This window comes from Peromyscus eremicus, chromosome 1 (genome assembly GCF_949786415.1).
Source record: "Peromyscus eremicus chromosome 1, PerEre_H2_v1, whole genome shotgun sequence".
Taxonomy (NCBI): Eukaryota; Metazoa; Chordata; class Mammalia; order Rodentia; family Cricetidae; genus Peromyscus; species Peromyscus eremicus.
Window position 1 is genome coordinate 52,318,645 of NC_081416.1, and position 72,089 is coordinate 52,390,733.

Sequence of the window (72,089 nt, forward strand, 5' to 3'; positions counted from 1 at the left end):
GGTAGCCCAGGCTGGCCTTGAACTCACAGAGATCTGCCTGGCTCTGCCTCCCGAGTGCTGGGATTAAAGGCGTGTGCCACCACCGCCCGGCAAGAAAATTTTTTATTTCCTCTTTAAAGGCCTCTATCATCTTCCCTTCTGGCCTGCAACTGGGGCAGTGATTGGTGGGGGTGGAGGGGCACAGATTGTGCGTAGGTCCTAGAGACAGGACACTGGGTGGGAGAATAGTCATTCACCTCTTGGTCCAATCAGAGATGCCAGTTTCTGTGTCTCAGGGAGCTGCTGAGGTTACAGGAGTAGGGATGGGTTTGAGGTAGGGAGTGGGTCCTGTAGATTGCAGGGTCCAATGGGAGGTGTTGGTGTGGAGGCCTGCCTGCAGGAGTCTTCTTTGCTGGCCTACAACTGGGGCAGTGATGGGTGGAGGTTAGAGGCACAGATTGTGCCCTAGGGCCTAGATTTTTAGAGGTAGGACTTTCTGGGTGGGGAAGAGTCACTCACCACTTAGTTCAATCACAGCTGGCAGATTCTGTGGGGGCTTCTTTTTCTAATGTTACCAGGCAAACAGGAAATGAAGTCCAAAGTCAACCATGAAAAGAGGAGTCTATCCTCAATGGCCACCAAAACTGATAATTCTTGTATCTGATGGGAAAAAATGAGGACATGACTGCTCCAAGGTATGGTTGAGGGGAAGTTTTATTGTAGGCATGAGGGGAAAAGCAGCCAGAGGCATCTGGAAGTGTCTAGATTGAACCAGGCCAGCAGATTGAACCAGGCTATGAGAGGGGAGGGCAAGAGAGGAAGAGAGAGACCGTGTCGAGGTCTGAGGCTCTGAATCAGCCCAAGCAGACACAAGAGGTTTCTACAAACCAAGATTAATATAGGACAGCACAAAAAGAACCTAATTGATCAGGGCAGCAGAACAGACTCGGGAACTGAACTGTGACCCTAAATGCCAGTTGAAGCAAGTATTTAAGCACAAAAATCACAAACATCTGTGCCAAGCTACAGTTAGAAATTTTCACCAATCAGAATTCAAAGATTATGAGCTTTCCTTGAGTGTTCCATCGTCAACAATGAAAGCTTTTCAGTCCAACCAATCAGACTCATTTGTTCTTTTTCTTGTTAGGAACAGCCATAATGTTTCTAGAGAACTAAAGATGCATAACGACTATTTCTATGGTTTAAGGGGGAAGTGGGTCAGCTACCGGAAGGTTCCCAGCTTCCCTAGGGCTTGGGAACCTGAACTTTGTTTCACCCTGCAGGTAAAATGGAATTTGAAGTCAAAATGGCAGCACTTAGAACAAGGTGCTTTTTGCCTGTTCCCAACAGAGGACCAGAGGCTGGGGGAAGGGAAGTAAAGCTCAGGGGTTGGAGAGATTCAGGGTAGGGGACAGGATAAGAAGTGTTATGAGGAGCCAGGATTCTGCAACAGGTCTTGACAGTGCTGAGAGAGACTGGTGGCCAACATCTGCATTGATATGTTAAATAGGCACCTCAGCCATTTGTCCTGAGTTTGAGACCTAACAGTAACATTACTGGCTAAGGCGTTGAAACCATTAAATAACTTAGGAACCACATCCCGCAAGTATTATGTACATGCACAAGATGTCACAATGAAACCTGTTAGGTTTTACAATTAATAAATGCTAGTAAAAATGAAAAAAAAATAGATATTTTCATTAAAGTATATCGTGTGTGTTGAGATATTCACTGCCACCTCATGACCTCCTGCCTCTGTCTAGTTACCTTCCTTTTTCCAAATAGTCTCCTTCTGCTAAATGCAAATGTTTTGGTTTTTAATGTTTTTATTAAAATATGATTACATCATTTCCCCCTTCTCTTTTCTCCTCCAACTCCTCCCATGTTACACACCCCCTCTTTGAAATTCATGGCCTCTTTTTTTTAAAAAATTGTTGTTATATATGCTATAAGTTAGGGTCCTGGAGAAGTCCCACAAAAGACTTCCATGTATGCAATCAGCAGGAATGTTTATTATCTCAAGAGTAAAGGTACCAGCATGCTGGGGCTGACCATCCAACACAAAGGCAAGATGGCGACTACCCCAAGAGGGATGTGTGGGCTCCTTTTAAGCATAGCTAAGGGGAATTTCAGGGACAGTTAGATCATCTCAGATATGATTGGCTTATTCGAGTGGCAATCATATCAGTAAGTTCTAATTGTCTAGGGCTAGCAAGGGCTGGTGAAGGTCACAGTTTTTCCATTTTTGGGCAGGCCTGGACAAGTCCCAGGCTCTGTCCTTATTTGGTTATTACCTTGAGCTGCTGTCAGGGGCATTAAAGATTGACACCCTTTGTTCGTGGCTTCCTCAGAAACTGCTTGCTCAATCTCAAGAAACTGAAATTGAGGCCTGGTCTCTGACAGAAGACTGAGCAACCTGTTATGGCATCTGCTCAGTCTTCTCATCACACATACACACACACACACACCTGTTCAGACTGTACAATGTTACTTGTCTGTATATGATTTCAGGATGATCATTTGGTATTAGATAACTCGTCAGTATGCTCTTCCCTAGGGAAGACAGTTTCTCCTACTTTTGACACTCCTAGTTGCCTGTAGTTGTGTGTCTAGGACTGAGGTCCCAAGAGCTTTTCCCCTTCCATGTTAGCCCATTTGTATTGTCCTTGTTCAGGTCTTGTCTAGACAACTGTGTTAGTATGACGTCATGTGTGTAGCTTCCCTGACATTTCTAGGCGACACAATCCCACAGCATACTTCCTGTTCCTCTGGCTTTTACAGTCTTTCCATGCCCCCCTCTACAATGTTTCCTCAGCTTTAGATGCAGGAGTTGTGTTTTGGTTCTCTGTTGGGGCTGGGCACCACACAAGTGCTTGTTCTCTACATTTTCATCAGTTGTGGGTTTCTGTAATGGTCTCCATCTAGTAAATGCAAATGTTTGGTGGCAACCTGCCATATTGCTTCTTTCATGATGTTTCCATGACATAACCGCCCTCCTGGGGGTAGTTTTCTCAGAGAGCTTTGACAACACTCATATTGACTGACATATAGGATTACATATGCAATTTCTGCGGCTGACTTGAAATTATTCCACCAGATTTCAAGCACAATTATCTACTTGTTAAGCGTTCATCCTAAATGTCAAAATGTGTTATCTTAGCCAAGTGGTGGTGGCACACACCCTTAATCCTAGCACTCTGAAGGCAGAGGCAGGAGAAGGCCTGAGTTTGAGGCCAATCTGGTCTACAGAGTGAGTTCCAGGACAGCTGGGGCTACACAATGAAGAAAAAAAAGGATGTGTTATTTTCTGTCATTTTCAACTCATATTTTTTTTAGCATAAATAACTTACCTGACCCAGTAATGTGTGTGTTTGGGTGTGTCCTCCAGCTGGCCATTGCTGATACTGTCCAACCTTTGCTCCCATATTCCTTGTTTTTTGCTCACTATGTTTCTTGGCTAGATTCTGTGTCCTGAGCACTGTGGAAAACTCTTTTTTTTTTTTTTTTAAATATAACTCAGTAAGTCCATAATTTGAGCATGTGTACCCCATGGTTTGAATTGGCCTTGAAATTGCTCTTATTCTGAAGTGATGATTGTTAAATAAAGTAATGAAGCCTCAGCTGCGTTGGTGGCAGCAGGTGGGAGGGTGGCTGGTTCATAGACAGGTGCTGAGGCAGGACTCGGTGGAAAACAGGATCTTTATTCATGTGTGTACTTCTGTGGAAAGTCTTCCTGATCCCAATGAACTGACAGGAAGTTGCACACAAATGGAGTCTCCTGGGGAAAAAGGAAAGACCTAATTTTTATAGCATTTTCTCCAGGAGGTAGGTGATCTAGTGTAGTATATGATCTAGCTACCAGCCACATGGCTCAAGGGCACTGGGAGATTGACTGTGATATTTAGACAGGGACTTTGGGGTTGGGGGAAGTTGTTTTCTCTTGTCCTTCATTTTTGCTGACTGTTGGGGATTTGGGCAGTGGGAGGGGGTGAGTTGCTCTTCCTTTGGAGACCTGAATATGACCTTATTCTTCCTGTCAGCTGTAAGAGAGAGGGTCCTCTAATTCTTAGGCTATGAGCTTCCAGCTTAAAGGGACAAGCCTGAGATCTGACAATAATTATGCATATTTTTTTTCAGTGATGAAGAGAACACTATCCCAATTACAGTCTATGGCAGAGTGGCACTGTTTTGATTCTACAGTCAGGGTAGACGTTCCTGAGAGAACTAGCTTTTTCCACTTAAAAATGGTACCCACTGCAAATGGTTATATTTCTACCCTTGTTTGTCATCTTCACATCCTTGTTCTTGAAATAAAGACAAGTTCCTTTTCTCTGCTTGTAATGCAAGCTATGGTGAAAGTACCATGGCAAACCCTGACACTTGGGCTCTGTACCATCCTTGGCCTGTCCTAAGCCATAATATCCACTAGCATCCAATCTGTTAACTCAAATTTGTAAGGCTCAAACTTAACAGGGATAAAGCTATAAAGTCCTAAACTTATAAAGGCTAATAACTTGTTGTAAACTGTTAAAGACAATTAAGACATGCAAGTTAAAGCCCAGTTTTATTTTTTTTTATAAAAACCTTATAAAAAAATCAAATTCTTTAACATTAACTATGAACTATGCTCACAGCCATGTTAAGTATAAATGTAATTCATTTGTGGTGACAAAGTCTATTTAGCTTCCTATATATGTTTTCAAGGGTAAGCCTAAAGCAAGTAACTGAAAACAAGTGAAGTTTATTGAACTCAGACATACTTAATAGATTATGGTCCTCAAACTCCTCAGAGATCTGCTGAATTTAAAGTTTACAATGAAAAAGCTTCCCATAATAGAAATACCAGCTTCTAGTGGTGACCCTACCGTCTCCAATGGAGACAACGGGGCACAGACAATCCTACCTGAATTTTGGTAATACTGACCACTGGACAAAGAACTGCCCCAGGCTTTGCCTGCTGCCAGCACTCTGTCCAAACTGTGGACACTGTTGGGCTGACTTGTCTACTCCACCGTGCAAAAATAAGGACAGTTTTCCCAAGTTCCTTCTCTACAGGAAAATCTAACAACCTTCTGGGTCTGGCAGTTGAAGGCCAATGCTGTCCTGTGTGGCAGCCAAAGACTGACTACTTCTGCCCTCAATAAAGCCATTAAGACCACAGGAGCTTAGGGTAACTGTGCAGGTAGCAGTAGGTCTCTGTCATTTTGTTTGATAATATGCCATTTGGATTATACTTCCTGCTATAATTTGTCCTTCTCAGATCTCTGTGTTGATATTTTATTTGTTTGTTAATAAATAAAGCTTGCCTGGGGGTAGGGGGAAAAAGGTCAGCCATTTTAAGTAAACATAGAAGTCAGGCAGTGATAGGACACATCCTTAATCCTATCACTTAGCAGGAAGGGTCTCTGTGTGTTCAAGGCCACACTAGGGAACGGAGCCAAGCATGTTGACACACGCCTTTAATCCGAGTACCCAGTACTGAAGGTTTGTACAGACAGTCAGTGACAAGGAAGTGAGGTAGCTGGGCTAAGAAAGCCAGTGAGAGGGCAGAACAGCAAGGCAATAAAGGCATGGGTAAGACCGGAAGTAGATTGCATTTGGAAGCTGCAGAGTTGGTGAGGTAAGGTTGGCTGGTGGCTTTTCCTATTTCCCTGATCTCTAAGGCTCTGACCCCTATATTTGGCTCAGTGTTTTTTATTTAATAAGGCCATTTAGAAATTCGTCTATAGATCTCCAATGATATTGATGGTGAACTGTAGCTTTATGTTAACAAAGCTAACCAGCTTCTCTCCCAAGGCTTCAGCTGCCACGTCAGTTCATTTCATAAGGAAAAATAAGGCCTTTCTTTTCCTAGATTACTAGATCTCTCCTGTTGAGAAAGGAGGACACAGACACAGTTTACCTTACTGGCAGACTTCACACTCAAAGAGATAACAGATTTCAATGCAACTTCTTACTATTCTTTTATTTAAAGGAATTTGGTTTGCAATGACTGCTGTCAGTCATTAACCACTTGTGTCTCATGGTAAATGATTAGATGGAAAAAGAAAATGTTAAAAGTTGTGAGGGTCTATGAAAGTAACTGCAAGTTGTAAATGTCTAAGAAAGTGATCTAAGGTATGTAAAAATTGAAAAATGTTTCAGATTTCTTTCCCTCTCTATGTTATTATTAGATTAAGACTTCTAAAGTGCACAATTTTGATGTTAATCAATGGAGTTCTAAGAAGTTATTAATTTAGCCCTAGTAAAGCACAGAGAAATCAGAGAGAAAAGATTCTAAAGTATGAAAGCAGAGACTTTTGGGATTGTAGAGCAGAGGAAGTTTAGTTATAGGAGATTTTGGGGTCATTTGTTTGTGCAGGGGCAGAAGTTGTACCGTAGGAGAGAAAATCGAGCGTGTCAGTTTTGGGCCGTCGATTGAGCTGTACTGAGGCCCAGCTGTTTTCAGTTAGACAGCAAGGCTTTCACACAATCTTTGAGTCTGAGGGGGAAGAGAGGAGGAGTAGCAAAACAAATACCACTGGAGGGAGGGCTCCTACAAGCTCCAGGAGGGACCCGAGAGACAGGGGACAGTGTAGTTGTGAGGGACGAGCGTCGAAAATAGGATCTCCACCCAAGGGAGGATTCCAATATGGTAGAAACCCAGAAAGGCTTAGGGAAGCTGTGGATCTGTAGCTCCTGTGGGAGGCGAGGAGGCTCCGGGAAGGAGCAGAGGACAAAAGGAGCAGAGAGATAAGTGTCATGGTAACAAGAGTTTCAATCCAGGACATTCCCAAGTGGACTGAGAAACTTATGAGAGAGAAATGTCCTATGTCACACAGAAGAGGTGTCCCCTTCCATGTGGTAGAGACTTAGTAGGGCAGTAGGAGTGTCCTGGCACACCACTGTGACTTTTGCAGTGATAGTAGACGAAGCAGGCAGCTCCAGAGTGACGCTTATCCAGTAGAGGAGGGGAGGAGAGAGCAGCTGAAAGGTGGACTGGGAGAAGAAGCTTTTGGGGAAAAGTGAGGGTTCTAATAGAGGGAGATAGGTAAGTGTCTTAGATAGTTTCTCATGTGGTGTGGCCCCACAGAGCATAGAAGACTTAGGGGCCCACGTGGTGGGTGCTCCAGAGGGCATAGAAGACCCCAGGAGTCAGAGAGAGGATACTCACCCAGTAGTTGAGGTTAGGTGGGTGGTTAGAGCAGGTAGATAGAAGAAACAGCTGAAGAAGTGGACTCTAGAATTTTGGAGGCAAATATGGTGAGAGGCAGAAGCCAGGAAACCCATGATTCATATACACCTGTCTTAGTGTTTCTGTTGCTGTGAAGCCAGGAAACCCATGATTCATATACACCTGTCTTAGCATTTCTGTTGCTGTGAAGAGACACCATGACCATGGCAACTCTTATAAAGGAAAACATTTAATTGGGTGGCTTACAGTTCAGAGGTTCAGTACGTACATTATCGTTATGGTGGATGATGGAACATGGAGGCATGCAGGCAGACATGGTGCTGGAGAAGGAGCCAAAAGTTTTATATCTTGATATGTAGGCAACACAATGTAAACTGATTCACTGGGTCTGACTTGAGCATATATGGGATCTTAAAGCTCTCCTCCACAGTGACACACTTTCTCAAACAAGACCACACCCACTCCAAAAAGGCCACACCTTCTAATAGTGCCACTCCTTTTGGGGGCCATTTTCTTTCAAACCATCACATTCCACTCCCTAGCCCCAAAAGACTTGTAGCCATATTATAATATAAAAATGTACTTAGTTCAACTTCAAAAGTCCCCATAGTCTATCAAGTCTCAGCAATGCTGAAAAGTCCAAAGTTCAAAGTCTCTTATGAGATTCGTGCAGTCTCTTAACTACAATCCTGTATAAAATCAAAATAAAAAGCAGATCACATACTTCCAACATACAATAACACAGAATATACATTACTATTCCAAATGTAGAGAAGGGAAAATGGTAAGGAATTATTCAACCGAAGCAAGGCAAAAAACCAGCAAGGCAAACTCCAAACTCTGCATTTCCATGTTTGATGTCAAAGTGCTCTTTGGATCTCCAACTCCTTTCAGCTTTGTTGACTGCAACACACTTCTATCTCTTGGGAAGGTTCCACTCCCTGTTAGCAGCTCTACTCAGCAGGTATCTCACGACTTTGGCGTCTCCAGTATCTTGTGGTCTCCAACATTAAGGCAATCCAGACTTTAACTTCACAGCTTCACACAATAGCCTCTCTAGGCCTCTATTCAGGGACACTTGTGACACATTCCTGGCCTCAGTGGCTTTCCTTAGTCATAGAGGCAAATTCCATAGCTCCTTTCTTCTATCCTTAACTCTAAAGCTGGAACCGTGTGGTTGAAGCTGCCAAGTTCTGCTGTTTGCTGGGCCTGGAACATGACCCTCTTGTTCAATTACACATTCACCAGCTTTCTGTTTTTGATGGTTTCTTTCACCACCTAAGCTTGGCTGTCCTTGAACTTGCTCTGTAGACCAGGCTGCCCTCAAACTCAGAGATCCCCCTGCCTCTGCCTCTGGAGTGCTAGGATTAAAGGTGTGTACCACTACACCTGGCTTTAAGCTTTTCAATAACTCCAGTTTCACAAGTTGGAAACTTAGCTGGGTTAGATCTTGCCTTGAGCTCACAACTCCCTTTATTATATTTCTTAATCTGCTTATCTCTTTGAATACAGTACTTAGCTCCTGGTACTCTTTTTCTCCTTAAATTTTACATTTTGTAATTAGCCCTGTTCAGCTTGCTCCTTTTTATTATAAATCTTCTTTAGAGTTACCACGAATAACCACACAACACAGTCTATACTAGGCTGTTTTGAGATTTCCTCTGCCAACCGAATTAATCCAAAACTCTTCACTTTAGCCTCAGGCAGACTCTTCAAACATGGGCAAAAGGCAGTCACATTCTTCACCAAAATATCACAAGGCTGGTCTCTAGGCCACATACTACCATTCTTCTACTCTGAAACATCTTGACCCAGGCACCCACAGTTCAAATCACAGTCAACACCACTGTATTCTATGCTCCTACTAGGATGGTTTATTAAGCAACACTTAAAGCATTCAACTGCTTTTCTAATCCACAATCCCAAGGTCCTTCAAACAAAAGCATGGTTAGACCTAGCACAGTAATACCCCACTCCTGGTACCAATTTATGTTTTAGGGTTTCTATTGCTGTGAAGAGACACCATGACCATGGCAACTCTTATAAAGGAAAACATTTAATTGGCATGTGGCTTACAGTTCAGAGGTTCAGTTCATTATCATGGTAAGACATGGCAGCATGCAGGCAGACATGGTGCTGGAGAAGGAGCTGAGAGTTTTACATCTTGATATGCAGGCAACAGTAAGTGAACTGACTCAATGGGCATGTCTTGAACATATATGAGACTTCAAAGCCCGCCTCCCCAGGGACACACTTCTTCCCACAAGACCACACCTACTCCAACAAGGCCACATGTCCTAATAGTGCCACTCCCTCTGGGGGCCATTTTCTTTCAAACCACCGCAATACCGTAGGGGAATCAAACCAGCAGCTTGGTTCAGAGACGCTGAGTTTCTTGGAAGGGAGCTCATTTATGTCATTCCTGCTGTTTTGGCACCAGCTGAATGAAAAAATGAGGAAATGAGTGCTTCAAGGTGTGGTGGAGGGTAAGGGTTTGTTGTAGATCTGAGGGAGAGAATAGCTAGAGGCATTTGGAAGAGCCCACACTGAACATGGCCAGCAGACTGAACCGGGCCATGAGAACACCTAGGAACCAAGAACACGAAGAGACAAAGAGACTGTGTGTCCAAAATGGCTGAGTTGTATAGGGCTCAAAAGCTGGGGGAAGGGAAGTGGAAGCCCAGGCCCTGGGAGGAAGAGGTTTAGGGTAGGGGTGGTTTGATGAGTGCTGGGAGGAGCCACATGTACTGAGGGAGACTTGTCCTGGGTTTCTTTGAGACCTAACACCATGCCCTTGTTCACCCTCCTACCATCTGAGTATATATTTATAATGGGAGTTCATGGGCATTGGACCTGAAGAAGGTCAGGTAGCAAAGTTCAAGAATTGTTCCATACTTCATTTCTGTTAATTTAGCTTCTGATTCTTTTTATTATATGTATTAACCAAGGTGAATATTGAACAGATTAGGAAAATGAAAAACACCTAACTTCTGAGTTTGGAAAAGTACATGTTCTGTAAAGGACTGCATGTTGCATAACAGGTTAACTCTTGTTTATTTTTCACAGCATTTGTAGACCAATGTCTACAGGGGCTGTGCACAAAGTTTCTCACAAAGTAAACCTTTAACAGATTCATTACAGAAAGCAACTCAGCAGAATGTTCCTCTTGGTGACTTTAAAGGAAGCAGCTCCCTACCTAACACCTAACTCATTAAGGGATAGCTGTTCTATGGCCTTGGTGCAAAAGGGAGGAGGGACAGGATCTACTGTATAGTGAAACAGAACTTGTTAAAACCTTTGGAGTCACTCAGGATCAATTGTTCTTGCCTTCCCTTGGACATAGTTCTTTGTCTTCGATGGCCTTTCAGGATCTCCTGGATCAAGTTGGCAGCCTGGGGAGATTCCAGATCCTTCAGATGACTTTCATTTTCATCTGCAATGTCATAATGGCCCCTCATTCTCTACTGGAGAACTTCACTGCAGCCATACCCAGTCATAGATGCTGGGTCCCCATCCTTGACAATGACACTGTCTCTGATAATGAAAGTGGGATTCTGAGCCAAGATGACCTCCTGAGGGTCTCCATCCCCCTGGACTCCAACCTGAGACCAGATAAGTGTCATCGTTTTGTCCAACCACAGTGGCATCTGCTTCATCTAAATGGCACCTTCTCCAATGTGACAGAGGCAGACATAGAGCCCTGTGTGGATGGCTGGGTGTATGACCAGAGCCCTTTCCTCTCTACCATTGTGACTGAGGTAAGTGACTTCATTTCTTGTCATCAGTTCACGATGGGTGTTTAGCAATAGCATGAATAGTGCACATGTTTTGAGCTTAGATTTAATCTTTTAGCCAGTGTTGATTACTTATCTATTAAATGTGAAACACGTATTCAAAAAAATGAAAAGGACTTATTTTCCTGGTTATTTCACTCTAGGGGATGACTACAGTTTAAAAAGTAATTCTTATGTGTCAAATCAGTTTAAGCAAATAATTCATGTGCTTTTTTTAAATAAATACTACAAGTCAGTATTTATTTTTCAGCTTGGATTTCAAATAAGAAATATCTAGGAGATTGAACAAAAGCACAGTGGGCTGTCTGGAAGTATGGCTCACTGGTATAACACTTGTGTGGCACGTGTGAGCCCAGGGTTCAATCCCTATCACTCTAAAAAGTCTCAATACTTTACCTTCTGTGACAGGGTAGAATGGGGCTGTACACATGGCCTTGGGATACAACTTCAGTACTGTCAATATATCTGTATCTATATCTATATCCTATCTATCTATCTATCTATCTATCTATCTATCTATCTATCTATCTATCTATCATCTATCTATCTTCTTCATCATCATATCGTCATCATCATCATCATCCTCTAATCCTATAAAGTCAATATCCAAACTCTGCTACTCTCAGAGTGATACGAGAGGCTGTGCTCAGGTATAGGATCCAGTACATTTTTTTTTTCCAAGACAGGGTTTCTCTGTGTAGTTTTGGTGCCTGTCCTGGATCTTGCTCTGTAGACCAGGCTGGCCTCCAACTCACAGATCCACCTGGCTCTGCCTCCCGAGTGCTGGGATTAAAGGTGTGCGCCCCTGCCACCGCCGCTGCCGCCGCCGCCGCCGCCGCCGCCACCACCACCACCACCACCTGGCTCCAGTACATTTTTTTAAGGCTCTCAAATTATTACAGTATATGGCCAAATTTGAGAATTTCTTAGCATGGGCTACAAGTCAGTAGTACTACCTAAAGAACTAGGTCCTAGCTACTAGGGAAAGATTCCTGGAGCCAGGTGTGTTTAAACTGAGACCAAGATTGTAGAAATCAGGTGGTACTGAAATGGGAGAGGAGTTTAGGGGGCTGCTACAATGAGGCTTGAGGGTCACATTAAAGCATTTTGATATAGTCTGACTGACAGGCTATAAGTCTAACTTTGCTGGTTTCCATATCTTCCAGTGGGACTTGGTGTGTGAATCTCAGTCGCTGGAATCAATAGCTAAGTTTCTATTCTTGACTGGTATGTTAGTAGGAAATATCATCTATGGCTGCTTAACGGACAGGTGAGTGTCTCTGGTTTATGGCTCTCTCTGTGTATAATTATTTCAGTCCACTGTGAGTCATTCATTCATTATGAATGAGGTAGCCATTGCAAATTATATTCTTCTAGCTCTATCTTTGATTCTAGAGAACCACAAACAAAAATGGAAATTTCACTCAGTGTGGTGAGTGCTGTCTGAATAGAAGTCTATGTGTTGTATGGACACAGGAATAGCCTCTCCATGAGATATGGGGGTGTTTCATGATGGGGAGTAGAGAGTAGAAAGTGTCCCAGCATGGTTGAGAGATATGAGAAACAGTCAACTATGGGAATGAGACCAAGATGGTCAACACATTGTTTTCATCCTATCTGAATATTCAAACAGACAACAGCATTGACACCCTTCCCAGAGGAGCTGTGCTTTCTCCCTCCTGGACACCTCACTGAACAGCTGTGGTGCCCAGAGAAGGGACATTATGTCTTCATTTCTTAAGCACAGTGATGGAACGTCCTTTGATGCCTATGGTGTCATTGGTGTGTTGGGCAGCTATGTCTGTCACTTTTATTTCTGCTTCTGCCAAAGATGATTTCTAAAGGTCACACTTTTAGGCATATGAAGCAAATCACCTAATGACAACTGTCACCGTAGTTTGTGGCATAATTTAGATCTGGTGACTGAAAAAAAACACCTCTTTTTAAATAGATGGCCATTTCTGCCAAGCGAGTTGCTGCCTTTTCCTGCAGCAGAAGTGGCATACACTTGGGCCCTCAGACAGTACAGGATGCACACAGCTCCGTGGTGCTTCTTTTATTTTACCTTTCAACATTTGGTATCACTGTGGACATATGTACATGATGTGTGTGTGAGCATGTGTGCCACGACTTGCAATGTGGAGGTCAGAGGACAACTTTCCGGAGTCAGTTCTCTCCCTTCATCTCTACATGGCAGCTGGAGGGCATGCTGAGGTTGCCAGGCATGAGCTGCAAGTGTCTTTAGCCACCACACCATCTCACTGGCTCGGCACCTCTCTTATAAGGTCACTAATTCCATTCATAAGGGCTCCACTCTCATTTTTTTTCATTATTGTTTTTGAGCCTGGGTTTCTCTGTAGCTCTGGCTGTCCTGGAACTTGCTCTGTAGACCATGCTGGCCTTGAACTCACAGAGATCTGCCAGCCTCTGCCTCCCAAGCACTGGGATTAAAGGCGTGCGCCACCACTGCCTGCCTCATATATATATTTTTTAAAGAATATCTTTTAATCGTTCTTTGACGATTTCACAGTTGTCAGCAATATATCCTTATACTCACACCAGCTGCCCCCCTTCACTCCTTTTCAGGTGCCTCAAACCAATCCCTCTCTCCCTTCATATAGTCCCCTTAAAAGAAGTCATCACAGTGTTAGGTACTATTAAGACATTCTTTGTGTGTGGGTGCTTTGCCTGTTTGTCTGTGCTCCATGTGTGTGCCTGGTGCCCGTGGAGACCAGAAGGTAGTGTCAGATACCCTCAAACTGGAGTTATAGATGGTTGTAAGCTGCCATGTGAATGCTGGGAATAGAACCTGTGTCTTCTGGTAGAACAGCAGGGCTCTTACCCACTGAGCCATCTCCTCAGCCCCACATGATATTTCAAACAAAGTGTGTTTGCGTGGTTCTTCTTCCTCCACATCCCCTCCCGCAGTCTCTATGCCCCTCCCTGTTGCTAACTTCTAGATTCTTTTCCTTTTCATGTCCCATTGTGTTTTTCCCACCCTCATCCTTCCCCATCACCAAGTATTTGGCCTCTTTTCTGGGTTTTTCAGGCTTTACAGCTCTTCATATATATGCATTACAGGCAATGATCCTCATATATGGAAGAATGTGCAGTTTGTTTTTTTGGGGGTGGGGTGACCTCACTTAATATTACACTTTTTGGATCCATCTATTTTCCTGCAAATCTTATGATTTCTTTACAGCTGAAGAATATTCCATCATGTGCGTGTAACACATTTTCATTATTGATTTATCTGTTGATGGACAACTAGGCTGGTTCTATGTTCTTGCTATCACAAATATAACAACAATAAAAATGATGAGCAAGTGTCTCTGTGGCAGGATATGGAGTCCTTTGGGTCTATGCCCAGGAGTTATATGGATAGGTCATATGGTAGTTTTAATTTTAATTTTTTGAGGAACCTCCCTACCAATTTTCGTATTGGTTGTACTAATTTGCACCCCCACCAGCAGTGAATAAATGTTCCTCTTTTTCCCACATCATGTTCAACGTTTGTTTTCCGATTTCCTGATGATAGCCATTCTGCCTAGGGCATCCCCACTCACAGTTAACAAAATCTGAAAGGTCCCTCTTAGTACCATCAGGCCAGAGAGTAATTTTCCAAGTCTGACTCCTGGATGTACACCAGACCATAGCAAGCTTGTAACCTGCTCTTCATGGAACAGTGCCGTGTAAATACCAAACAAAATTTTGGTTGGAAGTAATGTTCACTCATGCATTTCAAGTCTTGTGGTATATTCTTTGCTTTTTTTTTTTATTAATTATCAAGAGCAATATTAAAATCTCTCACTCTACTAAACTATTTTTTCCTTTAACTTTATGTTTTTATTGTGTGTATTTGAAAGTACTGTTTATGTAAATGTAAATTTGAGATTCAGCATTATAATTTGTACTTCCTTTTCTCAATGAAGACTCATTAAAATATTTATTCATCTTATTATTTGTGGATTGTTTTATTTTATTCATTTTAAAGAAGGTATCTCACTGTGTAGCACATGCTGTTCACAAACTATATATTCCAGGGTGGCCTTGAATTTACAATCCTCATGCCTCAGATTTCCCCAACCTAAAGTTATTATGGCTAAAAAAAATTTTGGAGTTAATACAGTGTTTTCCAACACCAGGAACACTAAGGAAGCCGAGTAAGAAAGCTGGCAGCTGGGTGTGAGGTAACCAGAGAAGAGGCAGGAAAGGGATTAGGGAAACAGCAGAGCTGGTCTCAGCAGGTTCTAGCTGGCTCCCACAGAGCTTCTCTCAGAGGAATATTCAAGAGGCACCATTGCCTCTACTTGGTGTGTTTTCAACTTTGTGAGTACTTACATCTTCACACTGTGTGTGTGTCTAACTGTACAAGACTGAATTGTGGATGAAGACAGCTTCCAAGAAAGCCTCTTCCTTGCCAGGAAGGAAGACACCCGAAGACCACCCCAGGGAGGGCAAGCGGAAGGAACACTGTACCTCAGGACCTCTAAGTTCAGATATTGGAACTTAGAGTTCCTGAGGTACAGCAGACTTTCACACTGCTGCTTTTTTGAACTATGTTCATGATTAACTTTGACTTCTTGTTCTACTTGGACGCAGTGTGAATTACCCTCTCTTAGAAGACAACAACCAAGATTGTTGGGGATGGAGGGAATGTGGGAGGGTAGATTTCCCCACAGTGTCTCACTACATATCCTACCTTAGCAAGTTCTATCAGTGTTCCGGAATAGTCTTCAGATAATAATTTTGTACCTCAATGTCCTAGCATCTGGAATTGCTGATACATACTACCACACCCAGACAAACATCTGTTCTAAAATCTATTTCTGTCTAATATTAACATAGCCTCTTCAGCCATTATATCCTTTTAGGAATATAAATTTTACTAGCTTTTGAGAATTTCACATATGCATATGATGTATTTTTTTTATCATATTCATGTCACTCTCCTCCCTAACTCCTTTCAAATGTATTCCCAACTCCACACTCTCTCTCAACTTTGTGTTCTCCTGAGCTCCTTTTAAAAATTAGCTGTAGCTGGGTGGTGGTGGCGCACGCCTTTAATCCCAGCACTCGGGAGGCAGAGGCAGGCGGATCTTTGTGAGTTCCAGGCTAGCCTCGTCTCCAAAGCGAGTTCCAGGAAAGGCGCAAAGCTACACAGAGAAACCCTGTCTCGAAAAACAAAAACAAAAACAAACAAAAAAAAAATTAGCTGTTGATTACAGTTTGTGCTGCCCTCGTTGTGGGGCCATTCACTGTAGAATGGTCTACCTACTGGAGTCCATAACCTTAAAGAAAATTGAGTCTCCTTTCTTGAGAAGCCCTCAGCTGTTAATAGCTTCTCAGCTAGGGTTAGAGACTCATGAACTCCTCTCCACTTTATGCTGAAGTGTTGATTGGCTTGACCTGTGCAGGTCTTTTGTAGTCAACCACAGATGCTGCAAGCTGATGAGTACAGTGTCCTATTCAGTCTAGAAGACTCTGTTTTGCTCCAATCTTTCTGATCTTTGGCTCTTAACAATCTCTCTGTTCTGTCTTCCTTGATGGTCCCTGAGCCTTTGGTGCAGCCATTTTTATTTTTTATTTTTTATTTATTTATTTATTTATTTTCCTCAGAAGAAAACAACTTTATTTTCATTAACTCACAAGAACACAACACAGTTGGTTCAGGAGGCCATCACTTGCCCAGTGCCAACACTACTACAAGCCTCAGTGAATATCTACACAACTAGAACTCTTTAAAAGCTATCTTCAAGCAGTGGAGCTATTAGAAGTTTTAGTCAGGGTCCACACTTGCACTGTCAATTATGTAGAGCCTATTTCAATTTCTTCAGTTTCAACTTTTTGATTAGATCAAACCATTTGCGATTCTGCACTGCCGCAACACCTCACTGAAGCCCTCGCAGAGCTTGACGTCACTCTGGCTCTGGGCACACTCCAGAAACTGATCTCAAGAGAGCAAGGTCCAAGAGACTGCTGGTTCACCAGCTGGGTGGCCTGGGGCTCCTGGTCAGTGATGTCAGGCCCTGCAGGCTCAGCATTACCACCTCCACTGAAGCCCCCAGTGATGGCATGACCCAGGGTGGGCCCCACTGCGGAGCCCACAGCCACACCAGCTGCAGTGGCGGCCATCTGGGCCATCAGGCCTGGCTGCCTGGGGGCAGCAGCAGGTGAGCCAACTGCAGACGGGGCAGCTGCTGCTGGAGGGTGAGCTGCAGGTGCTTGTCTGGGAGCAGCCCTCATCTGAGGGGCCCGGCTGGCCGGAGGGGCCACCCGGGAAGAGCGGCTTCGGCTTCCACGCGGCATCTGAAGTGCTCACACTCTCGGAGTCAGAAAACGACTAACTGCGAAATGCCCAGACTGTCCAGCAACTTCTACCAAGGAGAGCCTGGTGCAGCCATTTTATTCTTACAGTTCACATGGAATATGTAAATTGAACATTTTTCTTCTGTTTAGCTAAAGAGCTAGTTAAATTTTGATCTTTGTTTTGAATCCATTCTCAATATCTTGACCTTTTCATTAGAATTATTAGTCTTTGATTAGAATTATTTATTAGTCTTCAAGAAATGTCACAGTGTAAAGTCAATCTTCAAAACAAAGAAGGTGGGAAGAGGTACCCTGACATTCCAGGGTTACACCGAGAAACCCTGTCTTGAAAAACCAAAAAAAAATTAAGCAAGCAAGCAAGCAAGCAAGCAAACAAACAAACAGAAAAAAACCAACCAAAAAACCAAAACCAAAACAGAGAAAAAAATAAAGAGAATCTGAAATGAGGAAAGAAGTATTTATACATATAACGATTTTTTAAATTTCAAACATCTAATATCCCCCTATTAATAAGAGATCATTCAGGTGTGTTCCATATTAGTGGCTTTCCTAATCTCTGTTAGCAAACTCCTGACAAGAGAAAATTAAGAAAGGGTTTTTTCAATTTAAAAAGTTTTAATTTTTGAGCGTACTGTTTATATCACTTCTTCACCTCCTCCTCTAGTTCCTCCTGTGTTCCTCAAACTATCTGTCAAATTCATGACCTCTTTTTCTTTAATTATTATTTTATATGTGTACACACTCACATATAAATATAATCTGCTGAGTCCATTTAGTTTTGCTTGTATGTGTGTGTTTAGGGCTGACTACTTGGGACTGGATAACCTGCAATCCCTGAAGAAGACTGATTCTCCCTCTCTCGGCAGCCATTAATTGCCTATAGCTCTTCAACTAGGGGTGGGATCTTATGAGATTTCCCCCATCCATGTTGGCATGACAACTGGTGCTGTCACTGTGCTAGTCTTATTTAGGTGACCATATTCTTCAGATTTTATGGGTATAGCTCCTGTTGTATATAGAAGGCAAACATTCTGGCCCTCTGGCTTTTGTAATCATACTATCCCCTCTTCTGTGATGTTTTCTGAGCCCTAGGCATAGTGGTTGTATTGTAGATGCATCAGTTGGGTTGAGCACCCCATGGCCAGTTGTTCTCTGTATTTTGGTTTTGCACATGCTCGAGGGTACAGTCATCATGTTGGAAAGACACAATGGAATGAGGGGTTAGGGACTATGGTGACAAGGGACGGAGGCTATCTACTCACATACTGCAGACTAGGAAGGGGAGAATGGATAAGGACTAGTGCCAGGCTCTCTACTCAAAGTCTTCAGAGAAGCACTTCCTTCAATGAGGCCCCATATTCCAAAGGTTCTAGAACAATGTCACCAACTAGGGACCATGTATTTCAACGTTCTTTTTCTTTGGTGCAACTTTTTCTGTTTGTTGGGATACCTATATATCTCTGTACTTTTAGTTTATTTTTCTAATTGCTACACGGTGCTTCATAGTGGGAATCCATAATGAGTGTCCAGAGCCTTCTTCTGGGAATAGACAACTAGGTTACCACTAAAGGTTTGCTATCTAAGAAGTAGAACATTTACCAGTTTTATAGATGATTCTTTCCTATGAGAATATGTATACTTTATATGATATACCAATGTATTGTTTTGACTGACCAAGTTTTACCAAGACTATTATTTTATCATTTCATCTAACACACCACTTTTTTTATTCATTCCTTGTTCTAAATTGAAGCACACACTTAAGAATTATGAATATGTTATATAAATGTGCATAAAATAGAATGTATAATTAATGTCACAATGTAGATATGCTGTCAAGAGTAGCAGATACCACATAGTGGTTCCCTAGTTACCCAACTTATGTAAAATCAGTACACATGCTTTTGTTCAACTGGTCAGAAAGGATTCCTCTTCTAGTTGGCAATAAAACTCTGAATATTGATTTTTTGATTCTTTCTGTTTTGTATTTCTTCATTCTTCATCTGGCTTAATTATTTCTTTAGACCTTTGTACTAGTTCTTATGCCTGTATTGTGACTTTTAAATAACCTGTGCAAGGAAATGCAATGTTGTTCAGGGTCATTAAATACAAACTCAGCAGAGAGAAGCTTTGATACAGGCTACCATCAGATATTCACAGATGTTCTGTGATACAACTTTAATCACAGGCACTGAGGTCCTGGATGCCCAAGTGCTGATTTTGATAGCAATACAAAATACTGTGTGTAATCTATACTTTTCCGGTCTGAATGTGAAGTATCACCCACAGAATTCTTTGTCCCTCTACTCGATGGAAGTCTTTTGGGAAGTTATGGAACGTTTGGTTGTGGAGGCTGACTGGTAGAGTTGAGTTTTTTTCACAGTAGACCTGATGGAGATACCACCTGCTCGGTTAAGTTTGAACTCTTCTGCCGGGGTCAGTCACCATGTGAGAAACTCTTACATTCTCCTGCCACCATGGAGCCACTACACCATGCCTTCTCCACCACGTGTGTGCTGTGTGGAACTGTGAGCCAAAGTCAAATCCCTGTCCCCTGAAGTTGGTTTAATCAAGTATCAAGTATTTTGTCATAGCAATGGAACAAGAATACATGTTAAATGCATAATTTAGTAAGAGGTATTTATATTATGTTAAAACTCCAATGTTCTATACCCGTCTTGTGGCTTGAATTAGTAGGAAAAATACTGGTACCAAATCAGAGAAAAGGCTTTGGTTCATACTGTTTACAAGCACAGAAAGCAGCTCTGCAGGATATACTCTTGGTTACTTTTTGATTATCATTTTATAGTGTCTTCAATTTATATGCCCGCTGCATTGTTCCCATAATCTAATCCTTCCTTTCCTTTAGGTTTGGGAGGAGGTTACTCTTCATATGTGCTTTACTGCAAACAGCTGTCACTGAAACCTGTGCAGCATTTGCCCCCACCTTCCTCATCTACTGCTTACTACGTTTCCTGGCAGGGGTTTCCGTCTCAACTTTTTCTACAAATAGTGGCTTGCTCAGTAAGTCAAAGCGTTTGATGGACATTTTCCAAGCTTTGGTTTTTGACCTGGATGTCCTTCCCACCTTAACTGGAAGTCAAAGTTCATTTTCTTTTCTTTCAGTAATAGAATGGACAAAACCTAAATTCCAAGCCATGGCAACAGCACTGTTATTATGCGCTGCAGCGACTGGACAGGTAACAATGGCAGGCCTGGCTTTTGCTGTTCAATCCTGGCACCACATCCAGCTGGCACTGTCTGTACCAATATTTTTCTTACTTGTACCCACAAGGTATGAATTTCCTTTCTCTTTTGTCTTATGGAATCCTGGGATGACAAAGCACATGGAATCAGGACAAAAGAAATGCATTTGTTCTTGGTCTGCACCTGACAGACAGTGTGTGCTCCACTTTGTATTTTGTGACATGAGGACAAGCAGGACTCTCAGATGAACCAAGGATACTGAATTAAACTTGAATTTAAGATTATAAGTATTTTTTCTTTTTTTTTTCTTTTGGTTTTTCGAGACAGGGTTTCTCTGTGTAGCTTTGCGCCTTTCCTGGAACTCACTTGGTAGCCCAGGCTGGCCTCGAACTCACAGAGATCCACCTGGCTCTGCCTCCCAAGTGCTGGGATTAAAGGCGTGCGCCACCACCGCCTGGCTTCTTCTTCTTTTTTTTTTTTTTATAAAGATTTATTTATTATGTATACAGTGTTCTGCCTGCAGGCTGGAAGAGGGAACTGGATCTCATTATAGATGGTTATGAGCCACCATGTGGTTGCTGGGAATTGAACTCAGGACCTCTGGAGGAGTAGCCCGTGCTCTTAACCCCTGAGCCATCTCTCTAGCCCTGATTATAAATATTTTTATAAAATTATATACATGTATAACAAGAGATATAGTTATACTGAGAACTCATTATTTATATGAAGATTCTAATTGTGAGTTCTGATTTTTTATTAATAACTGGATAAAATGTATCCCCTTGTATTCATACTATGGATAAATAGGTAATTTCTGAGGAAGAATATTCAATACATACATATTATCACTATTAGATATAGTATACTTAATAAAAATGTGTACCATTTGATATTTAAACTTTATTATACATAAGTTAATTTTATTTACTAGGAAAAAAACTACCCTAAAAAAGAGAGAGCAGCAATGAGTCCTTATCAGAATGTTCTTGGTCTTTCTGTGTGTCTTTGCTACCAAGCTTTATTTACTCAGGTTATAATAGAATTTTTGCAAAAATATTTCATTTCATTACAGGAAAATCTTTAAAGATTAGATTGCCGTAGTTTGTATGAGTAACTGTAAAACGAAAAACATTTTGGAAACTGTTGTGACATTTATCTTTGCAGGTGATATGGATAAAAGACAAGAAGTAAATTTATCCTCACTGTTTAATGAAAGAACATACATGATTTCTCTAGATTAAAATTGTAGGCAGGGGCCTGGAGAGATGGCTCAGTGGTTAAGAGCTCTGGATGTTCTTCCAGTGGACCCATGTTTGATACTTAGCACCTACATAGTGGCTCACAACCACTTAACCACTCCAGTTCCAGGGAATCTGCTGCCCTCTTCTGACCTCCAAGGGCACCAGGCATGCATGTGGTACACAGAAACACGAGCAGGCAAGACACCCTTTCACATAAAAGTAAAGCAAATAAAAATAAGATCTTAAAAACAATGGTAGGCAGAATGACTCATCTCATTTGTTCTTTACATACCCTTTTTTCCTTTCCATTTTTTAATTTTAATTTAATTAAAATTTTTTTTTTTTTTTTTTTTTGAGATAGAGTCTCAAGCTCCGGCTGTCCTGGGACTTGCTTTGTAAACCATCCTGGCCATGAAATCACAGAGATCCATCTGCCTCTGCCCATCTCATGCTAGGATTTAATGTGTGTGCTACCAAGTCTGTCTCACTTTTTTTTTTTTTTTTGGTTTGAAAGTTTAAAAATTTTATTAGATATCCAAATAGGATGTATGTATCTCAAATTTTCAAAAAGTTTATTCTTTGAAGTTTTCATGTATACATTTATACATGAATAGAATGTATCCTGATCACATCCATCCCTCACTGTCCCCTTCCAACTCCCACCAGGACCCCAATCACATCTTCCCAACTTTATGTACTATTTATACTTACATATTTATCTCTCCGAGTCCAATGAGCACTGCCCATGTGCTCATGGGTGTAGGGTCATCCGCTGGGTTATGGGGGAAGCTATCAGTGACCACATTCCTAAAGTGACTTTTTCTTTTCCAATAGCCATCAACTGCCAATAAATCCTCAGCTACGGGTGGAACTTGGGGTGCCCATCTCCCTTCCTGCTAGAATTTTTAACTGGCTTGATCTTGTGTGCTGTGAGATCATGTAAAACAGCCATGCCATGTTGAGAGGAAAGCATTTCACAGCACTCCTTTCCACCTTCTAGTGCTTACATTCTTCCTATCCCCTCTTTCACCACTTTCCCTGAATCCTGGGTGGGGAAGTGTTGATATAGATGTCCCATCTATGGCTGAGAACTCAGTCACTTATTCTCAACATTCTGAAGAGTTATGATGCTCTGCATTAACCACTGCCCTCTTCAACAACAAGTTTGTGTAACTCAGGTTGAGAGAAGCACAAAATATGAATATAAATTGAGTTTGACAATCTGAGCACACAGCAAAATAACATCAATACTGCTTCGTAGAAAGAGTCTGGAAGTGTTCCTTCCTTAACTATTTTATAGAATAATTTGAAAAGTATTCGTGTTAGTTCTTTGAGATTCTGGTAGGATTCTGTGCTGAATGTGTCTGGGCCTAGAGTTCTTTAGGTCAGGACAATTTTATTTATGCTTCAATTTCATTGCTGGCTATGGACCTGTTTAAATTATTTATTTCATCTTGGTTTGATTTTGTTATGTTTCATGCAACTAGATATTTGTCCATTTCTTTTAGATGTTCCAATTTAATTGACAAGAGATTTAAAAATATGTCCCCATGATTTTCTGAATTTCATTGGTATCTGTTATAATGTTTCTACTTTCATTTCTAATTTTCCTCATTTGGGTCATTTCCCTCTTTTGGTTAATTTGGCTAAGGATTTGCCAATCTTGTTTGTCTTTCTAAGTTTTTGTTACATTTTCTTAATTTTGGCCCTGATTTTGGTTATCTATTCCATGCACTGTTTTTGGGATTGGTCTGTTCTTGTTTTTCCAAGGCCTTAAGATATACCATTAAATTATTAACGTGAAATCTCTCAAATTTTTTTGATATAGGCACTTGTACTATAAAAGTCCCCTCTTAGGACTGCCTTTATTGATTTCCATAGATTTTGGTATGTTGTGTTTTTATTTCATTCAGTTTTAGCAATTAAAAATTTCCTTCTTGATTTCTTCCCAGTCATTATTTAGGTTCCACGTATTTGTGTACTCTCCATAGTTTCTATTGCTGTGATACCCAGTTTTATTTCTGTGTGGTCAGATAGAATATCGGTTGTTTATTTAAGTTTTCCTATATTTGTTGAGGTTTGCTTTGTGTCCTAATATGAAGTTGATTTTGGAGAAAGTTCCATGGGCTGCCACTACAAAGGATGCATGCTATTTATTGTTTGAGTAGAATGTTCTCTAGATGCTTGTTATGTTCATTTAATTTTATGTTATTTCATACTAATTTTTTTCATTTAGACTTTTACATATAAATAAAACACTTAAAAATATTGGAGGTGCAACATATATGTTAGCTCTTAACATTTATAGCATGCTTACGTTTTAAACAGAATGCATGAATATGTTAGACATAAAAGAAAAAGCTTTTCTCATTTAAATGATTATCTTAGTGAAATTAAGAACAATTTTAATGTTTTTTTCTTTCCCAAAATAAAGAGATTCTTCCTTTTTTTCTTTTTGTACTCTGTTGGTGATCCTTGTGTCTGTAGTTCCTGTTTGCTTACCTAGGTTTTCTATTTCCAGAATCCCCTCAGTTTGTTTTCTTTATTGCTTCTATTTCCATTTTTGGGTCTTGAACACTTTTATTTGTTTCCTTCAACTGCTTGTTTGTCTTTTCTTGGCTTTCTTTAAGGGATTTACTCATTTCCCCAGTTTTTTGTTTGTCTTTTCCTTGATTTCTTTAAGAGATTTATTCACTTTTCTTTTAAGGACCTCTATCATCATCATAAAGTTGGTTTTAAGGTCTTTTTCTTGTGCTTCAGCTGTGTTGGAATATTCAGGGCCTGCTGTAGTAGGCTAGCTAGGCTCTGGGAGTGACATATTGCCTTGGCTGTTGATTGTGTTCTTGTGCTAGGGTCCAGGCATCTGAGTTTGGGATGATTATAGGTCTAGGTGCCTGTTTCTGGGTTTGTGATTTTTGGATTGGTGTTTTGTTCCTTGGTTTCTGTTTCCTCTTGGTCTTTTGGCCTGTGTGGCCTGTAGTTGAACAGAGTGGGGTGGGATGGGGTCGGATGGGGTGGGGGGGGTGTCTCCATTGGAGTTGGGGATTGGACTTCTGGTGTCCCTCTGGTTTGGCAGGAGGTCTCTGCTTGATTTGAGGTCTGGGACATGGTGACAAGGAGGGGATGGGGAATTGGGGAAAGGGTAGGAGGGCACTGAGAAAGTAGGGGAGGGACTCAGGTTGGTGGCTGGAGGGGCCTCTTATTCTTTTATTTTTAAAAACAGTTATTATTTTATTTTATTTTTTGTCCTGATCTATGTACTGGTGAGATTGGGGTATTGAAGTCACCCACTATCACTGAATTGGAGTCAATTTGGGATTTTAGAATTAATAGTATTTCTTTTACAAAATTGAGTACAGCTGTTTTTGGTACATATATATTTAGAATTGTAATATCTTGTGGTGGATTATTATCTTAATGAGTATGGAATAACTTACTTTATCACTTCTGACTAGTTTTGTTTTGAAGTCTGTTTTGTCAGATATTAGAATATCTATCTATGCCTACATTTGCTTAAAATCCACCTTTTCACTTTTTTATTTTTATTTTTTATTCTAAGGTGATATCTATTTTTGTTTTTAAGTTTTGTTACTTGAAAGCAGCAAAAAGAGACTCTGTTTTCTAATACCATCTGTTAATCCATGTCTTTTTATTGGGGGAACTGAGACCACTAATATTATTATTGAATTTCGTATATTTATTTCTGTCATTTTTTGTTTTTGTGGTGTTTTCTTAGACCTCTTTAGATGAATTGTTCTGAAACTGTTCGTTTATTCCCTGAGACTTCTTGTGTGTGTTCCTTCTTGTTTTGAGAGCAAATATTCCTAGTATCTTCTGTAGAGCTGGCTCAGTGGTCAGAAATTCCTTAAATCCGTTTTTTATCATGAAAAGTTTTAATTTTCCGTTAATTTTAGTAGATAGTTTTGCTGCTTATAATATTCTTGGTGGATAATTGTTGTCTTTCAGAAGTTGGAATACATCTTTCCAAGCTCCTTTGGGTCAAAAAGTTTCTGTGAGATAATCAGGAATTATTCTGATGGGCTTGCTTTATAAGTTATGTGACTTTTCTCTCTTGTAGCTTTTAACATTCTTTAGTCTGTGTTTTTAATGTTTTAACTACAATATATTGTGGGGCATTCTTTTTCCTGGCCCCATCTAGTTGGAGTTCTGTAGGCCTCTTATACCTGGATGACCATTTTTTTTTCTAAGTTTAAGAAATTCTCTGATATGATCTTTATTGAAAATATTCTTTATGCCTTTGCTATGGTGTTATTCTTCTTCTGTGCCCATAATCTGAAGGTTAAGTCTTTCCATGGTGGTCCAGAACCTTTCCACTTTCTGTTCCTACTTCTTTTTAAATTTACTATTGACTTTTAGTGAGTGATCCAATTCCTCTCATTGTCTTTCATTTCTGATACTGCTTGTCACATGTCCATTTTGTCAGTGAGGGTTGCTACTGAGTTTTTATTTGGCTTATTAGGTTTTTCAATCCTAGCATTATTTCAGTTTTGGTTTCCTTCAGTAATCCTGTCTCTATTTTCATTCCTTGGATTGACTTCTGTGCTAGCTGCTTTTCTACTGCTAGTAAAATACCATGACCAAGGCAGCTTACAGAAGGAAGGGTTTATGGTTCTAGAAGGGTAAGAGTCCATCATAGCAGCAGGCGGCAGGCATGGAGGCTTCTAGAAAAAACTGAGGGTTCACATCTCAAATTACAAACAGGAAGCCAAGAGATTGAACTAGAAACAATATGAATCTTTAAACTGTTAAAGCCCACCCCCAGCGACACACTTCCTTCTACAAGGCTGCATTTTCTAAACCTATTCAGACAGCGCCACCAACTGGGGACCAACTATTCAAATGCTTTAGACCATCTTATTTAAGCCATCACAAGTTCCTCATTCCTTCATCTCTTTGTTTTTGTTCTCAAGGAGTGTATTTATGTCTCCTTTGACTTGTTTGAACATACTTACAATCATTCCTTTGAATTCTTTGTCCAGTAGTTCTTCCAAGTTATTTTCATTAGGAGTAGTTGGCGTTTTCTTTGGGCCACCAATTTGCTGTTTCTACTTAGTGTGCTGGCTGCTCCAATGCTCTGCTGTACTACAGTGCCTCTTAGAGGAGCCACATCCATTTTTTTCTTGTTCTTTAGCTTGTTTCCTCTCTTTTTTCTTCAGCTTTCTCAGGCCCGATGTGGAAATTCAGGCACCATGTTGGGTGCCATTTGTAGTTGGTATTTTCTTTGAGCCACCAACCAGCTCCCAAATAAAGACACGGAGACTTATTATTAATTATGAATGCTTGTCCTTGGCTTAGGTTTGTCCTACTAGCTCTTTTAACTTAATTTAGCCTGTTTCTATTTATCTGCATTTTGCTTCAGGGATTTTTACATTTCCTTCATTCTATGTCCTACTTTTCTGCTTATTCTGTGTCTGTCTGTCTGTCCCCTGGCATCTCCATGTCATCTCCTTTTTCTTTCTTCCCTTGAGCCTAAATTTCTCTCCCTGCCCGGAAGTTCTGCCTATACCTCCCACCTCACTATTGGCTGTTAAGCTTTTTATTAGACCAATCAGGTGCCGTAGGCAGGCCAAGGTGAAACAGCAACACATCTTTACACAATTAAATAAACGCAACATATCTTTACAAAGTTAAAATAATGTTCCACAATGTAAACAAATGCAACACATCTTTGCATAGTTAAACAAATATTCTGCAACAATTAGGTGCCATTACTATGGGAGCAGTGACTTGTGGAGGAGAAATGCTGTGTTGGTTTTCCATTTCTGTTATGGGACTTGCATATCTGGAGTTAATTTGTTGGTTGTGTTTTCCTTTTATTCTTTTACATTTTTATTTAAATTTATGTCTCCTTTTAAAGATTCAGTAAAGTCCTACTAGAGCTGAGATGCTCCTTTTCTCTCTGGGACTGGTTTTTAGGGCTGGAAGATCTAGTTGTATTGTTTCTCTGAGGGTCAGGTATTGTCCTGTGTCAGTGAGGCCCTCCTGCCCGGGTTTGCAGCTCTTGCTGTGAGTTAAGGAACTCTTTACATGCCTGTGGTCTTTTCCTGGAGTCATATCTGGCTCACCCTAGTTTCTCAGCTACTGCTAGAGCTACTGGGAGATGTGGAACTTCCCACACATTTATAGTTCTTTCTTTCTTTCTTTCTTTCTTTCTTTCTTTCTTTCTTTCTTTCTTTCTTTCTTTCTTTCTTTCTTTCTTTCTCTCTCTTTCTCTCCTTTCTCTCTCTCTCCCTCCCCCCCTGCCCCCCCTTTTTTGAAACAGGGTTTCTTTGTGAAGCCTTGGCTGTCCTGGAACTAGCTCTATAAACCAGGATGGCCTCAAGATCACAGAAATCTGTCTGCTTCTGACTCATGAGTACTGGGATTAAAGGTATGTGCCACCACTGCCTGGCACACACCTGTAGTATTAACCTGGAGTTAAAAACAGGACCTTTCATGGGCCTTCAGCTTCCTTTGAAGTTGGTAAAAAATGTGGAACTCTGCAAGCAACAATCCTTTCATGTATATTTAAAAATGTATCATTGACCTTCACTGAATGACCTGTTTCTTCTACCTTGTCTTCCATCCCTAATACTTCATTTTCTGCATCATCCATTCTGTTGATGGGGCTTTCCACTGAGTTTTTTTCTCTACAAAACTGTTATTTATTTACTTAAGTTTATTCTTCTCTCATATAATATATCCTGACCACAGCCTTTCCTCCCTTCCATCCTCTCAGTCTGCCCCCCATCCCCCATCCACTGGTCCTCCACTTCCCTTCAGAAAAGAACAGGCCTCCCAGTGACATCAACTGATGGTGGCATAACAAGATTCAATAAGACTAGGTGTAAGTCCTCATATCAAGGCTGGACAAGACAACCCAGCAGGAGAAAAAAGGTCCCACAAGCAGGCAAAATATTTAGAGACATCCCCCTTCCCATTGTTAGGAGTCCAACTAAAAATTTAAGCTTAACAGACTGTTGTAGTGGCACACGCTAGTAGGAAGGAGGCAGAGGCAGGAGGATCATAAGTTTGATGCCAGCCTGGGTTCCACTGAGGTTTCTATTCGAATTAATTATTGAGTTTTTCATTTTCAGCATCATTTCACCTTAGTTTTTCTTCAGTAATTCCACCTCTTCACTGAATTGTTTTTATATCTTGCATTGACTTTTTTATTTTATTTCTATCTTTGTTTTTGTTCTCTTGGAGCATATTCACATATTATTTGAAGTGCTAAATACAGTTATAATAATTATGTTGAATTATTTGTCTGGGATTTTTTTCTGTTCATTTTTATTATGGATCATTATTTTGGGATTAGTAATTTTTGGAAGAGTCATGTTGTCTTGGTTTATCTTGTTTCTGAGTGGGGACTGAAGCAGTTGGAGAACTTTGTTGGTTGAGTGTTTATTTCTTCCTCTTTTTTGTTCAGGCTGCCTTTTCTTTTACTAGAGATACTTACAATACTCAGGAGAGGACTAAGTCTCAGTATGGTTGAGATGTAATTTTCCTCTTTAGGTTGGTGCAGTGAGTTTCGGGGCTGCCTGAATGAGCCTGAGCAGGGAAAGCTGGGGTCCCCTATTTAGTGCAAGAGGCTATGTGGGGCTTAGCTCCCAGAGCAAAATCATACCCTTTCCTCTTTTAAAAACACTTAAAAAGTGTTAGAATATTAGATCAACAGAGAAGGCACACTAGGTTAGAAATGACTCTAAGAGGTGCTTATAGGTCTGATACAGTGAGATGAGTTCTTATAGACAAAGGAGTAAATCTGTCAGACTCATTCATATAATTTAAATATTTACAACACAATCAATCAACATTGTAGTACTGAAGTTCCCATTATATAGGTGAGAAACTAAGTCAGGTTCATCTTTAATGAGTGGCTAGATACCATGAGGTGCTTGGTGTAGGAATGAATGCAATTCAGATGGTATAATTACTATGCAAAATTTTCCAGAGGTCCTTAATTTAGGAAAAATATGAATAAATGCTTCCTGCGTTCTATCAAGGAATCTGGCAAAGTGCTATATAGGTGTCCCTTATATTCCAGTTCAGTGAATTCCATGTAAATTTGCATCCAAATCATGGCAGGGAGACCAAAATGACTCTGGTTCTGCATTCCAGAAGTACAGGTGTACTGCATGGGTGAATTGTTTCCTAGTGAAGGTACCAGACAACATATGATTATATTACTGCTATAACAGAATGAATTGTAACCATTAGACTAATAATAAAACTACCCAAGGACAAATGTGGTGCAAGAAATGACCAAATGAAAATTGATTTTACTTTCAACATCGTCTTGAGCAGGTGGATGTCAGAGTCAGCTCGGTGGCTGATTGTGATCAACAAACCTCAAAAGAGCTTAAAGGAACTTAGAAAAGTTGCACACATAAATGGAATGAAGAATTCTGGAGACATCCTAACCATGGAGGTAAGCATAATGGACTTGTTATGACACAAAGGAAACATAAGCCTGATACATATATGTTTAGGTGTCAAAATGCAATAAGCCACTATTATATATATTGCATACATATATTTATTTCAAGAGGGACTTTTGCTTATTGGATTTAATTTCTAAAAACTTATCCATAGGATTTTATTCATTTTAAAACTTTTTCTTAGCATATCTTAGTTAGACATAATGATGAGTGTTATAACATTTTCATATATGTATCTTACATATTTTTATCATATTTATCACTTATTGCTCTTATTCTTCTCTCATTCCCACTTATCCCCTTCCTCTTCTTACACAATCCTTTCGCACTTTCATGTCTTTTTTGTGTGTGAACCAAGAAGTTAAATTAGGATTAACTCTAGAAGCATGGATAAGATGTTATTTACAGGACAGTGGGCAACTTACAGTGGCTATTCCATTGAAGAAAATGTCTTTCTTCTCCCAGAAATCATTAACTGACTATCAGTCTTGTGGATCAGTAGGCCTTTATGACCCCTTCCATCTAGCAATGGTCAATAAATCCAGAAGGAGAATGGCTTTACAAGCCTCTCTACTTTCCATAATGGAATGTTGATTGGACCCTCTGGACAGGTCTTGGGCAGGTAACCACAACTTCTAAGAGTTCAAGCCATGTAACAGCCATATAAGGTCTTGAAGATAGAATTCTATGTACTCCACCCCTTGCCTCGTAAATCCCTCATATTGTTTCTTGAGCCTTGGAAGTGGTGATATAGATGTCCAATTTAAAAATGAGCACTCAATAGCCTCCTATTTTCAGCACTTTGACCAGTTTTGAGTTTGCAGTAACTGCACCCACTATAAAAGGACGCTTCTCTGACCATAGTTGACAGCAGCACTGCTATATGGACACAAATAAAGATATTTAGATGGCAATTCACTGGTACATTATGTCCAAACAAAACAGCTCCCAAAACAGCAACAGTAGCTTCCTGTTTTGGTTACTTTCCTATTACCATGACAAAAACACCGTGACCAAGGCAACTTATAAAAGAAAGCATTCAATTTGGGGGAATACAGTTCCAGAGGGTTAGAGTCTATGGTGGGGAGCATGGCAGCAGGCAGAAAGGCATGGTACTGGAGAGGGGAGAGAGGGGGGTGGGCAGGAAGAGAGCAAACTATCTAACTGGGAGTGACATAGCTTTTGAAACCTCAAAGCCCACCCTCAGTGACACATCTCATCTAACAAGACCACACCTCCTAATTCTTTCCAAACAGTTCCACCAAGTGGGGACCAAGCATTCAAATACACATGCCTATGGGGGCCATTCTCATTCAGACTACCATACTCTCCCACTAAGGTCTATAATGTGTACAGCTATGGGTTTTTACCTAGGTTCAATGCACCAGATATGAGTTTTCTCCTGTGGTACAGGCCTCAACTTCAATCAGGAAGTAGCTTGTTAATTTCATGGCAGTGATGCCAGCATTGCCCAAGCAGACATACCTTCCCTGGTACGTTATAGTGTGTCACAGGTATTTACAGCTGAATAAATTGTTGATGAAAATTCTTTTGCAGAAGCCTGAAGAACACTTTCTAGTCCTGTGAATGCTAGCCAGCAGAGAGAAACTTTCAAGCTTAATGTCAGCTTGATTTCTCTATATCTTGATAGCAAGGCATGTGATATATTTAGTAATATATTCTTACTGGTAGTTCTGGTAGGAAACCATAAGCAATGGTATGGTCAACTTGACAAGATCTAGAATCACCTAGGATACAAGTTTTCAGGCTACCTGTGAGAGTTATTTATATTAGTTTGGTTTCTGAGCATGACTGTAAAGGATTATCTTGATCAGGATGAACTAGGAAGACTACCTTAAAAAGGGCATCACCATCCTCTGGGCTTGTGTTCTGGACAAGATAAAAAGAAGGAAGCTAGTAAAGTTTATTGAAGCATTTATCTAATTATTCTTTATCAATAAAAAAATCGGGAGTCGGGTATTGAGGTAAGAACCTAAATGATCAGAGGAGTGGCGGAGAAGCCACCAGTGACCTCCTATCTTTTTTGTTCGTCCATCCAAAAAACCTGAGATCCTCTCTCAGCCCTGCCTTACTACTTCTCATCTCCTATCTGTCCTCAGCCCTCCAAAACTTCTATGGTTAATTTTGGTCAGCTAGTGGCTAGCTCTGACCTCTGACTCAAAGCAAACTTTATTGTCAGAATGCAATCAAAATGTCACACAACAGCATATTAGTTACTTTCTGTTGCTGTGATCAAGAGTTTACTTGGTTTATGATTCCAGAGGGAGAGTCCATAATGATGAGGGAGGCATGGCAGCAAACGGGCATAGCAGCAGGAAACAGAGAGAGTGAATTGGAAGTGGGGTGAGGCTATAAACTTCTAAAGCCTACCCTCAGTGATGTACTTCCTTCAGCAAGAATCCACCTCCTAAAGGTTCCATATCATCTCCAAATAGCATCATCAACTGGGGACCAAGTGTTCAGTTATATGAGCCTATGGTGGACATTTTTCATCGAAATCACCACATTCTACTCTCTGGACTCCATGGGTTTATGGCCATATCATAATGTAAAATGCATTTAGCCTAAAACTTGAAAACAAGCCATTCACAGTCTTGAGAATTGTTCAAAAGTCTAAAGGACAAAGTCTCTTCTGCGACTCAAGAAAATCTCTTAACTGTAACCCCCATTTAAAACAAAACAAAACAAGTTACATAGTTCTAACATACAATGGCATAGAATGTACATCCTCATTTCAAATGGGAGAAATGGGAGCATAGCGAAGAAACACTGGACTAAAGCAAGACCAAAATATAGCAGGGCAAACACCAAATCCTGTAGTTCCATGTCCAGTGTCTAGACATTTAATTTCAAAGGGCTTAGATTGGCTCTATGATTTCAGACTTGTCACCTGCAACATACATCTCTCTCTTGTTTTTTTATAGTTTAATATATTTTAATAGCAAACTTACAGGAACAGCACAGAAGACAGACAACATTAAAAACATGTACTTGCATGTAGGATAACTCAGTTAGAAAAGTATAGTGAATGGATGGAATCTACTGTATGATAAAAATGCTACAAACACCATTTAGTTGCCATCAATAAGAAATTTACTTATTTTAAAAAAATCCAAATGCTGGCATTGTCCAGAAAATCTTAACAGGTTTATTTATAATTGTTATAAAGTTGAACTGTTGAAATGTGTTCACTGAAACATTTTGCTTTCATCAATGCTTGACATCTTGCATTTATATTAAAAATTCACACACAAATGAAAATGGAAAAACTGCCAATACCTGATTTCTGTCCCCAATTTTTCCACTCACAATCATATACTTAGGTACCTTTTGACCCCATGGAAAAAATATCTAACATTCAGAACTACTGATAACAGGAAGAAGAGGAAAAAAATTTTTGAGAATGAAATGTTTCCCCTCATAGTGGACTCTTAAGCACGTTCTCCGCGTATGCGGCGTGCTAGCTGGATATCTTTTGGCATAATTGTTACACGTTTGGCATGGATAGCACACAGGTTGGTATCTTCAAAAAGGCCAACCAGATAGGCCTCACTTGCCTCCTGCAAAGCACCAAAAGCTGCACTCTGGAAGCGCAGATTTGTTTTGAAGTCCTGAGCAATTTCTCGCACCAGACGCTGGAAGGGAGCTTGCGAATCAGAAGTTCAGTGGACTTCTGATAACATCTGATTTCACGGAGTGCCACAGTTCCAGGCTTGTAACGATGAGGTTTCTTCACCTCTCCAGTAGAGGGCGCACTCTTGCGAGCGGCTTTAGTAGCCAGTTGTTTGCTGGGTGCTTTACCACCGGTGGATTTGCGGGCAGTCTGCTTTGTACGAGCCATGGTATGGGCACCTCCTTACTTACCCCCCTTCTCCTTCGGCTGGAGCTCTGCAAGCCAGAGGCGGCGCTCGGCGGCAGCGTGGCTACGGCTGCGAACACAATTAACATACATCTCTTTTAGGCTTGTTCAACTCTCTGTATTCAGCTCTCCTTGGCAGATGTCTTATGGCCCTGGCGCTTCCCGTATCTTGGGGTTTCCACTGAAACCCAGGCTTCCCTTTCACAGTTTTATGCAAAGGACTCTGAAGGCCTCCTAGACTCTAAGGAACTTATTGCTGTGATTCCAGCACTGGTACACATTTGGATGGTCCCAGTGGCTTTTTGAAACCACAGAGGAAGAATCTGATTTGTAACTTGAATTTTTTTTTTTTTTTGTTTTTTTTCGAGACAGGGTTTATCTGTGTAGCTTTGGAGCCTGTATTGGAACTCACGCTCTAGCCCAGGCTGGCCTCGAACTCACATAGATCCACCTGCCTCTGCCTCCAGAGTGCTGGGATTAAAGGCGTGCGCCACCACCGCCCGGCGTAACTTGAATCTTAAAAGGTCTTATTAAATAAAAAACCTGGAGCCAGATATCGGGGTTAAAACCTGAGAGATCAGAGGAATAGGAAGAGCCACAGCTAACCTCACCTCACCAACTTCGAAGCTTCCAAAGAGACCTACTTCCTATATACCAACTCCTATATACCTTTCTGTTCTGCCAACTCATTTCCTCTCCACCCAGCTACATCACTTCCTCTTCCAGCTCAGCTCTACCACTTCCTGTCTGTCTGTACAGACCTCCAGACCTTTATGGTTAACTGGTGTTGGAATTTAAGGCATGTGCCACTAAGGCTCTGTTCCCAGTGTGGCCTTGAACTCACAGAGAGCCAGATGGATCCCTGCCTCCTGAGTGATAGGATTAAAGGTGTGTGCTACCATTGCCTGACTTCTACGTTTAATATAGTGGCTGGCTTTTTCCTCTGATCCTCAGATAAACTTTATTGGGGCACACAGATAAAATATCCCCACACTTCTGCATCTTTAATGCCTTCATTACTGCCAAATTGGGCTGTGCTAGCTTGGGATGGACCCTGGCCCACTTTGACTACATCAGCTTTTTATGTTGAAACAAGTGCTTTCTCTCTTAGGCTTTCTCCTTTTACAAGCTGGAAGCTTAAATGGTGGGGTCTTGCTCTTTAGCAAATTCCCCATTGTTGCAAAGAAGGGCAAGAAGACTTTCCTTAATGGCTCTGATCTCCTTAACAATTACAACCTTTCTTTAAACACATGCTTTGGTTGCAAAACATCCTAGTGACCTTTTATTTTTTCCTCTGCAAACTTTACATTTTGCATTTCTTTTGCTCCACTTGCTCTTTTTCACTGTAGACCTGCAGAAGAGCTTTCAGTAATATAACCACACCACAGACTCAACGTTCCTCTGGTTTGAAATGTTCTTTGCTGGAGAAATCAGTTTATTGCCTGTTAATTTACTTCAGTGGTTCTCAACTTTCCTAGTCCTTCAGCCCTTTAATACAGTTCCTCACGCGTGGTGACCCCCAACCATAAAATTATTTTTGTTGATACTTTATAACTGTAATTTTGCTACTGTTTTGAATTGTAATGTAACTATCTGTCAAACCACTATAGATCATAATCTAACTGAGTCTTTACTTGTTTTTTTCTTCCTAATCTGCATCTCTAACGTACACCCTACCTTCAGTGCTCTGAATCTATCTATACTTCCTTGCTTAACATATCCTTACTGTTAGTTTTTCGGCTGCGTTGTGTTCTTACCCTGCAAGGAAATACCACGAAACACGACAGAATCTGCTAACAAAGAGTTTTATTAAAGGTAAAGGGACAGAGAGTGAACAGGCCTGCGGGAAACACGTGTGTGGAGAAGAAGGAACCGGGAACATGGCGCCTGATTTTAAAGGCTGGGCGTGGACAGATCAGCGTCACTACTACACGCAAGCGCGTAGATCACATGGCCACGTTGCTCGCTTACGTGGCTAGTGGGACGTCATGGATCTTGGTCACGCGAGATGCCCTGACCTGGAAATGGCTATCCTGACCTGGGCCTGGCTAGGCGGAAGTGTCCGCCAGGCATATGCGAACACGCCTGACCGTGGGTGCGTGTTGTAAACCTTTCATTTACTGCAGAAATCACTTAAATTTTTTTAGCCATTTGGGTTCACATTTCTCACCAGTTTTATAGCTGACATGGCTTCTTTGATGTTTATATTTCTTACTAGACAGAAACAGTTACTATTGCTACAGTTCTCTGCAGGTGACTGGTATACCCACAATGCCCATCATTTTGTGACAACTAAACAGTTCATTAATGCTGTTGTTGAAGGTTGTAAGAACCACCATGAAGGATGAGCTGGAGGCCTCACAAACAAAACCTTCCCTGTGGGACTTGTTCCGTACACCCAACCTGCGCAAGCGGATGTGTCTCCTGTCTCTTGTGAGGTAGGCTTCATGTAGTGCCTATTAAAAGAGTTTGAAGATAAAACTTCTCACTGATATATTTGGAGATAAAAGATGAGGAATTTCTGTAGCTGGAGGTAGTCGAAGGGGTTTAAATGTACGAGCACAGACTAATTGTACAGTGATGGGTGTGTTCATCCAACCACCTACTGGATTTAGCACCAGAGACTGATGCTGAGAACCTCAGTCATGGAACAAACTTGGTCCCTGAGTATGTCTATTTGTCTATTTCAATTTCAAAAGAGATAAAAAATCTCAAAATTAAGGTGCATAAATGTAAACTTCTCAATGAACACACACAGTTATATAACTTCCAACCAGCTCAAGATACAGTTAAAATTCTAAAACTCTGGAAGGACTCATCATGCATCCCACAAGCTCTACTACATCTTCAATAATTCAGTAGCAATGTTATATCCCATCATCATACAATGATTTTATTATGAGTATAAAATTATCATTTACAATAAATATTCCAGAGAACAAATTATAAGCATGCACAGAAAAACTAACAAATATAGCCATTCTCTGTGGAGAGAAAGAACAGTTTAATAAAAAAAAATCCTGTCCAGCTGCCTTGAACAGTGGAGGACAGCAACAGTTACCAAAGCTTGTTGGTTTTCTATGGGTTGATGGCAGGGAGAGGCTGCTCAGGTGGTTAGCCAGGGGGAACCAGGTGGTTAGCTTGGGGATTCTGCCAGACAGATGAGGTGCTAAGAGTTGTGGTCAGGAGTGTTCATACTGCCTTTAAGGGCTTCTGAGAAACACTTTAGGTTTCTGTTTCCTAGCAAGCCCAGCTCAGGTGGGAGACTAGTCATTGCTGTCAGCTCTGCCACTTTGGGGCCTGCTTTGAGGATCTAACATTCCAGCCTTTTGTTGGTGATAAAGCATGATTGTCCTCTGACTACTTAGAGTTGAGTGGGAACATTAGCAAAGGGGGTCTGGAATGTAGGGCCAAAGCAGGGGGTCAAACCAGCAGGCAATGGTAGGAGACCTGAGGGAATTCTGTCAGAAGTATCTGGCTCACTGAGCAATGAGTCAGTTCATTAATTCTTTCCTGAAAAAAATCTGAAGAGATCTGAAACAATTGTTACTATGACTAAGATAGAGGTCAGAGGGCTGAGGAGAGGCATGAGGCAAGAGTCCAAAGGAGATGACAGTACAAGTCCTGCAGTAGAGTCTGTTCCCAGAGGTTCAGTTCTGTGTGCCAGCTCATGTAGGTTCTTAATACTCTTGTTTACCTGGTTTACATAGTAATGGATTTTTTAATTGAAGAAGAGACAAATGCCTCTTTTCTCAGCAGTCAGCAAGAAAACATCCAAAGGAAATTTAAAAATTTTGAGCCTGTGACAATGATAATTTTAATTATCTTTTAATAGCATATGCTTGTAACTGTTACCAAGACCAGATTAATATATCTTATCAAAACTCAATTGATTAATATGTTAAACTTTAGATTTTCTTTTTTTTTTTTGCTGGCCATATACTTTTTTATTATTAAGAAATTTTCTATTTATTTTACATACCAACCACAGATTCCCCGTGTAGCTGGAGTTTTCCTGCCTGGCCCACAGTCAGGGCAAATCTCTTTCACCTGCCAGTCCCACAGCCTCTCAGACCCGACCAAGTAAACACAGAGACTTATGTTGCTTTCAAACTGTATGGCCAGGGCAGGCTTCTTGCTAACTGTTCTTACAGCTTAAATTAATCCATTTCCTTTAATCTATACCTTGCCACATGGCTCGTGGCTTACCGGCATCTTCACAAGCTGTTTCTCATCGTGGTGGCTGGCAGTGTCTCTCTGACTCAGCCTTCCACTTCCCAGCTTTATTCTCCTCCTTGCCCCGCCTATACTTCCTGCCTAGCCAACGGCCAATCAGTGTTTTATTGATTAATTAGCAACACATTTGCCATACATCCCACAGCACTTCCCCCCTTTTTTTTTTCAAAAAGGAAGGTTTTAACCTTAACAAAGTAAAATTACATATAATTTGGGAATTTGGGCGTAGCTTCTCTTACTACTTCCTGCTGGAAGGGGGCGCTGTATCTTATGGGGAAACAAAGAAAATTTTAGAATTATGGAATAGTCCATGAGGCTGTATCGTCTGAGCCAGATGCCTTCAAACCATTCTGGATGTTGGATCATCTGGGCCATGGTGTCATTGGAGACCTTCAGGGGGTCTTGGCTGGTCAAATCTGATGTATCTTAATCTTGAACAAATCCATAGCCTCTGGCTTTCTGTGGGAACAAAAGAGACTCTTTTCCAAAGCAACATATCCTTATATCCAAATTTTGAAGTCAAGGTATCTTTAAAATATACATTTTGGCATAGCTCAACATCTTTTATGATCAAATGTTTTTCTGCAGTTAAAAATCCCAAAGACAACACAATCCAGATTCTCTGTGTAATATCCATTTTTACGTGACTTATTTTTTATACTACCTTTACTGTCTCTTTAATGACTTTATTTTTTAAAACTATGTATTTGTTTCTATAACTCTATATATCACCTTTTTTGTCTCTTTCAAGCCTACGTATCTTTTACACACATTGTAAACTATTACATCTGAATCTGTCTTATTGTGAATCTCTTGCCTTAAACTGCAGCAGCTGTGGCTGCTGGCTCCGCCCACCTCAGCTTCCCAACATGGCTACGTTTACCACCAGCTCTGGGAGCTATTGGGGGTCTATGCTTTTAGCCAAGCAGCGTGTAGCCCAGAAACCTCTTTTTTTGTTTTGTACCTGCAAAGGCTAAATCCACCACGCAGCTTAATGTGCCATTTGCAGAGGCCTCATTCCCACCATACGGGGCAGCAGGTCGAGCACACATGCTAGGAACCCACCAGTAGCTCAAACTGGCAGCTGCTGCTCATTTGAGAGAGACAATTAGGAACTGTTTTTAGCTCTGTCTTAGAATCTTTTTTTTCTCAGGTTTTTAGGTGGAAACTCTTGCCCCACGTTGGGCGCCATTTGTAGCTGGAGTTTTCCTGCCTGGCCCACAGTCAGGGCAAATCTCTTTCACCTGCCAGTCCCACAGCCTCTCAGACCCGACCAAGTAAACACAGAGACTTATGTTGCTTTCAAACTGTATGGCCGGGGCAGGCTTCTTGCTAACTGTTCTTACAGCTTAAATTAATCCATTTCCTTTAATCTATACCTTGCCACATGGCTCGTGGCTTACCGGCATCTTCACAAGCTGTTTCTCATCGTGGTGGCTGGCAGTGTCTCTCTGACTCAGCCTTCCACTTCCCAGCTTTATTCTCCTCCTTGCCCCGCCTATACTTCCTGCCTAGCCAACGGCCAATCAGTGTTTTATTGATTAATTAGCAACACATTTGCCATACACGCCACAGCATCCCCGCTCCTCCCTCTTCCCACCCCCAAGCCTTCCCCACAACCCTCCCCCATTCCAACCTCGTCCAAGTCAAGGTCTCCCATGGGGAGTCAGCAGAGCCTGGTACATTCAGTTGAGGCAGGTCCAAGCACCTACCTCCTGCACCAAGACTGTGTAAGGTGTCACACCTTAGGCATTAGGCTCCAAAAAGCCCACTTATGCACCAAGGACAGATCCCAATCCCCCCCACTAGGGGCTCCCCAAACAGTTCAAGCTAAACAACTGTCTCATGTATCCAGAGGGCTGGTCCAGTCCCATGGGGGCTCCACAGCTATTGGTTCACAGTTTATGGGTTTCCAATAGTTTGGCTGTCTGTCTCTGTATGTTTCCCCATCATGATTTCCATGTCCCTTGCTTATAAAATCCCTCCTCTCTCTCATCAGTTGGACTTCTGGAGCTCAGCCTGGTGCCCAGCCATGGATCTCTGCATCTGCTTCCATTAGTAATTGGATGAAGGTTGTATGATGACAGTTAGGGTATTCACTACTCTGGCTTACCAGAGTAGACCAGTTCAGGCACCCTCTAGACTATCACTAGTAGTCTAAGGTGGGGTCATCCTTGTGGATTCCTGGGAACTTCCCTAGCACCCTGTTTCTCCCTATTCCCATGATGTTTTCATTTATCATGGTATCTCTTTCCTTACTCTTCCACTCTGTTCCTGTTCCAGCTCGAACCTCCCATTTCCTTATGTTCTCATCCTCCATTCTTTGCCCTCCGTTACCTCCCCCCTACCCCCAGTTTGCTCATGTAGATCTCACTTATTTCTCTTTCTCTGGGCTATCTATGTGACCCTCTTAGGGTCCTCTTGTTAGCTAGCTTCTCTGGAGCTGTGGGTTGTAGTCTGGTTATCCTTTGCTTTACACTTGGTATCTACTTATGAGTGAGTACATACTGTGTTTGTCCTTCTGAGTCTGGGTTACCTTACTCAGGATGATATTTTCAAGTTCCATCCATTTGCCTGCATATTTCATGATGTCATTTTTTTTTCAAGGCAGGGTTTCTTTATGTAGCTCTGTAGACCAGGCTGGCCTCGAACTCACAGAGATCCACCTGGCTCTGCCTCCCAAGTGCTGGGATTAAAGGCGTGCGCCACCACGCTGGGCACATTGTTTTTTTTTTACTGCTGCATAGTACTCCATTGTGTATATGTGCCACATTTTCTTTATCCATTCTTTGGTTGAGGGATATCTAGGTTGCTTCCAGGTTCTGGCTATTATGAATAATGCTGCTATGAACATAGTCCTTGTATGAAGCATATGTCCTTGTAGTATGATTGAGCATTCCTTGGGTATATGCCCAAGAATGGTGTAGCTAGGCTCTGAGGTAGATTCATTCCCAATTTTTTGAGAAACTGCCATACTGATTTCCAAAGTGGCTGTACAAGTTTGCATTCCCACCAACAGTGGAGGAGTGTTCCCCTTGCCCCATATCCTCTCCAGCTTAAGCTGTCTTCAGTGTTTTTGATCATAGCCATTCTGACAGGTGTAAGATATTGTCTCAGAGTCATTTTGATTTGCATTTCCTTGATGACTAAGGATGTTGAGTCGTGTCTTTCAGCCATTTGAGATTCTGCTGTTGAGAATTCTCTGTTTAGCTCTGTAGCCCAGTTTTTAATTGGATTGTTTGGTATTTTGCTGTCTAGTTTCTTGAGTTCTTTATATATTTTGGAGATCAGCCCTCTGTCATATGTGGGGTTGGTGAAGACCTTTTCCCATTCTGTAGGCTGCCATTTTGTGTTATGATCATGTCCTTTGCTATACAAAAGTTTCTCAGTTTCAGGAGGTTCCATTTATTAATTGTTGCTCTCATATCTGTGTTACTGGTGATATATTTAGGAAGTGGTCTCCTGTGCCAATGCTTTCTAGGCTACTGCCTACTTTCCCCTTTATCTTGCTCAGTGTAGCTGGATTTATGTTGAGGTCTTTGATCCCTTTGGGACTTGAGTTTTATGCATGGTGATAGATATGGATCTATTTGCAATCTTCTACATGTTGACATCCAGTTATGTCAGCACCATTTGTTGAAGATGCTTTCTTTTTTTCCATGGTACATTTTTGGCTTCTTTGTCAAAAATCAGTGTTCACTCTGAGATACCATCTTATACCTGTCAGAATCGGTAAGATCAAAAACACTGATGACAGTCTATGTTGGAGAGGATGTGCAGCAAAGGGAACACTCCTCCACTGTTGGTGGGAATTCAAACTTGTACAGCCACTCTGGAAATCAGTATGGCGGCTTCTCAGAAAATTGAGAATAAGTCTTCCTCAAGACCCAGCTATACCACTCTTGGGCATATACCCAAGGAATGCTCAATCTTACCACAAGGACACATGCTCAACTATGTTCATATCAGCATTATTTATAATAGCAAGAACCTGGAAACAACGTAGATGCCCCTCAACTGAAGAATGGATAAAGAAAATGTGGCACATATACACAATGGAGTACTACTCAGCAGCAAAAAACAATGATATCATGAAATTTGCAGGCAAATGGATGGAACTAGAAAATATCATCCTGAGTGAGGTAACCTAGACTCCGAAGGACAAACATAGTATGTACTCGATCATAAGTGGATACTAGATGTGAGGGAAGGGATGGCCAGACTGCAACCCAAAGCTCCAGAGAGGCTAGCTAATAGGGACAGACTCTAGGAGAGACACATGGATGGCCCAGCAAAGGAGAAGTGGATGAGATCTACATGAGCAGACTGGGAGTGGGAAGGGGTGGTGGAGGCCAAGGAGTGGGGCATGAGAACATAGGGAAATGGGAGGGTTGAGGCGGAACAGGGACAGAGTGGGAAGGCAGGGAGGGAGATACCATGATAGATGAGGACATCATGGGAATTGGAAGAGGCAGGGTGCTGGAGAGGCTCTCAGGAATCCACAAGGATAACCCCACCTTGGAGTGCTGGCAGTGGTCTAGAGGGTGCCTGGACTGGTTTTCTCTGGTGACCAGTCCAGTGAATACCCTAACAAAGGTCATCATAGAGCCTTTGTCCAATGACTGATGGAGGCAGATGCAGAGATCCACAGCCAGGTGCCAGGCTGAGCTCCGAGAATCCAATTGATGAGAGAGAGCAGGGATTCTGCAGGCAGGGGACATTGAGATCATGATGGGAAGACATGCAGAGATGACAAGGCCACACTAGTGGAAGCCCATGAACTGTAGACTAATGGCTATGGGACCCCCATGGGACTGGACTGGGCCTTCTGGATATGGAAGATGGTTTTTTGGCTCTAACTGTTTGAGGGGCACCCAGGCAGGGGGATCGGGATCCACCCTGGTGCATGGGCAGGCTTTTGGGAGCCCAGTGCTTGTGGTGTGACACCTTGTGTAGCCTTGGTGCAGTGGGGAGGGGCTTGGACCTGCCTAGGCTCAGTGTGCCAGGCTCTGCTGACTCCCCATGGGAAACCTTGATTGGGGGGATGTGGGGATGTGCGGTGGCTTGGGAAAAAGGGCAGGGGAGGGAAGGTGGAGGGAGGAGGGGGGATCTGTGGGTAGTATGTAGAGTGAGTAGAAGATTTATTAATAAAGAAAAATGAAAAAAATTTAAAAAGAAAAAAAAAACAGGTGTTCATAGGTGTGCGGATTAATGTCAGGATCTTCAATTTGATTTCATTGGTCCACATGTTTGTCTTTATGCCAATACCAAGCTGTTTATATTACTATAGCTCTATAGTAGAGCTTGAAGTCAGGGATGATGATACTTCCAGAAATTGCTTTATTGTAAAGGATTGTTTTAGATATTCTGGGTTTTCTGTTTTTCCATATGAAGTTGAGTATTGTTCTTTCAAGGTCTGTGAATAATTGTGTTGGGATTTTGATGGGGATTGCATTGAATCTGTAGATTGCTTTTGGTAAGGTTGCCAATTTTATCATGTTGGTTCTACCTATCTGTGAGTATGAGAGATCTTACCATTTTCTGATATCTTCTTCAATTTCTTTCTTCAAGGACTTAAAATTCTTGTCATACATGTCTTTCACTTGCTTAGTTAGAGTTACCCCCAAGGTATTTTATATTATTTGTAGCTATTGCAAAGGGTGATGTTTCTCTGATTTCTTTCTCAGCCCATTTATCATTGTATATAGGAAGGCTACTGATTTTTTTGAGTTAATCTTGTATCTTGCCACATTACTGAAGAGGTATATTAGCTGTAGGAGTTCTCTGGTAGAATTTTTGGGGCTGCTTATGTAGACTATTACATCATCTGCAAATAGTGAAAGTTTGACTTCTTCCTTTTCAATTTCTATCCCCTTGATCTCCTTTGGTTGTCTCTTTGCTCTAGCTAGAACTTCAAGTACTATATTGAATAGATATGGGGAGAGTGGTCAGCCTTGTCTTGTTCCTGATTTTAGTGGAATCACTTTGAGTTTCTCTCCATTTAATTTGATGTTGGCTGTTGGCTTGCTGTAAATTGCCTTTATTATGTTTAGATATGTTCCTTGTATTCCTGATCTCTCCAGGACCTTTATCATGAAGAGGTGTTAGATTTTGTCGAAGTCTTTTTCAGCATCTAATGAGATGATTATGTGGGTATTTTCTTTCAGTTTGCTTATATGATAGATTACATTGACAGATTTTTGTATGTTGAACCACCCTTGCATCCCTGGGATGAAGCCTACTTGGTCATGGTGGATGATTTTTTTGATGTGTTCTTGGATTTGATTTGCCAGTATTTTATTGAGTATTTTCGCATCAATGTTCATGAGGGAGATTGGTCTGTAATTCTCTTTCTTTGTTGCATCTTTGTGTGGTTTGGGTATCAGGGTAACTGTAGCCTCATAGAAAGAGTTTGGCAATGTTCCTTCTGTTTCTATTGTGTGGAACAATTTGAGGAGTATTGATATTAGCTCCTCTTTGAAATTCTGGTAGAATTCTGGACTGAAACCATCTGGTCTTGGGCTTTTTTTTGGTTGGGATACTTTTAATGACTGTTTTTATTTCCATAGGAATTATAGGTCTATTTAAATTTTTGTCTGGTTTTGATTTAATTTGGGTATATGGTACCTATCCAGAAAATCATCCATTTCTCTTAGATTTTCCAATTTTGTGGAGTACAGGTTTTTGAAGTATGAGCTGATGATTCTCTGGATTTCCTCGTTGTCTTGTTATATCTCTTCATTTAGAATTTTGTTAATTTAGATAGTCTTTCTCTGCCTTTTAGTTAGTTTGGATAAAGGTTTGTCTATCTTGTTGATTTTCTCAAAGAACCAACTCTTTGTTTCATTGATTCTTTGTATCATTCTCTTTGTTTCTTTTTTTTATTGATTTTAGCCCTCAATTTGATTATTTTCTGGCATCTACTCCTCCTGGTTGAGTTTTTTTCTTTTTGTTCTAGAGATTTCAGGTGTGCTGGTAAGTTGCTAGTGTGAGATTTCTTTATGTAGGCATTTAGTGCTATGAACTTTCCTTAGTACTACTTTTATAGTGTCCCATACATTTGGGTATGTTGTACATTCATTTTCATTGAATTATAGGAAGTCTTTAATTTCTTTCTTTATTTCTTCCTTGACCCATTGGTGATTCAGTTGGGCATTATTCAGTTTCCATGAGTTTGTAGCCTTTCTGTAATTTGTGTTGTTGTTTTGTTGTTGAATTCTAACTTTTTTTTTCAAGAGAAGGTTTCTTCATGTAGTTTTGGTTCCTGTCCTGGATCTCGATCTGTAGACCAGGCTGGCCTTGAACTCACAGAGATCTGTCTGTCTCTGCCTCCTGAGCGCTGGGATTAAAGACGTGAACCGCTGCTGCCCGGTGTTGAATTCTAACTTTAAGGCATGGTGGTCCGATAAAATGCAGGAGGGTATTTCATATTTTTTGTATGTGTTAAGATTTGCTTTGTGACCGAGTATGTGGTCAATTTTAGAGAAGGTTCCGCGGGGGCTGAGAAGAAGGTATATTCTTTTATGTTTGGGTGGAATGTTCTGTAGATAGCTATTAAGTCCATTTGAGTCATCGTCTATTAGTTCCCTTATTTCTCTGTTAAGTTTCTGTCTGACAGACCTGTCTATTGGTGAGAGTGGGGTGTTGAAGTCTCCCACTATTAGTGTGTGTGGTTTGATGTGCAATTTAAGCTTTAGTAATATTTCTTTTACAAATGTGGGTGCCCTTGTATTTGGGGCATAAATGTTCAGAATTGAGACTTCATCTTGATGGATTTTTCCTGTGACGAATATGTAATGTCCTTTCCGATCTCTTTTAATTGATTTTAGCTTGAAGTCTATTTTGTTAGATATTAGGATAGCTACATCAGCTTGCTTCTTTTTTATTTATTTATTTTTTATTAAGAATTTTTTAAAATTCATTTTAGACACCAATCAAAAATCCCCCTCTTCCCTCCTCCCACCCCCTTAGCTTCCTCCTCCCATCCCACCTTCACTCCCCTTCACAAGAAGGCAAGGCCTCCCATGGGGATGCACATCTAGTAGAGGCAAGTCCAAGCCCTTCCCCCTGCCTCAAGGCTGCACGAGGTGTTTCATCATAGGTTTTGGGCTCCAAAAATGCCTGCTCATGTACCAGGAATGGATTCTGATCCTACCACCAGGGGGCCCCCAAGCAGATCAAATTATACAACTGTCTCACCATGCAGAGGGCCTAGTCCAGTCCCTGTGCAGGCTCCACAACCATTGATCCAACTTTCATGAGTTCCCACTAGTTTGGTTTGGTCTTTTCTGGAGGTTTCCCCATCATGATCCTGATGCATTTGCTCATAGAATCCCTCTTCTCTCTCTTTGACTGGACTTCTGGAGCTCTGTCTCGTGTTTGGCTGTGGATCTCTGCATCTGCTTCCATCAGTCATTGAAGAAAAGCTCTGTGATGACAGGGTATTCATTGGTCTGATCACTGGGGTAAGGCATTGCAGGTCAGGCACCCTCTCCATTATTTTTAGTAGTCCAAACTGGGGTCATCCTTCAGGATTCCTGGCAACTTCTTTATCACCGGGTTTCTCTCTATCCCCATGATATCTTTTTCTATCATGGTATCTCTTTCATTGCTTTCCCACTCCATCCCTGTTCCAGCTCAACCATCCCATTCCCTTATGTTCTCGTCCCCTATCCCTACCCTCCATTGCCCACCCCTCATCCCCAGTTAACTTATGGAGATCTCATCTATTTCCCCTTCCCAGGGCGATCCATGCATCCCTCTTTGGGTCTTCCTTGTTAGCTACCAGCTTGCTTCTTAAGTCCATTTGACTGCAAAGACTTTTCCCAGCCCTTTACTCTGAGGTAGTGTCTGTCTTTGAAGTTGAGGTGAATTTCTTGTATGCAGCAGAAGGATGGATTCTGTTTTCATATCCATTCTGTTAGCCTGTGTCTTTTTATAGGTGAATTGAGTCCATTGATATTAAGGGATTTGAATGACCAGTGATTGTTAATTCCTGTTAATTTTTGGTGGTAGTGTGTGTGTTTTTCTCTTCTTTGGAATTTCCTGTTGTGGGATTATTTATTGCCTGTGTTTTCATGGGTACCTTTAACTTCCTTTGGTTGAATTTTTCCTTCTAGTGCTTTATGTATAGCTGGATTTGTGGAGAGATAGTGTTTATATCTGGTTTTATCATGGAATATTTTGTTTACTCCGTCTATGTTGATTGAGAGTTTTGCTGGGTATAATAGTCTAGGTTGGCATCCATGGTCTCTTAGTATCTTCATAACATCTGTCCAAGACCTTCTGGCTTTTAAAGTCTTCATTGAGAAGTCAGGTGTTATTCTTATGGGTCTGCCTTTATATGTTACTTGGCCTTTTTCCTTTGCAGCTCTTAATATTTTTCTTTATTCTGTATGTTTAGTGGTTTGATTATTATGTGGTGAGGGGACTGTTTTTTGTTTTTGTTTTTGTTTTTTTTTTTTGGATCCAGTCTATTTGGTGTTCTGTAACCCTCCTGTATTTTTATAGGTATTTCCTTCTTTAGGTTGAGAAAGTTTTCTTCTATGATTTTGTTGAATATATTTTCTGTGCCTTTGAGTTGATATTCTTTTCCTTTTAATATCCCTATTATTCTTAGGTTTGGTCTTTTCATGGTGTCCCAGATTTCCTGGATGTTTTGTGTTATGGCTTCTTTGGATTTGGTGTTTTCTTTGACTGACGAATCTGTTTCCTCTACCCTATCTTCAATGCCAGAGATTTTCTCTTCCATCTCTTGTATTCTGTTGGTTATGCTTGCATCTGTAGTTCCTGTTCGTTTACTCAGATTTTCTGTTTCCATCATTCCCTCTGTTTGTGTCTTCTTCATTGTTTTTATTTCAATTTTCAGGTCTTGAACTGTTTCCTTCACTTGTTTAATTGCTTTTTCTTGGCTTTCTTTAAGGGATTTGTTGATTTCTTCAAATTTTTGTTTGTCTTTTCCTCAATTTCTTTAAGGGAACTTTTTTTTTTCATTTTTCTTTGTTAAGAAATTTTCTACTCACTCTACATAACACCCACAGATCCCATCTCCTCCCTCCTCCCATCCCCAGTCCTCCCTCCCAAGCCACCCCACATCCCCACATCCCCCAAATCAAGGTCTCCCATGGGAAGACAGCAGAGTAAGGGAATTTTTCATTTCTTCTTTAAAGGCCTGTGTCATCTTCTTAATGTCATATTTAAGGTCATTTTCTTCTGCCTTTTCTGTGTTGGTATGCTCAGGTCTTGCTGATATAGAACCACTAGGCGCTGGTGGTACCATATTGCTCTTCATGTTGTTGAATGTATTCTTCCACTGGCATCTACCCATCTCTTCCTCCAATTGGTGTAAATGGTGTCTGTGTCTCAGGGAGCTACTCTTGGTCCAATCAGAGCTGGTGGAGTCTGTGTCTCAGGGAGCAGCTGGGGTCTTGGAGGATGGGTGGGTTGGGGGGTGGATTGGGGCTTGTAGGTTACAGGGTCCAGTGTGGGGGTGGTGATTAGGCCTGCCTGTAGGAGTCCTGCCTGCTGGCCTGCAACTGGGGCTGCAATGGGTGGGGTATGGGGACCATTGTTGTGCCCCTGGGCCTAAAGCCTAGAGGCTGGGGTGATCAGCTAGGAGAACAAAGACTCACCTATTGGTCCAATTGGAGCTAGTGGAGTCTGTGCCTCAGGGAGGATTGGTGTTTTGGGGGTGTGGATTGGGGCTTGTAGGTTACAGGGTCCAGTGGGGGATGGTGGGAATTGGGCCTGCCTGTAAGAGTGCTGGCCTGTAACTGGTTGTGTCTTTGGACCTAAAGACTAGAGGCTGGGGTGATGGCTAGGAAAACAAAGACTCAACTCTTGGTCATATTAGAGCTGGCAGAGTCTGTGTCTTAGGGAGCAGCTGTGGTCTTGGAGGATAGGTGGGTTTGGAGCATGGATTGGGGCTTGTAGGTTACAGGGTCTGATGGGGAATGGTGGTAGTTGGGCCTGTCTTCAACTGGTTGTGCCTTCTACCCATGCATTTCTAACAGGATACTTCTTGCAATCCTGAGAAAAATTTCAAAACCCTCAATGCCATAGCACATGGTAAGGAGCAGAGCCATTACCATGAAAACACAAGGATCCAAGGTCTCAGGACCAGAAGGAGGGGGCACAGTGCCTAGTGCAACAAACTCTGAGACAGTTTTTTTTTTTCAGCAGACTTGGCAAGCAAAGAATTGTAGATGGATTTCTAAATGGTCTTATTAAATAAAAAACACAGAGCTAGATATAGGGGTGAAAGCCTTAGAGAGATCAGGGAAATAGGGAAAGTCACAGCTAACCTTACCTCACCAACTCTGCAGCTTCCAAATGAGAGTTACTTCCTGTCTACCCACACCTATGTGCCTTGCTGTTTTGCCATCTGATTTGCTCTCTCTATTCAGCTACATCACTTCCTCTTCCTATCCAGCTCTGTCACTTCCTGTCTGTCTGTACAGACCTCCAGACCTCCATGGTTAACTAGTGTTAGAATTTAAGGCTTGTGCCACCACACCTGGCTCTGTTTCCAGTGTGGCCTTGAGCACACAGAGATCCTGCCTGCTAAGTGATAGGATTAAAGGCATGTGCTAACATTGCATGACTTCTGTGTTGTGGCTGGCTTTTGCCTTTGATCTTCAGGCAAGCTTTATTTATTAAAGCACAAATAAAATATCACCACATTTCAGCACAAATAAAATATTACCACAAAGAATTGGCAGGCTTTTCTTAGGATGTTTTGTGTTAGTAACCTTGGTAAGACACCTGTGACTCTGACCCCGTGCATATCTGTAAAGTTTTAAACTTATGATCTATTTACAAAGGCCTTTAGTCTAGTTTGAACTTACTCTGAAGTAAAAATGAGCTAAGTGTGTGCAGTTTGTGTTAGACTGAGGAGAGATTATTATTTTCTGTGTCAGTCTGAGCAAAAGGAACAAAGCAGGCTTTAAGTGTCTACAGTCTCATGGGACAATGGATCTGGCTATGAAGCATATCCTAGTATATTTTCTATGTATCAAAATTATACAGCTAGGGCTGGAGAGATGGCTTAGAGGTTAAGAGCACTGCTTGTTCTTCCAAAGGTCCTGAGTTCAATTCCCAGCAACCACATGGTGGCTCACAACCATCTGTAATGAGATCTGGTACCCTCTTCTGGCCTGCAGGGATATGTGCAGACAGAACACTGTATACATAATAAATAAATAAATTTTAAAAAAAATTAAAAAAAAATCTGCAGCAAAACGGCCTTTAAAAAAAAATTATACAGCTAAAGAAAAGTCATCTTCCTGACCACACACAGATATATGTGCTCATAAGATTGAGATGTAATCATGAGATTAGATATACACATTACATAAAGATGGATGGTAATGGGGAGATATCATAGTTGTAATTGCGCAAGAAATCTGCAACAAGAAACAACCAATTCATTCAAAAGGAAATAATTCCAAAATACCTGCATTTTGGTTTAATCCTGCATCAGAATCCTTGACTCTGGTGCGCTGGCCTTTTTAGGATAGCTGAATTTCTCATTGCATAATCCTGCAGGCTGCAATAGCTCATGGTAATGGCTCCTGACATTTTTTTGTTTTACATACCATCTCCAGTTACCCCTCTCTCCCCTTCTCTCACTCCCCATCCCCCCATCCCACTCTCCATTCACTCCTCAGAGTGGGTAAGGCCTCCCTTGAGTAGTCAACAAAATCTAGCATACCAAGTTGAGACAGGGCCTGGCCCCTTCTCCCTGCAAGATTAAGATTTTATAATTTTATTCCTGTTAAGTTTGAACTTAAATCTTTGCCAACTATGTTCAATACCAGGCCTCCAAGAGATTTTAGATAAGGAACAATATATTTTAATGGTAAGGTTTATGAATTTCTGAGGTCTACTCAGGCTAACACAAACTGACTTAAAGATATGTGTCTAACTACTTCTAACTTAAAGATACATGTCTAGCTACTCATGTGTTAGTGTGTTAGGCTTTAGCTATTTGGATAAATAGTTTTGTTTTGTCTTCAAGGCAGGATTTCACCATGTGGCCCTAACTGTCCTGGAACTCACTCTGTAGACCAGGCTGGCTTTGAACTCACAGAGATCTGCCTGTCTGCCTTCTGAGTACTGGGATTAAAGGTGTGCACCACCACCGCCCAGTTTATTTGGATAAATTGAGTCATACAAGAAACTGTGATATTTTATAAAAGTACACTATACAAATATCAGGAAAATGGTTTTTTTTTTTTAAACAAAACACTTTTTTTTTTTTTAGTAAAATATACTTTTATAAAATCTCACAGATTTTCTAGTTTGCAGTAAACATAAGGCCTAATTAAATTGCTGAGTCTGAAGAGGGAAGAAGAAAGGAGATTTGAGAAGGCAAGCAGGAGGAGTGACAACATCTGGCCTAGGGTGGGAGGATCCTATGGTTGATGAGATGATGGAAAGCTGAGGATGGGGTGGCAGAAAAGGAATCCCATTATCAGGGCAAAAAGTAGATAGAAAATGGTTAGGAAAAGTCTTTCCTTCCAAGTCCAGATACTGGGAACTATAACTAGAAGATCTGTTAGGAGGAGGAGACCAATGGCATATTAAGCGCAAGGAGAGGGGTGCAGAACATAAGGATGCAGAGGAAGGGAACAGTGAGCCAGTAGGGTGGGGTGGGGTGAGTGCCTCTGGATGGAAACTCAGTGCAGAGGTTGTCCCTAAGTGAACTGAAGTTTGTCAAGTGAATTTGCAGATTTCAAGAGATGGTTGTCCCCAACCAAGTGAAATGCGCTGAGGAGAGTGTGAGAGACTGCCTGATGTACAGCAAGACTTTTGTAGCAGGCTTCAGTGAGTGTGAGAGAAAATTCTGAAACTGTCTGAGAGAAGGGAACTTGCTCTAGTCTGTGAGAAGAGATGGATAGGCCTTCAGGAGAAATGATGAGAGAGAATCTGGAGTTAAATATAATACATGACAGAGGCAAATGAGCTCTACCATGGAAGCACCAGCTGGTAGTTCTTGGTTTGGTTAAAGGAGGGACTGGTTCCCCAAAGGTGGACACAGGTATCTCTCCCGGGTTTTGGCACCAAATATAAGCACACACAACAAGAAACAACCAAACACAGCCATTTTGAGTGCTAGAAAGAACTATTTAACTTAAAAAAAAAAAAGCGTCAAACTGCTTCAGACAGCAGAGGACATCAGTAGTTGCAGAAGCTTGTTGGTTTGTGTGTGTGTGTGTGGGGGGGGGGTAGATGGCAGGGGGTACTGCTAAGAAGATGGGACAGCCAGGTGGTTAAAATAGGAACTCTGTCAGACGGATGAGATGCTGACAGTTGCAGTCAGGAGCATTCAGTCAGATGAAACTTTTAGGGCTTCTGAGAAATGCTTTAGGTTTCTGTTTTCTAGCAAACCCAGCTCAGGTAGAAGTTGAGTCATACCGTCAGCACTGCCACACTGGGGACCTAACCCAGCTGTAACTTTATGTTTTAACAACTAAAACTGACTGCTTTGACATCAAGTCCAAACTCATGATGCAACTTTCTTTGTTCTTTACAGATTTCTGACATGGATATCTGTGTTTGGCCTGCTGATCAACTTCCAGCACCTGAGGACTAATGTCTTCCTACTGCAGTGTCTTCTTGGTATAATCACCATTCCAGCCAATTTACTTGGAATTTTTTTACTGAATCACATGGGCCGTAGAATGAGTCAACTGTTTACCATATCTCTGCTTGGAGTTTCCATTTTGGCCATAATATTTGTGCCTGAAGGTGAGGAAAGAACATAGGGTGAGCAAAGAGATTATCTTTTTCCCTTTCCTCAGGACTTTTAGGCCCACCTATGAAATCAGAACGAAATACATTCCAAGAATTTCTCCCAGGAAAGACTCCAAAGCTACACAGAGAAATCTTGTCTCAACAAACAAACAAACAAACAAACAAACAAACAAACAGAAAAAGAATTTCTTGTGACCAATCTGGGCATTTGGGGCATAATAGTTAGTCACATTTGGTTCTAGTAGATGAATGTTTATTATATTCAAGATGCACATGAAAACCGGCCAATCATTTCCAAGTTCTGTTAGTCCTTACAGGACCTTATAATCTGATTTAAAATGACCACAGCAGACTGTTTCTTCCTCTGTATAGCTCTGTCTCGTTACTTCAGCTTCAGTAACAATTAATTTTCTGAACTCTGTGTAGAGTTACAATTTACGAACTTTATAATATGAGATCACAAATACAACCCTCATTTGGAAAGCTATATCAAGAAAATAAACATGACTTGTATTGAAATACATGAAAGTATGAATGGATTAAGCATTAAGACTGTTAGAACTGACTTCACTGAATTAAATGGACTTAAGTAATAAATAGGTGGTACACAGGTGGTCATAACTCTTGAATTCAGCAATACTGTAAGTGTTTTTTGGCTCACCTGAAGGCTCAACACAAAGTTTGAATATTACATTACATCGAATTGAGTAGAAAATGACTTTATAAAACTTTTCTTGAGTGGTTTCCAAAATCTGACATTTTTCATAGCAGCAGTCCTTATTCTTGAGTCTTTTCAAACCAAACCAATCTCCATCTTACACACCACAATAGGACTTCTGTCTTTTCATGACACAATTCTGCAGTATTTCACATTAATTGTGGATTTAAATTTCCTGAGAATCTGAATGAGTGTATAGTCCTTAGTTATTTTTCTATAATATTCCTACACTCTGCATGAGAAATTGCTGAAACACTGGATAGAGAAGATGAAAGCTGAACTCACCCAGCTTTCTACTTTTTAAGCAAATATCAAGATATTTAAGGCACATGAATCCAAATTTTGGAAGCTTTGCTTCTCCATAAACCAATATATGCAGATAGGTTACCTTCTTCAATTTATTAGCCAGTGAGGGAATTCTGCCTCTATATATTTTCTCTACACTATATTTTACACTTTTACTCATCCTCAGTAAGAATTTTTTCCATTTGGGATTTGGAGAGTACAAATTTCCACAGCTCAGATTTCATGATGGTCCTTGGTCTTCTCTCTAGAAATGCAGATCCTGCGTATGGTTTTGGCAACTTTGGGAGGAGCATTTTCTTTTGTCTCTGTTGGCAATACTCTTGTGCATGCAAATGAGCTACTCCCCACCACAATCAGGTACAAGACTCACGGTTCATTGTCAGGGTCAGAACAAACTTTTCTACTCTTAAATATTTTTGACATTTACTTTAATTAATTAATTAATTAATTAATTAATTAATTAATTAATTATTTTTAGTGTGTGTGCATGTGTATGTATGATAGGTGTTTATGCAGGTATGTGCTTGCTACCATGTGTCCATAGAGGTCAGAAGATAACTGTCAGGAGTTGATTCTCTTCTGGTCTCAGGGGTTGAAGTTGAGTCATCAGGTTTGATGGCACCTTTATTTGCTGAGTCATCTTGTTGGCTTAGCTTATTCACTCTCATTTTATGGATAGTTATCTAAAACAATTGATTGTGACAATAACAACAAAGTATGTCCAAAGTTTCCTCAAAGTCACCTTTTTGATAGTTGCTGTTAAGGCTATTAATGTACCACTAATTAAATCTAAGAAAATACTTGGAACCCAGAAAAAGCAAAAATCATGAGAAATAATCTACTTTATTTAATTTTTTTACTTTTTAAAAATTAGTTTAAAAAAGTTAGCATGAAGAATAATAGGCTTATTATACATTTTCACATCTATTCTGTTTTGGTTGATCTGTTACTTTGATCCCTTAAATCCCCTTCTGCTAGTTACCTCCGTCCCTCTAATTGCCACTCTCCTCCTTCCGTGTCGCATGTGCACCATTAACATCTTTCTCACTTAAGATCTTTTCTTTTTCCCTCATTGTCTCCATTCAAGTTTCCTAGCTTTACCCACACTTCCACCCTATGTACACATATCCATAGAAGCTAAAATCTAGGATCATCACAGTGGAGAAAACATGTAGTATTTATTTCTTTGGGTATGAGTTTGTAAGTGATAAATGAGTGTTTTAATATTGTGATCAAATGAAACAGAAATAGGAAAAACAAGAGCAAAAATTATCAACATTCTTATGCCTAAATATACTGCTGATTTTCATAAGTAATGCAGGATTCTAAGTCACAAATTTCAAATGTGCATCCTCATGCAGTTATTTCTGCATTCTATTTTGTGCTCAAGGGCAACTGCTTTAGGAATCATTGGAATTTCTGGAAATATTGGGGCATCCTTGTCTCCTTTGTTTATGATCCTCAAGACATACTTTGACTCCTTACCCTGGATTATCTATGGGGTCCTCCCCATCCTTGGTAGTCTTGTTGTCCTTCTTCTTCCTGAGACCAAGAATCAGCCTCTGCCTGACTCCATACAAGATGTGGAAAATGAGTGAGTAAACCCCTGCTCCTTATGGGACGTCTGTGCTAATGGTCTGTTATGAGGAAGGTGAAACAACCTTGTCTCCCAAAGTACTCTGTGCCAGGTGGCCTGATAACTAGGTAGGTTCTTTTTTTGTTGTTTACTCATGGAAATTGTGTTTGGTATAGAACCATTTGCATATCCTTTCATACAATGGTTTCAGATGTGTCTGGAAAGTCTCTATATAACAAAGACCAGCTCTACCTAGATTGTATTGGGAGATTTAGAGATAAATAGGACAAGAGTATGTGTCTTTTGTCCTCTCTGACCTTGTGTGAAACACATATCCTTGATGATATTTCACAAGCATGCTCAAATACAAATGTTATTTCATCCCTCAAACCTAGTAAGTGCTGGTAAGCTGTCTGAAACTGACAGTACCTATATGCTTGAGTGTGCAATGGTCACTGAATAACTTAAAGGAAATTAGATATAGGTCTAAAGACCTGCCACAGATGACACATGTCTGAGAGAAGGACTCTTGTTTTTTTTTTTTTTTTTTTTTTTGGTTTTTCGAGACAGGGTTTCTCTGTGTAGCTTTGCGCCTTTCCTGGAACTCACTTGGTAGCCCAGGCTGGCCTCGAACTCACAGAGATCCGCCTGGCTCTGCCTCCCGAGTGCTGGGATTAAAGGCGGGCGCCACCACCGCCCGGCGGACTCTTGTTTTTGCTATGAGATTCAGATTATCTTTTTCACTAGGAATGAAAGAGTTCATGACAGAGAAGAAGGGAATGGTCAACAAAGGGGTCATAGAATGTGAAGAAATGGGCAAGATTTCAAAACTTGGCGCATTTCCATTGCCTCCCTCCACCTAAACCTCCTTGGAGAATACCATGATAACCAAGGAAGAAAGTGTTCTAGTTTGCGTCTGTTGCTGTGATAAAACACTGACCAAATGCATCTTAAGGAGAAAAGGGTTTATTTTTAGTTTTTAGATTGTAGATTAGAGTTCATCACTGAAGGAAGCCAAGACAAGAACTTGAAGAAGAAAGTAATCAAGGAATGTTACTTACTAGTTTGCTTCCTCTGGCTTGCTCAGCTACCTTTCATATAGAGCTTAGGCTATCTGCCTAAGGACAATACCACCTACAGTAGGCTAGGCCCGCTTATAATAATCAGTAATCAAGAAAATGCTCCAAAGACATGCCACAGGCTTAATCTGATGAATCAATTCCTCAACCAAAGTTTTCTTTTCTCAGGCATGTCAGGTTGACAACCAAGATTAGCTATCACACAGAGAGGTTACCAGGGTAGTTGGCCTTTTATGTCACAAGATGTACTCAAGTCATTTGCCAAAAATAATGGATGTTTTCAAAGCAGTTGGGTGAAGGATGAGTTTGCTCTAAAGAGTACCAGGGATGCCATTTTTCTCTGTGTCCTCTCAGTTTTACTGTTATATATTTTTGATATTTGCTGTATGTGTTACAGAGGGAGAATCTTCAGACAAGTAAAGCAAAAAGATACTTTCATCAAAGTGACACAGTTTTAAGGAACTCCAAGAATGGAATCTGATCAAGAAGCAAGATAAGAAAAATATCACTGATGTTTATGATGATCCAAGATTACTCTGAATATAGCAAACATTTTTCAGCAAATAATAATATAGTAGATAATTTGTATTAAAATTAAAATTGCCATACTCAATTGATACATATATTATCCAAAAACAAAATTAAAGGAAATCATAACAGTGAAATAAACCTTCAGAGATATTTCTATGATAACAGATACCTATGAAATTTCCAATAGGATGCGATGAACCTTCCTCCCACTGTTGTGACATAATGCCAGGGAAAATTAAAGATGGATTATTTATTGTAGAATTATCAATTTCAGCCAATGACCACTTGGGTCTATTATTTCAAGGTTTGTGAAAGACAGTACATGATGGCAGAAGGGTGTGCTGGGGAAAGCTGCTCACTTCATGGTTCCAGGATAGTAGGCATGGAGAGGGAAAGAGAGCGAGAGCGAGAGCGAGAGCGAGAGCGAGAGAGAGAGAGAGAGAGAGAGAGAGACAGACAGACAGAGAGACAGACAGACAGACAGACAGAGACAGAGACAGAGACAGAGAGAGAGAGAGAGAGAGACAGAGAGAGACAGAGAGAGACAGAGAGAGACAGACAGACAGAGAGAGAATAGAAAGGAGAGAGGATGAGGGAGAGAGGGAGAAAAGAAAGGAGAGAGGATGAGGGAGAGAGGGAGAAAAGAAAGGAGAGAGGATGAGGGAGAGAGGGAGAAAAGAAAGGAGAGAGGATGAGGGAGAGAGGGAGAAAAGAAGAGAGGATAGGGAGGAGGGAAATGAAGACGAAAAGGAGGAAGACTATGAGAAGAAGAAAAGAGAAATAGGATAAGATGAAGAACAAAATAAATAAAACTTTCAAAGGCATGTTCCACTAGCACTTTACCACCCTGGTCCTACTTGCAATGGTTTTTAATTTCTTTTCAATAGTACCACCAGTAGGAACATACCCTTCAACAAACAAAACTTTAAGAGACACTCTAGATTTAGACTATAACAAGAAGACTGATTAAGTTTAAAAACATGTTTTTTATAGTTTATAGAAAAAATTGGTGGAGTAATAATTAACAATATCATACTTTTGAAAATAAAACCTGAAAGATATTTCAAATTTGTCTAAAGATTAAGAATTATTTGTGAGTCTGCCTTCATTTGCAGTGAGAAAGTATATTAGATAAAATATTATACATAACAATAAAGACAATATACAACAAATCTACAGCCAAAATCATACTAATTGTCAATTTAGCTAAACTTTAAGCATTTGCACTAAAATCACGGACAAGGCAAGCTTAGCTTGCATAATAAAACAAGAGAAGGAGATAAAGGAAGAAACAGAAAAGGAAGAACTCAGAGTATTTGTAGACTGTGTGATTATATAACAAAAGACTCTAATGTCCACACCAGAAATCTAAAGCTTATAAACATTCAGCAAAGTAGCAGAATACAAAATAATCACTAGCCCTCTTATATATCAATGACAAATATTTTGAGAAAGAAATCAGGAAAGCAATCACATTTACAATAGCCTTAAAAATCTTGAAATAAATATAAAAGAGGAAGTGAAAGACTTGTATGATAAAAACATTTAAGGCATTGAAGAAAGATGTTGAAGATATCAGAAGATGAAAAGAATTGCCATGTTCATGGATTGGTAGGATTAACACTGTGAAAATGGCTACCCTACCAGAAGAAATATGCGAATTCAATTCAATCCCTACCAAAATTCCAACACAATTTTTCCATAGAAATTAAAAAATGGAATTAAAATTCAAATGGGAACACAAATGACCCAGGGTTACCAAAACAATTCTGAACAATCAAAATGCCACTGGAGGTATAACCATTCTTGGTTTTAAGTTATAACATAAAGTTATAGTAACAAAGCAATGTGGTATTCTCATAAAAACAGATACACAGACCAACGGCATAGTATTTAGGACTCACATTAAGCCCACACTCCTAAGGCTACTGATTTTCCACAAAGATGCCCAAAACACACATTGGTGGAAAGACATTTTTTTTTCAACAAATGTTGCTGGCAAAACTGGAGAGATACAAGTAGAAGCATAAAACTAGATCCTTATACCTCACTTTGCATAAAACTTAACTCCAAATGGATCAAGGACCTCAACATCTGATATCATGAATCTTATAAAGGAGAAAGTAGGCAATGTGCTTGAACTCATTTTATGCAAGAAAGGGCTTTCTGAACAGAACCCCGTTAGCACAGGCATTAAGATCAACAATTGACAAATGGGACCTCATGAAACTAAACATTTTTTCACAGCAAAGAACATCATTATTTGAGTGAAATGTCATCCTACAAATGGGAAAAATAATCTTTACCAGCTGTCTTAGGGTTTCTATTGCTGTAAAGAGACACCATGACCATAGCAACTCTTACAGAGGAAAACATTTAATTGGCTTACAGTTCAGAGGTTTAGTCCATTGTCATCATGGCAGGAAGCATGGTGGCATGCAGGCAGAAATGGTGCTGGAGAAGTAGCTGAGAGTTCTACATTCAGATCCAAAGGCATCAGGAACAGAGAGTGACAGTAGATCTAGCTTAAGCATTTGAAACCTCAAAGTCTGCCCTTGTAGAAGAATTTTAGATGGTCTTATAAAATAAAAAACATGGAGCCAAATATAGGGGTGAAAGCCTTAGAGATCAGGGAAATAGTGATAGCCACCAACCTTACCTCACCACCTCTGCATCTCCCAAAAAGTGAGCTACTTCCTATGTACCCATGCCTTTATTGCCTTGCTGTTCTGCCCTCTCATTGGCTCTTAGCCCAGCTAACTCACTTCCTTGTCACTGCCTATCTGTACAGACCTCCAGGTCTCTATGGTTGGTACTGGGATTAAAGGCATGTGTCACCATGCTTGGCTGTTCACTAGTATGTCCTTGAGAACACAGAGACCCTGCCTGCCAAGTGATTGGATTAAGGGCATGTGCTACCCCTGCCTGACTTGTATTAATGGCTTGCTATTTCCTCTGATCTCCAGGCAAACTTTATTTATTAACATATAAATAAAATATCACCACATTTCAGCACAAATAAAATAGCACATTTCCCCTTTTTTGTCTAATGAAAATAAAAAATAAAAAAGTTATAACTAATGTTATAATGTCTCTCAAATTTATACACTTTATACCTCTTAGTGAGTTTATTTTCTGAAATTTCTTAACAAGGAAAATTGTTACTATAACTATCTAATCTTCAACTCCCTCAGAGACCCAAGAAGGAAATATTACCTAGTAATGGCTTCATCTCCTTTAATAAATGCCAGTCTAACATTGAGAAGCCAGACTCCGTCAGCCTAGTTACTCCTTCAAGAATAACTGCTTCAGCTACAGTTCCACTGCACACCAGAAGCCATCGGTCCACTGCCTGTTCAGCTGCCTTCAAAGAAAGGGGCACTGTACCTTTTCCATTGGCCATTTCAGTGATGGTGCCATATTGTCCTGGCCTCAGAGGATACCTGTTGCTAAAGCTGTAACCACATTTGTCTTGGCAAGGATTGGTAGTCCTTTGTTTTGTGTCCTGTTTGTCCATTTTGGATAGCATACTGTCAGCAGTCGATGCGAGGGCACTTTGTTGCCCAGTGGCTAACTTTTGCCACAATGAAAGTTAACTCCACATGCAGTTTCTTCAGTGCCCATATCTTCTCTGAAGTAGTGTGGTACTGCCAGGAGCCGACATGTCTCAGAGTCATAAAAAAAGAAAAAAATTCTAAGTTATTAAAACATTTAAATACTATATTCTGTAGAACTCTGAAGGGTTTGAAGATGACCTGTCTATCTAAAATATATCTCTACTTAACCTTGAAAACATACCTAATATGACTACAAGTTTGATTGTAATGTCTAACTACTAATTTTCATTTCTTTATATCCTAATAGTTGGTAATAATAACATTCAAGGATTAGCAAATTGCAATACATTGTTAAATGAACTGTATAAATACAATATCCTGGACAAGATTAGAAATAAACATACAGCATTTTCTAACAATATCAATCTTAATATATATAATTTATATACGATATATAAAAATCCAATCCAATGTAAAGTATTTAAAACTAGTAGTTGTCTTTTAAAAGTAGATTCAATAATCTACCCTTTTATCTATATCATATTTATACACTCTCTTTTTTCTTTTCAGAGTAGATTCAATAATCTACCCATTATTCTATCATTTCTATAACCTTTTCTTTTTTTTTAGAGTAGATTCAATAATCTACCTCTTATCTATATCTGCTTTTTTTTCAAACAAGAACCTTAAATCTAATCTCCTTTGCTTAGCCCTTTTCCTAACCATTAACAACAACAACAACTTGTAAGCAACCCAAACCCAAAACCCACTGAAAAACCAAAAACCACCTGCCCCACCCCACCTCTTGGGAATGTGGGCATCGTGTTCTTAAAATTGCTTCCTACTGTTTATGGGTGAAGGCATCTTTAGGGGATCCTGAAAAGAAAATTTTTGGCTTAATTGTCAAGTTCCAGGAGAGGTAGCTATATCATTTGTTGTCCAGTCTCTGCATAATGCCAAAGTGCAGGGCTTATCTTAAGTCTTTGTTCAAGTACTCGGTGAAGCTGGATCATCTCATCTAGCCATCTTGAAATTGTTGTGAGCAGTTTTTAGTTCAAAGCTTTGGGTGAAGTTTGTCAGCTTAGTGGTATTACTATTGTCCATGTGGAATCATTGTTGGGGGCCCCATTATTTTTCTGGAGACTCCAAATTTGCTGTTAGGCCTGGTTATGATTCCCTGCAGAAAACTGATAGAAACTTGAACACAAAAACATGTATAGGCAGCTAATTGAAGCCTTTTTTCTAGAATTAATTAGTACTCTATATGACCATTAATATCATGACACAAGTTAAAAAAATATATATGTTAATCTTATAAATTTTGATATAAAATTCATACCTTAAGAAAAGTTTAAAGAATCAAAATAGAACCAAAGAATTTAGATTAGTGGCAATAGAATAGTCCCTTAATTTCTTGGTTTTCTTCTGTCTCATATCAGAAGATGACTTTCTTCTGACATGATACAGAGATTTTGCATTTTCCTTTAACAACATGCTTGGGTTTAGAGAAGGAGAGAGCCATTCTCCAACTCCAAAGCCAGTTTTAATTTTTAATTGAAATGGGACTACAAAAAGACAATTTGTGTTAAGTGTCTGTAGAGAAGAGCAGAAATAAACATTTAGAAAGACTTAAGAAATTTTATATGTGATATACTGATAGGCCAACTTACTCTTTTTCTTGGGACATTTCTTCTAGGTGATTTGTCCTTTTTCTTCAGATATCTCATTTGTCCAGGGTTCTTCAGATTCCTTAGTCTTCGTTCTCCTGAAAGACAAAAACAGAAACCTTTCCCCAAGCCTAATTTTGGGGAGGTTCCCTTTTGACAAGTTATATCTGATTAAATGAAAAGCATTTGTTAGTGGTATAAGTTAGTTTAAATTGGATGGTCATGCTGGTTGATGAACTATCATCTTTTCTAATTAAGAGGTCTCTTTTGTTCAAATCGAACCTTTATAAATTTTGATGGTATCCACAGCTTATCTTCTCCTGTAGAAACAAAAGCAAAACCTTGTTCCCAATGTAACACATATCCTGGTTTCCATTCTGAGGTCAGCACATCTTTGAAGTATATAGGCTGATTTAATTCTGTAGTTTTTTTCTATTATCTAATGACTCTCTGCAGCTGTTGTTCCTTTCTCATTAGCATTGAGAAAATTCAAAGTTAATAGAGTATTATGTAATCTACTTCTGGGGTTTTTGTTACGCCTTTCTGTTTATTTCAGCACAAATAAAACATCACCACATGCCCTGGTGTCACACTTCCTCCAACAATGCCACATCTACTTCAACAAAGCCACACCTCCTAATAGTGCCACTTCATTTAGGACCATTTTCATTCAAACCACTATAATAGCTATTCGTCTGATAGAGGGTTAATCTCTAGAATATATAAATAACTCAAAAAAATTAAACATCAGGGGAAAAAGCAGGGTCTGGAGAGATGGCTCAGCAGTTAATAGTACTTGTTGCTCTTGCAGGGGACCCAGGCTCAGTTACCAGTACTGGAAACCATTTGTAACTCTAGTTCCAGAGGGTCTAATGCCTTATTCTGACTTCCAAGGGCACCAGACACACATGTGGTACACATATATACATGCAGTAAAACACTCATACACATAAATTTAAAATAAAATATAATAAACAAACCAATTAAAAAATGAGGCATGCATGTTAACATCAAACACATAGGCAGAATGATCCAAGAATAAAAGCAAATTCTTCCCAAAATAGAGAATTAACAACTTTACACCAAAAATATTTAGATAGTAGGACTTACAGAAACACTTGGAGAATAGGAAAGAGAAGGAGAGAAAAGCAAAGAATCTTACAGTTTTAAATACAGAAAACAAAAACAGCAACAATCTGGGTGGTGGTGGTGTACTCCTTTAATCCCAGCATTCAGGAGTCAGAGGTGAATCTCTATGAGTTTGAGGCCAGCCTGGTCTACAGAGCAAGTTCCAGGACAGCTAAGGCTACACAGAGAAACTATGTCTTGAAAAAACAGAGAAAGAAAGAAAGGAAGAAAGAAAGAAAGAAAGAAAGAAAGAAAGAAAGAAAGAAAGAGAAAGGAAGAAAGAAAGAAATGCAGAAAAACTAGATCTCCCTACCCCATCTAGAGCTAATCCAGGACCTTGCACATGTGAGGTGAGTGCTTTCCCACTGAGCCATGTCCCAGGAAAACTAGATAATTTAACTTTGTTAAAGTGCATTGTATACCAGTGTAAGTTCTGGGCACATATTTGTTAGGTGATTGACAAGTATATAGGCTGATTTAATTCTGTAGTTTTTTCTATTATCTAATGACTCTCTGCAGCTGTTGTTCCTTTCTCATTGAGAAAATACTAATTTTATACTTTGAAAAGTATAAAATTAAACAGAATTTAAAATGTTAAAAAAATGGTACATAGAACTAAACAGAGTGTTGTAGATGGAAGTTTTCCTGTGTCCCACAGCTGTTTGTTCACAAATAAACACACAGAGGCTTATATTAATTACAAGCTGTTTGGTCTATGACTCAGACTTATTGCTATCTATCTCTAACATCTTAAATTAACCCATAATCTATATTTTGCCAGGTGGCTGTGGTGTTACTGGTCTGCTGGCAAGTTGCTCCTTGGGTGGTAGACTGGCATCTCCCTGACTCCACCTTTCTTTTCCCTGTATCTCTGCTTGGATTTCCCACTTGGCTATAACCTGTCTTGCCATAGGCCAAAGCAGCTTCTTTATTAAACAATGGTAGCAACACATATTCACAGCATGCAGAAAGACTATCCCACAGCAGAGTGATCTCAAAAGTTGAAATAAAAATCACTGAGAAACAGTTAATAAATATTCAACATCCTTAGCCATCAGAGAGATCTAAATTAGAATTACTTTAAGGTTTCATCTTACCCCAATCAGAATGTCAAAGTTTAAAAAACAACAAAATAAATGACAAATAATGGCATGGATGTGGAGAAAGAGAGACACTTATTCACTACTGGGGAGTCTAAAATTATGCAGCAACCATGTAAATCAGTGCATCATCTAAAAACAAAAAAAACCCAAATAAACAAATAAAACCAGAATAAAAACAACCAACAACCAATCAACCAAATAAACACCACCACTATCACCACAAACAACTAGAAAAAGACCTACCACATGATCCAGCTACACCACTTCCACTCACATCCTATAGTAGTTTGAATATAATTGGCCCTCATAAGCTCATAGGGAGTGGCACTATTAGGAAGTGTGGCTTTGTTGGAGTAGGTATGACACACTTTGTGAAGGAAGTGTAACAGTGTGGAGGCAGGCTTTGAGATCTCATATATGCGTAAGCCACACCCAGTGTCACAGTTTACTTCCTGTTGCCTGCAGATCAAAGATGTAGAATTCTCAGCTCCTTCTCCAACACCATTTCTGGCCTGCATGCCACCATGTTCCACCATGATGATAGTGTACTGAATCTCTGAACTCTTAGCCACCCAATTAAATGTTTTCCTTGGTAAAAGGGAAGTTGGAAGAGGGAAAGGGGGGGAATCTGTGATTGGTATGTAAAGTGAATAGAAAATTTCTTAATAATAAAAAAAGAAAAGACAAGAAAACAAAACAAAAAGTCATCTGAAAAAAAGAGTTTCCATGGTCATGGTGTCTCTTCACAGCAATAGAAATCCTAAGACAGAAGTTGGTATCAGGAGGGGGATATTGTTGTGATAGGGCTTTGGGATTTGGGTTAAAAAGTAATGGAATACTTTAAGTGTTGCATAATGGGCCATACTACCAGGGGCATAGAAGACAGTGGTGCTGAGAGTGATTTGAACTATAGGCGCCTGGCTCAAGAGGTTTAAGAGGAGAAGAATATTAATATGTGGCCTAAAGATCATTCTTGTGATATTTTGGTAAAGAATGTGGCCGCTTTTTGCCCTTTTCTAAAGAGTCTGTCTGAGGTTAAAGAGTTTTGGCTTAATTCTGTTTGCAGAGGAAATCTCAAAACAGCCTGGTATAGACTCTGTCATGTGGTTATTAGTGGTAACTCGAATAAAGATTTATAATGAAAAGAAGCAAGCTGAACAAGGAAAAATACAACATGTAAAATTTGAGAAAAGGAGCACCAGGAAGTAGAATAGTGCTAAGTCCTGTATTCAAGGAGATAAACAGATTAAGAAATCTAATAAAGGGAGTGGTGAGCTCAGGGCAAGATCCCACCCAGATTTTCCAACTTGTGAAAAGGAATTAAAGAAAAGCTTAGAGTCATGTGTGGTGATACATCCTAGCACTCTGGAGACAGAGGCTGGTGGACCTCTGAGTTTGAGGCCAGCCTGATCTACAGATCAAGTTTCAAGAGAACCGAGCTTAGGCAGTGAAGGAAACCACTGAATATAGAAAGTTGATGAAAGTATAATTGAATGAAGGGCCCATGTACCAGCCCCAGTAAACAGCAGAACTTGCAGCTTCAGCCATGTGGTTCTGGAGTTATGGAAAGAAGAGATACCAGAGTTGTGGGATACCTGCTGAGGAAAGCTGCTAACAGGGAGTGTAACCAGCTTATGAGAAAGAAGTGTATTGCAGTCAACAAAGCTGAAAAGAGTTGGAGATGTGAAGAGCGTTTTGACATCAGATATGGAGATGCAGAGTTTGGAGTTTGCCTGGCTGGTTTTTGGTCTTTGGTTCAATATTTCCTCACTACATACCCTTCCCTACATTTTGGAATGGTAATGTATATCCTGTGCCATTATATGTTGAAAGTGTGATCTGTTTTTTGATTTTGATTTTATAACAGATTACAGTTAAGAGATTTCATGAATCTTAGAAGAGACTTTGAACCTTGGGCTTTTGAACATTATTGAGACTGTGATAGACTATGTGGACTTTTGAAGTTGGACTAAATGAATTTTGTGTTATGACAGTGTTACAAGCTTATGGGGGCCAGAGAGTGGAATGTGGTAATTTGAATGTAATTGGCCCCCATGAGCTCAGAGAGCTCATGGTATTACTAGGAGGTGTGGCTTTGCTGGAGTTAGGTATGGCCTTGTTGGAGGAAGTATGTCACTGTGGAGGCAAGCTTTGAGGTCTCAAATGCTCAAACCATACCCAGTGTCTCAGTTTACTTCCTGTTGCCTGTGGATCAAAGATGTAGAATTATCATCTCCTTCTCCAGCCCCATGTCTGCCTGCATGCCACCATGTTCCACCATGATGATAATATACTGAACCTCTGAACTGTAAGCCACCCAATTAAATATTTTCCTTTATAAGAATTGCCTTGGTCATGGTGCTTCTTCACAACAATAGAAACCCTAGCTAAGACATATCCCCAAAGGGCTTATATCCTACTAGAGTCACACTTGCTCATCTATGTTCATCACTACTCTATTCACAATAGCCAGGAAATATAAACAGCCTATATGCTATCAATTGATAAATGGATAATGAAAATTTGGTATATTTACACAATAGAACATTACTCAGCTCTTAAGAAAAATGAAGTTATAAAAAATGCAGGTGGTTGTACAAGCTTGCATTCCCACCAGCAGTGGAGGAGAGTTCCCCTAGCTCCACATCCTCTCCAGCATAAGGTGTCTTCAGTGTTTTTGATCTTAGCCATTCTGACAGGCGTAAGGTGGTATCTCAGAGTTGTTTTGATTTGCATTTCCCTGATGATTAGGGATGTTGAGCAATTCCTTAAATGTCTTTCAGCCCTTTGAGTTTCCTCTGTTGAGAATTCTCTGTTTAGTTCTATAGCCCATTTCTTAATTGGACTGTTGGGCATTTTGATGTCTAATTTCTTGAGTTCCTTATATATTCTGGATATCAGTCCTCTGTCAGATGTGGGGTTGGTGAAGACCTTTTCCCATTCTGTAGGCTGTTGCTTTGCCTTGTTAACCGTATCCTTTGCTCTACAAAAGCTTCTCAGTTTCAAGAGGTCCCATTGATTGATTGTTTCTCTCAGTGTCTGTGCACCAGGGAGGCTACCTGGAAAACAGGACCCCAAGAAAGACACAGGGATCACCCAATGACAGAGAAATGGAAGAGATCTACATGAACAGCCTGGACATGAGTGGGGGTAATGAAGGGCGAGGGTCAAGGGAAAGAGAGCTTGGTGGAGCGGGAGATCCCAGCTGGATCAACAACAGAGAGGGAGAACAAGGAATAGGAGACCATGGTAAATGAAGACCACATGAGAATAGGAAGAAGCAAAGTGCTAGAGAGGCCCACAGAAATCCACAAAGATACCCCCACAACAGACTGCTGGCAATGGTCGAGAGACAGCCCGAACTGACCTACTCTGGTAATGGGATGGCCAAACACCCTAATTGTCATGCTAGAGACCCTATCCAACGACTGAGGGATCTGGATGCAGAGATCCATGGCTAGGCGCCAGGTGGAGCTCTGGGAGTCCAATTAGCGAGAAAGAGGAGGGTTTATATGAGCAAGAATTGTTGAGACCAAGGTTGGACAAATAGCCAAACGAATGGAAACACATGAACTATGAACCAACGGCTGAGGGGTCCCCAACTGGATCAGGCCCTCTGAATGGGTGAGACTGTTGATTGGCTTGATCTGTTTGGGAGGCATCCAGGCAGTGGGACTGGGTCCTGTGCTCATTGCATTAGTTGGATGTTTGAAACCTGGGGCCTGTGCAGGATCACTTGGCTCGGCCTGGGAGGAGGGGACTGGACCTGCCTGGACTGAGTCTACCAGGTTGATCTCAGTCCTCAGGGGAGGCTTTGCCCTGGAGGAGGTGGGAATGGGGAGGTGGGCTGGGGGGAAGGTGAGGGGGGCGGGAGGAGGGGAGAACAAGGGAATCTGTGGCTGATATGTAGAACTGAATTGTATTGCAAAATAAAAAAAATAAAAAGTAAAAAAATGCAGGTGAATGGATGGAGCTAGAAACAATCATTTTGAATAATTCAGACCCAGAAAGACAATGCCACATGTTCTCTCTCATCTGTGCATGCTAGCTTTGAATCTTTAGTATGTGTGTTAGACTGCAGTACCCGTGTAAAACAGGAAGCTAGTAAGGGGGTATGGGGAAATATCAAGGAAAGGGGGCTAGAATGCATGTGATGAGAAATGGGGGAAGGGGAATAAAGAAACTAGGAGGGATGGATGGGGTGGGGTATTGGAAAGCAGGGTAGAGGGGAGAGTATGGAGAAAAATAACTAACACTAAAAGTCATTTGAAAATGCCATATGGAAACCTATTACTGTAGAAACTTCCTAAAATATATACATGCACATATAGAAAGGGAGTTTAAATGGAGTCACCTAATAATAGGGTTATAATGCCTCACTCAGACACCATTGTGTCACATCCACCATAGTTCCAGGGATGGAGTGGTGAGGGAATGAAGAAAAGACAGACACAGAAACACATACAAAAAAGGTGGATTTGGGTAGACTGGTCTCTCTGATAGAGAAACTGCAGCATCTCGGAAGCTCAGCATGTTTATTATATATAGTTGAACAGGGAGGTAAAGTTATTGCATATAGCTTAACAAAGGAGTAGAATTATTACATACAGATAAACAAGGAGGCAGGGTATATGTTACACAGTTGGATCGAGGAGACAGCTTTAGCTAATCCCAGTAAGAGCAGTGTCTGTAGGGGAGCAGTCTCTAGGCCATAAATATCTTGGAGGAGAAAGCTATGGTGGACACTTTTGGCACACTCTACTCACATATACACCCAGATTAGGATGGGAAGCTTTGTCATTTCCCTGAGGTTAGCCAGGGAATGCTCTGCCATTTCCCCATGGCTCTGAGGCAAGGGTCCTTGACATGGCCACATGCATGTCAATAGCACACATTTGCTCAGGGCTTTACAAACTCAGGGCTTCTTTTGCTCACCACACACACCATTGGCTATCAAATAAAAAGCCCAGTGCCAGGTGTGGATTACTTCCTTTTGAGTTGTTGGTCATTGAGATCCTATAGAATCTAAACATTACAGTCTATTGCCATTTCTATTGGTTACCCTCCAGAAGTTGATGGTAAGACCCACTGGTGAAGACACCACACACCTGAGTCATAGGACATAAAGTAAACAAGCTGGCACCAACCCAGAAGCTTCGTCCATATTGGTAAGTGTTCATAATTCTGAACTCTGTTAGTTCATATGCCCACTGGTACAATGGCTGCACAAATTTTATGGGAATAACAAACCACTTTCTGATTGGATTTAAAACTCACTTGATAAGATGGACTCCATGCCTGGTACTGGTAACAGGGCCAAAACTATGATTGGGATAGATTATAGGTCCTAGGGGAGGACCTAGTACTATATTATTCTGCTAAATGGACACATTAACAAACTGCCTATTAAGTTCTCATCTTTGTACCTAAAGATTACTGTATCTTTTATTTCTTATCAGAGATGCTTTTTTTTCAGTAATGGTGATTAATACAGAGAACAACTGATCAATATGCATAGAGTAAGAGTGCTCGGCTCTAGATGGAATATGTATGTGTATGTGCATGTGCATGTGCATGTGCATGTGTATATGTATATGTATATGTATATGTATATGTATATGTATATGTATATGTATATCTCACCCTAAGGCTCAGCGATCATCTTTGAAGAAAGGGCAGAGAGATTGTAGAAGCCAGAAATAGTGAGTATATGCAGTAAAACAATGTTTGCTGGAAATGACAGTGCAGTTGCATACATGAACTCAAAATCACTGGGACTTCAAGAATAATATCTGCACAAAATCAAGGTAACCAAAGTCCCAGAATAGAGGGAAGACCCACTCATGAAGTCCTGCTCTTATCTGGGGTGTTATTGGCAATTGATTGTTACTGGGAGAGGGAGAGTGACTTTTCTTTTTTTATTTTTATTTTGCAATACAATTCAGTTCTACATATCAGCCACAGATTCCCTTGTTCTCCCCCCTCCTGCCACCCTCACCTTCCCCCCAGCCCACCTCCCCATTCCCACCTCCTCCAGGGCAAAGCCTCCCCCGAGGACTGAGATCCAGGCAGGTCCAGTCCCCTCCTCCCAGGCCGAGCCAAGTGATCCTGCACAGGCCCCAGGTTTCAAACATCCAACTAATGCAATGAGCACAGGACCCAGTCCCACTGCCTGGATGCCTCCCAAACAGATCAAGCCAATCAACAGTCTCACCCATTCAGAGGGCCTGATCCAGTTGGGGACCCCTCAGCCGTTGGTTCATAGTTCATGTGTTTCCATTCGTTTGGCTATTTGTCCAACCTTGGTCTCAACAATTCTTGCTCATATAAACCCTCCTCTTTCTCGCTAATTGGACTCCCAGAGCTCCACCTGGCGCCTAGCCATGGATCTCTGCATCCAGATCCCTCAGTCGTTGGATGGGGTCTCTAGCACGCCAATTATGGTGTTTGGCTATTCCATCACCAGAGTAGGTCAGTTCGGGCTGTCTCTCTACCATTGCCAGCAGTCTGTTGTGGGGGTATCTTTGTGGATTTCTGTGGGCCTCTCTAGCACTTTGCTTCTTCCTATTCTCATGTGGTCTTCATTTACCATGGTCTCCTATTCCTTGTTCTCCCTCTCTGTTGTTGATCCAGCTGGGATCTCCCGCTCCACCAAGCTCTCTTTCCCTTGACCCTCGCCCTTCATTACCCCCACTCATGTCCAGGCTGTTCATGTAGATCTCTTCCATTTCTCTGTCATTGGGTGATCCCTGTGTCTTTCTTGGGGTCCTGTTTTCCAGGTAGCCTCCCTGGTGATGTGAGTAGCAGTCCAGTCATCCTTGTTCCACATCTAGTATCCTCCTATGAGTGAGTACATACCATGTTTGTCTTTCTGAGTCTGGGTTACCTCACTCAGGATGATTTTTTCTAGATCCATCCATTTGCTTGCAAACCTCATGATGTCATTGTTTTTCTCTACTGAGTAATATTCCATTGTGTATATATACCACATTTTGTTTATCCATTCTTCAGTTAAAGGGCATCTAGGTTGTTTCCATGTTCTGGCTATTACAAACAATGCTGATATGAACATAGCTGAACAAGTGCTCTTGTGGTATGATTGAGCATTCCTTGGGTATATGCCCAAGAGTGGTATAGCTGGATCTTGGGGGAGATTGATTCCCAATTTTCTAAGAAAGCGCCATATTGATTTCCAAAGTGGTTGTACAAGCTTGCATTCCCACCAGCAGTGGAGGAGTGTAATGGGTTGCCATTCCAGCTTTGATCTGGAAGTTCCAACCCCCATTGAGACTTCGGCAACTGTCACGCCTGCAAGGCGGGGCCATGGGAGGCGCCTGGAGACCTGAGATTTGGATGGGCCAGCGCTCTCTCTGTGCCGGGAC

At 40.7% G+C, this 72,089-nt stretch overlaps 1 protein-coding gene and 2 pseudogenes across 2 annotated transcripts; 1 reads left to right on the plus strand and 2 right to left on the minus strand.

The window, feature by feature from the left end:
* The first annotated feature begins 10,509 nt into the window (after positions 1–10,509).
* Positions 10,510–57,179, plus strand: LOC131909737 (solute carrier family 22 member 19-like). Of its 2 annotated transcripts, XM_059261554.1 has the most exons (11): positions 10,510–10,911; positions 12,114–12,217; positions 20,147–20,301; positions 20,404–20,572; positions 30,036–30,159; positions 36,372–36,487; positions 52,822–53,036; positions 54,315–54,423; positions 55,457–55,660; positions 56,052–56,053; positions 57,121–57,179. In XM_059261554.1, the coding sequence occupies exons 1-11, from the start codon at positions 10,510–10,512 to the stop codon at positions 57,177–57,179; spliced, it is 1,659 nt and encodes a 552-aa protein (XP_059117537.1). The 2 variants fall into 2 exon arrangements, with proteins under 2 accessions (XP_059117537.1, XP_059117544.1); XM_059261561.1 differs by lacking the exon at positions 56,052–56,053 and having other exon boundaries at positions 57,119–57,179.
* LOC131909752 (coiled-coil-helix-coiled-coil-helix domain-containing protein 2-like) lies at positions 16,799–17,332 on the minus strand (annotated as a pseudogene).
* On the minus strand, positions 33,444–34,091 carry LOC131909760 (histone H3.3A-like; annotated as a pseudogene).
* Positions 57,180–72,089: the final 14,910 nt, after the last annotated feature.

What these genes read in the sequence shown, in the direction of transcription:
- LOC131909737 (XM_059261554.1), top strand. Translation starts at nt 10,510, where the DNA reads ATGGCCTTTCAGGATCTCCTGGATCAAGTTGGCAGCCTGGGGAGATTC. An exon ending in TATGGCTGCTTAACGGACAG is followed by an intron (nt 12,218 to 20,146) that starts GTGAGTGTCTCT and finishes CCTTTCCTTTAG; the next exon opens with GTTTGGGAGGAGGTTACTCT. An exon ending in TACAAATAGTGGCTTGCTCA is followed by an intron (nt 20,302 to 20,403) that starts GTAAGTCAAAGC and finishes CTTTTCTTTCAG; the next exon opens with TAATAGAATGGACAAAACCT.